The sequence below is a fragment of the Enoplosus armatus genome, chromosome 3 (assembly GCF_043641665.1).
Source record: "Enoplosus armatus isolate fEnoArm2 chromosome 3, fEnoArm2.hap1, whole genome shotgun sequence".
Lineage (NCBI taxonomy): Eukaryota > Metazoa > Chordata > Actinopteri > Centrarchiformes > Enoplosidae > Enoplosus > Enoplosus armatus.
The window spans coordinates 5,997,342-6,069,006 of record NC_092182.1 but is presented as its reverse complement, the minus strand read 5'-3'; the positions used below and the strand labels follow the sequence as shown (position 1 = coordinate 6,069,006).

Genomic DNA, 71,665 nt, shown 5'->3' with positions numbered 1-71,665 from the left:
AGCATGAATTCCCTAGAAAGACAGAGGGACCAGAATACTTACACCTGGCTGTTTCATCTTCTGAAGGGCAAACTTTAGTAGGTAAGACAGCTGGTCTATAGTTAGCATCATCATGGCTTTGCTCTGAGTCTCTATACACTCAGCAACTGTTATTTTCTGGAAGACATCAAGAGGGAAATGGTTGAAAACTTTGTTCTTATCCCATTGTGGCACAGAATTAATGCAGGCTCAACATGTTTTTATCACTTACGTCCAAACTTACTGAGAGGTCCTGGATAATTAAACAAATATTACAACAGGTTTTGACTACAGGCTTTGAAATACGGTAAGCAACACCCATACACTATACGCATTCCTGGGTGAGTACCTCACACTCCGGACAGAACCAGTCGCCCTCGGGCTCTGCTGGTAGTTTGAGGCACTTGGCATGGTACACCCTGGGGCAGAGCTCACAGCAGAGCACCTGGCCCTCGCGGTGGCACAGCCAGCAGTAGAAGTCATTCCTGCCGTCCTGTGGTACAACATCAACAGGGTCTGTGGTGAGTGCTGGCTGCTTCACATAGTAAAAGGGACCATGTCTTAGTTCTGACTGGAATGCAGGCAAAAGAAACACAAAGTTGGGAAAGGTCAAAATCAGGCCAGAGATTAGAGAAGCCAAGCAGACATGCACAACATCAACAAAAGTCCAAAACACATGTGTTACACTGCTGGTTGATGTTTTCATTGTGATGGAAATGACCTCTAAAGACAACAGGTCTGGACATTTGGTCACGTGACTTGCTGAGTTCTTTGGTTTGACTCTGTGTTATAGAACAGAACCATCACTTATGTGCACAAGGGTAAACAGTGTGGACAGCCTTGATTAAACCGGCGAAAGCTCAGATAGTTACCGTGGCTACTAATCATTTACAAAGGTCAGCAAGTGTGAGATACTAGCAATCATTTACCTACTGTGCATTTGTGAAGTGCTTTCAGCACAAAGGCAGCAAAGCATGCACATAAAAAACAGAAGCTAAATGATGAGCCACATATAATCATATGATTTTCTCAGATTACAGAGAATTTTACTAAAATAGTGGCAACTAAAAAGCATTTGTTAAAAGTAGGTGCACAGAGAACATTTTATCACAAGTATAAAGCAATAGAAGGACCAAGGCAGACCAGAACATTTATCAGATTGCTAAACGTGTATAACCACAAGCTTAATTCATACAGCACACACTACTAAACATAACACTGTAAAATACAGTGACATAACATGCTAATAAGCAATAGTGCATACATACTGTTCCTGAAATACTCAAATAATTCGATAGAACAAACTAGAGGTGGAAATCACAACCAAACTTATAACAGATGGATACAAAGAGTTTCATGAAAATAAGTGCCATTATTCAAATGTCAAACAGCCAAAATCTTGCAGACATGTGAACCAAAGAATAGAACAGTTCAGAGCTTAAATGCAACAAGGAAAGAAATACCTCTGCCTCACTAGCAATGAGCAGCAGATTATGAACTAATGTCTTTTATAATACGTAAATAAAAAGTTAAACTACAGAGCTGCAAATGTTTTCTTGAGATTTTCACACAGATATTTGTGTTATTGATGTTTACTCAGACTTCCACAAATTTTGAATCTTAAAAATTAACCTCACAACAAAAATAGACAGGAAGACTGAAAAAATATTTATAAAATGTGAAACATAATGTCCATTTGGTGCAATTCATCTGGGGTTAAAATACTCCAAGAACAGCAAATAATCGTTGACTATTTCATAGTAATTTATATGAATTCAGTTATAATCACTGAAAATAACATTGAAGTCTTCACCAAAGTTTGAACAATCAACATGAATATCTAATTTGAATTTTATCTTTTTGGATGCATTGAGCAAAGTTCCATGTTTGAGGGTGGCAGCAGAAGTCTCAGTTGCAAACATCTCAGACCTAAAACTATCCAAATAGCTAGATACCACAAAGAGGAAAAATATATTTTAGTGATTTGGGTGAACTGGACAAGGCAATTGTATAAACAGCATAAATTTCAGGTTTACTCAAATCTTTCACTAAGGAGCTTGATGATTAAAACATTCTTGTTGTTATCTTGTGTAAGTCTGAATATCAAAACACAATCAATCCATCAGTTTGGGAGTGATAGCAGGTTGAAATCCTGTTTTTTTGTGATTGTTACCTGGTCTTTGCTGCCACTAACAGCACCTGGTTTCTTCTTCTTTTTCATTGGGCAGGGGGAGGTTTCAGCAGAGGAGTGACCATTGGATGACTGAGAGGGACTCGGCATCTTTCGTTTTTGGGTCATCCGCTCTGTTGACCCCGTGTCTGAAACTGCAGACAAAGGTCAAAGATTACACAAACCAGGAAGGGCTCACTGATGGCCTCCTTAAAGCAGACACACACCACAGTTTTCCTGCACTCACACAGGGTGAACAACAAACAACTTTACACATCACTGCAGACATTCATAAGTGCAGAAATTGAGCTCTGCAAATCTATCTGAAAACAAACTTGTAGGATGTTCTTACCTTTGGACCGTGTTGAGATCTCCATTGCTTCTGTTGTAATCTCAGTTTTTCCCTCGTCCTCTGTCACACTGATGTAGAAAAGAGCATTGTCAAGGCTGAACTGAACCGCTGAAACAGCTGAAGATGTCTCATATCTATTATTTGTGCTATTATCATCAAATTAAACTTTTTTTTTGAAATTGTTCCTTTGAACAACACGTTCTTTAGAGGTACACTCTAGTTGGGGCATCCCGGTGGCCAAGGGGTTTAAGATGTTGACCCCTCATTTCCGTTCAGCCCTCCACAGCACTCTTTCTTACAAAAACAGAAAATAGCCTACCGAAAAAAGACGTACGCTATGGCATCCACAGTGTATGCAACATCATCATTGCTCCAGTTTGTTAGCCTAGAAAACTAAACTGCCCTTGAAGGCCAACTGAAAGATGCGATCAATATCTTTACCCAGTGTAAAAGCCACAAATAGTGCCAAGTTTCCTAATTGGTTCAGAAGCAAAGTGTCAACAAAATCCGAACAATCTTGACTATTTGTGACTTCCAGTTGTATGCTACATTACTGGAAATGTAAATGGTCAAATGTTCAGTGTTAAGACTAATACATTCCTGCAGAAGTTTGTTATTGAATGCCAGTCTCACCTATCTCTTAATACATTCCCCTCATCTTACTACAATGGAGTTATTCTAGACAAGAAAGGTCAATTTTGCCAACAAGCTCTCACTTGACATTAATATAATTCTAGTTAGATTTGGGGTGCTCAGTTGGGAACAAAAGCATCGTAAATCTCTAAAATGTAATATTAAAAACCATCTTCAAACCGCTACTCCTAGTGCTATGAACTGCTAAAAACAGTTTCAAAGGCTTAGACTGATGTGAATGACTAAGTCATTAAATGGAGTTATCACCAGTGACAGGTTGCTAAATTGTGTCTGGGATGGGATGAAATACTTAAGAATGATTTGTAAATTCTGATTACTCCAGCACTGTGTGCAGTTGACAAAAACATCTGTTTTGTAGTCTGCTAAAGGTTACATGATTTCAATAAACACATCAAAACACTTATTACAAAAGGACTACACTGCAAGAAAACAAACAGGCCACAGGAAACAACTGGTCTACAAAATGACCTAATGCCAGACATATGATACAGGTACTGAATAGACTTCTAAACAAAAATTGACTGCTACTCCCATCATGACAGAAAATATCCAAGCAATTATATCACTCAAATCATACATCAACAGCTTAAAGACACAAACAATGCAAAGCTCTAAAGTAGAAGTAGACTACAACTTGGTGACTCAGTCAGACATCTTCTAAATGTTAAAAATATCTCAAACTCAATTAAAGCAAAAGTTAACCAATACTGGAGCAAAGGCAGCTCAATGTGTAGGGCCACTTTCCAATTATAAATAACAGGCACCTGACCACAGGTCTATAAATAGTAAATATGAAAACACAGAAGAAACACAGTAGACTCTGCAGTCGTCTGAACCTTCTGGCATCCAACAAGTGAAAACCATGTAAATAGACTTCCATGCTGCTTTAAAACAACCACGTAATATTCATTGATCAAGTACCCTAATAACAGACAGCATATCATCACGGATTGCATAATTACAGCCCCAGATCTGTTGAGAAACATTTCCTTCAAATGCAAGCCACAATTTGCTGTGAACCACCTTCTATTCAAAATCTTCCCAACAGGTTTTTTTCAGTATCAGTTCACCTTGGTTTGCAGGCGCCCTGTTGTCGATCCTATTATTGTTGCCATTTTATCTGACGCCACAGCAGATGCACCGGCCTCACTGTTCAGATGGCTTCAATTTTTCCTATTTTCATTTCCCTCTATCCTGAGGAAAGCACCATTTGAATGTTTTGTGTGAAAAATAGACGTGAATTCACTAACAACAAAATGACTGCCTCCATTTCAATAATCTTGTTAACCACCCCACCCCTCCTCCTCCATCACTACAGAAGGATGAAATGACAGACAGGAGCACAGCACATCAGCAGAGACAGACAGGGGTGCAGTGAAATGGCTTTACTGGCCTCCTCATCTAACCTGTCTGGACAGCCTCAGACAATCTACCCCAGCAACATCATGTCCTGTCCAGGGCAGGAAATACAGCAACAAGAGACAAAGAGAAAGACAGGGACAGGCACAGGGAAGAAAATCAATGCTGCCCATCCTGACAAAAACATCTTTTAAATCACAGACCACAGAGCACACAATACAGCCTATAGTAACCTACTGGTACAACCCTTTCCACACCCACCATTGCCATAACATCCATGCTTCAATGTAGGAAATCAACAGCATACCTTTCTCCTTTCTCATATACAGATTCTTCAGCCTATTCTTTTATCTTTTTCAATTATTGAGGGCGTTGGGGATGAGGGAAAAGATGGGTCCAGGTTTCCCAGAAGGCCTTCTCTCCCTGCTGCTCTCTCCTGCAATTGTCAATCTTTAACCTCGGCTGCAGGCTGCCGATTGGCTTGAGCACCACACGGAGGTGCCTGATTGGATGCTCAGCTCGGTGTGCCACACAGGCTCCTTCTCCCCGCTCTCCTCAGCCACAGTGCTGCAATGCAGAGAGGACTGCTCCTCACTGTTGCTAAAAACCTCCTGAAAATCAAGTCCCTCGCTCCCTTTAAACCCAACACAGACATATACTGGCCGTGTGCCTTTTATCAGACATAGAGGATGCAGCTCTACAGGCTTGACAGGAATAGGATCAGATTCCCTCCCTCGCTGTGTTCTCAGCCAGTGTATGTGTATGGCATCCATTTTGAACACACTCACTCACTCTCTCTCTCTCTCTCTCTCTCTCTCTCTCTCTCCCTCCCTGACCACTGTGCGCACCGCACACACAGCACGTATACACGGCACCAGTCAAATCTGCTGTAAAGGACCACATGCAGCTTATTATGTGCCCCAGCATGTTGATATGCAGCATGGGCCCTAATACTGGACACAAAGAGCGGACTGAAAATGTCACAGGCCTCCCAGAAAGCACAGAAGGCATAACCCACTCCCTCCCTCTCTCTCTCTCTCCCTCCAATGCTTCTTCTTCAGCATATACTGTCTCATAATCAATATCTGCCTGGAGATTTGAGTGTGAGCAGCAGTAAGCTGAAAATAAAAAAAACAGAAAAACAGCTGTGCATGTTCCCATCTTTCTGTGGAAGTCATCTTTAAATATATGCATTTCATTTGATCAACTATAGAACTTCAAACCATGTATACAAACAATGCACACAATTAAAATGCATTGGTACATGTACAGCGCAACACAACTGTAAACCATCCTTCTAAACGGAAACACAAGCCAGGGCAAAATGTCAAGGCCAACTACATCATCTAGACAGGTCTGAGAAGGTCAACAATTTCAAAGACACACACCAAACTAAATAGGCTGTGTGGGTCGATGTAATGCAGATTTAAGTGTGCCCACACCAATCCTCACACCATAGTGGAATGAAGGGATTAGACGAATTACCAAGCACCATTCATAAAACACTGGGGGGGGGTTGCTGTTTCAGTCAATGCAGACTGCTCCTGAACCCTGGTCAAGCAACATTATGTGCGCCATTATATCCAGGCCATAGTTCCCTTGGTTATATTTAAAACAGAGCCTTTGTCAGACATCATCCACTAATAATGACAAACCACATATCACATATTCCACCTGGAATATGTCAAAGAATAAAATAACAATATTAACAAACTGGCAGACACAGATACAATCATTACCTAAATTTAATCATTTTTATCTGATTCATGCATCTAGAAAACCAACATTAGATATAAACAGAATTCAATCTAACCTGGTCGACTTCAAACAGGTTTTCAAGCCTCTCTGGATGAGATGAGGTTTCTATGCAGAGCCCTTTCAGAGGAAGTCCTTCCCTTCTTCTTTCCTTCTCTCTTACATACAAATACTCAGTGTGCTTGGAGCAGAGGGACAGAAAGGGGAAGCTCTCTAAAATGGCTGACACTCGGCAGCAGAGAACAACACTGGGAGGCAGTGCACACCATTAGGCTCAGGCAATTCCTCCAACCCTGTGATAAATAAGATTCTACGGCATATTTAGTCCGTAGATAATTGGTGTTCCACAAAACCGGTGAGCAGCTTACAGGATTAGGCCTGTTAAAAGCATGGCTTTTTTAATTCACCAAGTAAAAAAGGGTATTATGGTGAGGTGAACTGCGTTTTGGGAGAAGTGTAGAAAAATTAGGCAGCTAGACAATTTACAGAGTGTTCTTCATTGCCATGTTGGTCTGGCAAACAATTAACAACAGTGCCCTCCTGCCTTGCTCTCATGACAGTTTGAGGCCTAAATTAAACTTGCTGTGCTGTCAGTTTACCATCTGTTAATTCCTCTGGGGACTCCTCTCTGCACTGCTCCCTGCCTCTCCCATCCTGCTTGGATCCCTCACCAGGCCTGCCAACTTGACAGCAAAGGCCAGGGGCAGCCACACAAACTCAGTCCTCTTTTGATCTTGACAAAAGAAAGCAGGTTTTCTCAGACAGTATACTATGAATATACAATGACCTTAAACTTGACCTGTGGTCCTCTTCTGTATGTGTCCACCCAGCTAGCTGAGGCAGTCTGTTGTACTTTACCATGCTATGCTCTCCTTCCAAGCTCCAATCCTATGCTGTGGGGTGACAAATACTCTTCCCCCTCCCCCAGTCTGTCAGATAAACCTGTATTATTACTCAGGCACGGATCACACACAGTGGCTGGTGCCTTATCAACAGAGTAGTATATGTGAAAGAATGAAAATTAGGCTTACCTCTGTGGATGCATGGCTAAAAACTCTGTGTGATATGTCAATGCTTATTAAAACATGGAGGACAGCCCTGTCAGCCCTCACCCTGCTCAGAGCACAGCCACGGCTCTCTAAGCAGTCCAACTCACTGCTCTGATACAAGGCTCACTGAGACTGGCCATGCACGCTGACAAAATGTAAGGCAGCTGCTGATTGGCTGGTGCATTTCCTGGCTGCTTGTCTTTTGTTTAGCACAGGCAAGCTGAAACGCAGTACTCAGAGCAAGAGGCGCTAGGCCCAGATCAAAATAATCAGCTACTGCATACCTAGTTGTGCCAGCTACCAACAAGACTGCATACAGCTGTTGGTGTTTCATAGAATTGCTATAAAGAAGGCCTTTGGTGTAGCTGTGAAGGATAGTCAGCAGTTGGGAGCATAAAGAACAGGCCTGTGGCTGTATTCTTAAGGAGGAACTTGTCTCACTAGTTCCCACCCTCAAGTTAAACCAACCATCATGGGGAAAGATAAAAACAGCTATATAAATAAAAGCAATGAGTAAACAGGCACTAAATGAAATGTATTCTCTTCCTTTGGCCTATAAACGTTTAATGACAATGCTAAAAATGCAAACCAAATTACACCGATGTGTGATTAGCCTGATACTGGTCTTCGAACTGGTGTGATCACACATTAATAACACATTGTAAGCACAGTTCTCCCGCATTTATTTGCCATTTTAGGAGCTTCTTGTTTTCTTTATTTTGCCTAATGTATATCCTAAGAGACACAGGAGCTTATGTTAACATTGTTAAAAATATGTTAGGACAGCTTAGAACTTTGCTTTTGAAAATGTATTTCTCATAAATTGAGGAGGAAGTTGTAGCAATAGCAACACTATGCAAGTGCTTATCAAAGACATTTGGATGACGCTACCTGTAAGCAAATTAGCCACTGATCTGTTTCACATTTCTTAACATCTATAGAATTAACATCTATTGATAACTACTTGTCTCCAGAAGATTGTTCCCCATGAACCATTCTGTTGGTAATTCATGTTATGCATCATAGCAGGAAGTATTAAGCTAACTGTATAAGATTTGGCTGGTAAGGCAACCTGCCTGCACAGTTCAGTTTACTGTGGCCTCTCCTTCTACATGAAGAAAGACAGCAGTGACCTCTTGTGGGAAAACTGTATAACAGCACAGCGCACACTAGCCCAGAGATTCTCAAACATCAAGTAAATAAAAAATAAATATGAAGTTAACAAGGAGCTCATTTGACAACCTTTGTTCAAAGAGGTCAACAGTGCTGTTGCCATGATAAAGCAGGGAATGCATAGGAGCATAATCAATGTATCAATGTAGTCATCACGTATTCACTCACCGGGATAACAGTTTGAGCTACCTGTTAAGTATGAAATACTATAACAAACAAATCCTCATTTAGCTATGAAGCACAGTGCCCACAGCAGACTACGAAGTACACCTTAATCTGATGCTAGAATCCCACCTGCCTTCAGATTTACTGTGTCAATTTGTGTACGTTAAACTGATCAAATACAAACTTATTTAGAAATCTGCCCTATGTCAGCACAATGTCAACAAGACATGATAAATGTGTTAAAATTGACTTTGTAACAGGATCCCTCTACCGCAGGGCCCTAATATTAGACAAACCAATGCACACACTGTGAACCTGAAGGTCTTCAGGAATAGTTTCTGTCTTTGGTTATCCAGCCTTACTTTTGGACATCATTGCCAGGGTTTACCAACAGTAAGTTCTTTATAGTTACAGTGCAGGCCAGGAAGAGATGCTTATGTTTACACATTGACACGTCAGCTCACTACAGATGGTGCATGGACGTTAAGGCATATAAAGTTAATCTTTTTGGCAGAAACTAAAAATTCCAAACTTTGAATTGGTGGGGGAATAGCCTTGGAAAGCCAAATACCAAATTAGTTTAGCCCACTTGACATTATTTAAAAGATAAAAAGTTAAGCTCACTTGGTTTAGCTAGTCTCTCTATGCTGATAAATGACTTAACTAAATTGCAAAGTCAAGTCAATTAAAAATGTGTACTTGAGACAAAGTAAACTGGGAATTATTTCTACTTTCAACTAAGGTTATTTTATGGGAGCTTTTCACAGGAGTCAATTTTCACATCTCTCACCACTTAACGCTAACATTTGCATAATTTACTTGTAACTATAGTTACTTAGCTAGCCAGTTAGCTTAAGTTAAAGTTAATTTATTAGCCATGAGCTTCTGCCCAAGACACAAGAACGTTAAAGAGGGTTGACTCGGCTAACGACTCCGTGATTTTGTTTAACGATAAAACATTATTACTGGTGACATCCCACATAAAACCTTAGCTATACGTTACATATATTCGGTCACCTTTGTCAGCCTGGACGATGACCTGAGCTTTACAAGTGGCCGACTGGTAACAAGCCCTGCGGTCCCCAAGATGGCGCCCGAGTTAGACTTTCACTGCTCAGGCCAGTCCTTGAATAGCCTTCAAGTCTTGCTTGGATTCAAGGCCTTCAATATAATATTTGGTCAACTGTGATGTGTTCTGATTGGCCAGTATCATTATTTATTCATTTTTCACCAAATCCTTGACATTTATCTGAACTGCCATTGAAAACGGATTCAAGTTACCCTGCAAAACGTTATGTATGTATTTATCCACTGCTTGAGACAATCACAAGGGACGACTGAGACTTTCTGAGGCATACATACATACTGACTTGTCGTTTCTGAGATAATAATCTCAAAATGTTTTGAACAGACAATCTTCATGTTTCCATTTCCCACAATAAATCAAACTATAGATTATATGCCCCAAAAAATGTTGTTGACTTGTGACTTGTTTTGATTATCTTATAGTTGAGTAGACAACACAACAGAGAGGCCAGAGGAATTATATAAATAATTTTCCTATTAATTGTACTACTTAGAAATTACACAAGTAATTGATAAAACAATCTAAATGTTTAAACTTGTAAACGTTTTTAAGCACACACTATCATGGAATGTATTTTTTTTTTTTATTATTAAATCTACTGGATCTTATAAGCAGCTTGGAAATTAAATCTCAAAAATGTGTCCTCTCCATCTCTTTATCGTCATCTTGTTCAGTTATAACTTGTGTTATTGCTTGTAGTGGATATGCGATGTGTTTTATGTGCTTTATTGCATTTGCATAGTGTTGAGAAGTTGGGGGATGGGAATGGGTTTGGGGCAAAGAAAGGCATGCTGTTAGCTGTTTGCAGGTAAACCAATCTGAATACATTAATGATTATGGGGCTATCTCCTGTCCTTTCAAACTGTTATCTCCTGTCCTTTCAAAGTAGAGAGGCCGAGTGGGGAGGGGGGATGGGATAAAGTGTCTCACACTCACAGAGGGGGGAGGTCAGTTTGCCATGTTTTGTGGGGGAAGGGGCACAAACAGAGGGCCACTAGGCCCCTCTTTGGGTCTCCATGGAATGTAATTGTGGCTCTCTCACTTAGGCAGACATACAAACAGACCAAAAACACACACAACAAAAATGCAAAAGGCTTTTTACTTTTGGTGATTTCATCATGTCATTAAAAATCCTCTAACATTAGCAGACAATCTGCAGATCTGCATTGATCTACGTGTAATTATGTTTTGCATCAATATTGTGAATAATTGTATGAATGACGTATTATCCATATTTGTGTAACACTTCAGGGAGTACTCTATGTCTTGCCAACAATAGCTAAATCTGAGTAAATTTTGTGATTTGGTGGCATAAGATGAAATTGTGTTGACAGTGGTAATGGACTTCACTGCCTTCCAAACAGCTATGCTTTAACCATATAAACTGTATATATTTCCATCCTGCATAAACACCCTTTAATTTTGTCTACCTCAAAGTTTTGATGCTGATTTCAGGGGTAATTGTGCTCAGACAGGAAAGAGCAAGTAAGGAGCTAATTACCTCGATTTTAGGTAACACTGCCTCTTGTCTCGACTCCCTTCACCCCCTATCCTGCTGCACTCCCTCCTCAGTAGTAAAAATTAAAAACTAGTGTGCCCGAGAGATCACCATGGAGACAGTTCCATCCTCTGTGGCCACACAGGAGCCATGGTGGCTCACTCCAATTGATAAAACTGATCCTGGACCCTGAATCTGTGAGGTATCAGGCTGCACATGTTGGCATGTATGTGAGTGGCAGTCACTTCATAACTGATATAAGTGCAAGGTACTAACAGGTCAAATGTGATGCAGTGGATGGAGTGTTCTGTTTAACAATATAGACCTTAAATCATGTTTGCAATTATATTTAGTCCTGCTTTATTCAGGCCACATAACATGTCATACTCAGTCCCGTCAAATTGCCTTTGTAAAGTCCCAGAGAAACAATATTGGAAAAATGTCCAGCTTTTTACACTGTGCTTCATTAGAAGTCAGCCCTCATACAATGATTCCCTTAAATAAATTCCAAAATCCCACGTGTTCTGCTGAATATTTAAAAACACAAATCTTCAATTCTTTACATATTGTAAAAAATATTTTTGTAATTGTATGCACAGTGAATATCATGATAATGTAATACTCTATGGGCATGATAAGTAATTTGCATAAAGCTGCTTTCCTGCCAGCCTATAAATACATTTTTAAATCTCTCCCCTAATAATATCAGTGACTGCTGCTCATATCACCTATGGGTATTGGTGTACGTGTAGTTCATTTGTAGGACGTGTCAAACTGTTTGATGCAGCTTGAGAAGGAAAGCAACTACATTACCCAGAAGTCTAGTCGCCCTGCTACAAGCTGGCTCCCTCCGCTCTGGGAGTGTTTCGCATTTAAACAAACACGGTCCTGCCGAAGATGGCGGAGAGTTTGTAGAGGCGTAAAAGAAACTGCTCTACTCAATGAAAGCGTCGAAGCCGGTGAGTTTTCTGCAATTGCTTCATGATTCGGTTATACCCAAGTTTTGAACTAATGCTAGTGTGTGTTTGAACGCGCAAATTTGTCACAGAAGCAGTTGGTGTCGCTCCGCTTCCGCGCAGGCTGTGGTTTTTAAGCTACCGTGATACAATGAGCCACCTTACCACTGTCTATTTGTTATGGAATGTTTGTTGTGATATTATTGGCTCCGAAACTATAAATAAGATAATAATTGAAGTAAAGTCTGGCTTGATAATGTGCCATTCTTATCGGGTACGGTGTTTGTTGGTCTTTCCATTATCCGCTAGCTACAAAGTTTACGAGATACAGGCTCTCTGATTCGCTGGGGTGCTATAGCCTAGCTGTTAATACTCAACACTGCTTGTGAGTGTACTCGTTTGGCTTTCAAAACGTTAATGTTAACTTTGTAGCGCCACTGGACCGTGTTCATTGTGCACAACACAGCTGAATAGCTTTTGGCACTATATTTCTTTTTACCAGACGGTCTGACTTGCTTTACAGTTTCGGTACAAATGGGGCTGCAGGATCACAGCGTTCACAGCTAACGTTACCGTAGTAGTTGTCTTGGGTGACAAAATGAAAATAAAATTGTCCATTGCTTATTTGTTCCGGTTGTCTCGCCCCCACAATATATGTAGTGGAGGGTAAATACACTTAAACACGGTGTAGTGTACCTACATTTTGTTTGTGGGATAGTTTTCTTGCCTTTTGATTTGTCACATAAATGCAACACCGTTTAACAAATAACAGCAAGCCAATGTAGCTGAAGTTCAGTCATGTGTAATTAGAAAAACACAAATTTCCTCTTTTCAGAAAGTAAGTTTTATTTTCTTGGTGGTTGTCAAATGTATGATGTTAACCAGCTGCAGGTCAGGATTAACCACCTTGTGTTTACCAGCACATCACTGTCCCCCACTGCTCACAACCAAACTTGAACTGACCAGCTAAGCGTGGCTGCTCTGGAGGATCCACAGCATCTGTTATTTATTTGCATGGTTGTAGTGAGATTACGTATCCGTGATTGTAATGGCTGGTATAATGGCCCATCACACCATGATAAATGTTTTTCACCGCTGATAAATCATATTTAGGTGCATATATGTGTGTGTGAGAGAGAGACAGACAAACAGGCAGAGGGAGATGAATGTGTTTCGGTGCAGGGGAGGATGAACACTTCCAGGGTTCAGGTAGAGTCCAGTTGTGCTTTCTCTGTGCTTGACAAGGTGTATGCTGAGCACTCACTTTTTGAGGTGGTAAGATGACATTCTTGGGGAGCGTGCTCATGTGTAGGCAAACAATGAGGAGGTAAGTTAGTCATTCCACTTAAACAGTTGAGGTCTAGGTGTGCTGTAGCTCTCTTAGCCTCAGGGCATCCCTGCCAATACTTGCAGGTATTTACAGCTCAATGCTTATTTCCATGTGAGAGTTTCTGAAATCATCTAGATGTTATTGTCATATTTCTACATGGGTTAGTTGTCGCAGGAATTTTCCTGCTTATATCATTTCACACGGGCCACTCATTAAATAGGCTGCGTTATCTCAATAATGTGGACATTTAGATGGCGTGTAGCCGGGGCTTAACAAGTGAGAATGGTGCTGCAGCCGTCGGATGAGCTAACTTCTCTTTATTTTGAGTCTGATGGAATGCCATTACTCAAACTCACGTATGTGTTATTTTTGTAAGTGGTAGAATGACCACTGTGGGAACCTGTCCAATGAACTGCTTCTGCTCATATTCTTGGCGAAAGGAGCCCCCTGTCCCCCAGCCTCTGTCCCTTTATCTACCACTTTCTTTCTCCCTCACACACAGGGTGTCAGGCTGCGTTAACAATGAATCAATCTTTGGGGGGATTCTTTGACTGCAGATGGGGTGAAGAAGTGACTGGGATGCATGGCTTTCGCTCTTTGTCTGCTGGCCCCTGTGCTCTCAATAATTCATTAACTTATCACTTTTTCTCATGGGACTGGGAGAAGTCTCTCTGTGGTGGCAGATTCTGTGGTTACATCAGATCGCCTGATTGATAATCGAATAATCATCCATTTACTAGCATTGCTGATTTTTAGTTAATACTCACAGAGGTTACTTTTGGAGTTGAATATTTTGGCATCCTGTCGACAATACAATGAAAATGTAAAATATATTTTCTGTGAGAAAAACAGACTTGGTAAACTAATACATCTTGGGAGCAGACATGGCAGATAATACACTAAATTTAGCTTTTTGAATGTATTTAGTGACATCTGTAGCTACTCAGTAGGGTTGGGAAGTGTTTGGATTTTGTCAATTTTGATACATCTGTGTATTGATTCTGGTATCCGAGAAGGGGAGGAAAAACAAGTGGAGAGCTTGCCACTTCTGTGTGGCAGAGCCACTTTTTGTTAACTGTCTCTAATCTGTCTTTGTCGAGCTGCATTTTTCGTCACTGATGTCTGAATAGATGGCATTCTTCTAGTGTTTCGTAAGTCTGTGTGCCTTAACAGAGACGGAGACATTGATAATAAGTTTCGTTTAGAGTAACTGCCAATCGGTCATGTGGCATGTGTTCAATTTAAGATTAATAGCTGTGTGGGTGAGCAGCGGCTCTGAGAGGACTCTTGATGACACGCAGAGCTGAAAGGAAAGCCTAATTGTTTTCCCTAATTGAAATATGACTCCTTGGTCTTAGTATCTTTTTGTTAGGCAGCAGCACAGGTAGTGTAGGGTTAGTGAAGGAAAACACCAGAGTTGCTGTCTCTGACTGATGACTTGCAACAAGTACTTGCCATTCAGGAAAAGAGGATTTACCTTGTCCTGTTTCCAAGTCAAGTTGGAGTATTCAACAGTTACTCTGTGCCATTTAGACTTGACTCTGACTTTTCGTTGGTGTTTTACAACCAAGTTTTAAGAATACAAACGTTTCCTGTGGTCGGCTCATGCTGTGTAAAACATCCTATTTAGTCCCCTCATCTCAAGGTCACTCATGCAGGGACAGTGATCTGTATTTGTGTTTGTTGAAGTGCACATACCACTCTCTGGTGTGGTAGTACTCAACAGGTAGGTTTGCTTTTTCCGCCTACCTCTGGAAAGCTAAATATAGAAAACTCTGCTTAACAAGACAGTCGTGTTTCCAATACTAAAATATTTACAACTACTTCGCCCAAACAAGTGAGAGTGAGAATATGAGATGAGAGCTGCTGAAACCAGATTTTTATTCACTATTCAGAGGAAGCCAGACAGCCAGTCCGCTGAGTCCCAAGTCAAGCGGTGCAGTTTGCACTCTGACTCTGTTTGAAGTCACGTCTCATTCATCCCTTCGGTCCCCTCTTCGTCAACTCTGAGGTAATGCGCAAGTGTTGGGCTAGCTGAGCCATATGTGAGCCATGCACACTTCTACAAGCCAAACGGGCAGCCTGAAGCAATCATTGCACCCAATTCCAGTTTATAACCAGCAAGGATTTGGAACAGTTGACTCTCTGTAGTCCTCGTTGATTGGACGAAGGCAAGAGTTTATTAGGGAAGGGGGTGCCAAGAGCTTTGTCCCCCCCCTCCCCTCCTTGCCCTTCCTCTTTAACTTCAACTCCCCCTTTAACTTTCGCTCCCCCAGCTGAAGAATGCTCGTAAAACGGGTTCACCTGAACAAGCCAGTGGGAGGGTAGCTCCCTGGCCTAGTTTTGTTACCATTGTAAAATGTTAGCAAGACCTTGTTTGTGTTTTGTTTAAGGCCCCCTTTTATAAAAAAAAAATGCTTTGGGGGAGAGACAGCAAGGGTGAAAAAAAAAAAGCAGCTTGGTTTGTGAGATAACTACTACCAGATGCTCTCTCTGTCTGTTATTCAGCGTAAGGAGAAGGAGAAAGAGAGGCTGGTAAAGATGGGAAGAGAAAAGACACACTGTCATGTCTGGATGAACTTCTCAACTGCTACATGGACACTCCATCTTCTCCCTGTCTCCAATTGTCTTGTCCCGTGTATTCTCTGCCACCATCAAATACACAAGAATTTAAAAAGGTGTGTTTGCACAGGCCAAATAGTTAGTTTGCAAACAAAACAACTAGGGGCTTTGGCCTCAACCACTGCAAAGTGTGCATGTTCTCTGTCCCAAATTTTCACAAAGCTCACTCTTACTGCCCTCAGTACTCCCTCCCCTGTAATTCAACTGTATCAAATGGTTGGTTGCATCTATTCCCTTTTGTTTGCATTGTGTTCCTCTTTCTTTCTCTCCGCACATCTCCAAGATGAAACAGTTTAATGTTGGACTTATGTGGCAGTGGGGTGGGGTTTCTGGGTCTGTCTGGATTGAGAGGCAGCTGTGGCTGGCATGGCGCTGCAGTTGCAAGTTGTAAGAGGATATGTGCGCGTATGTGACCATGGAAGCAGGGACTGTAAGAGCACAGAGCGTCTCCTATCTTGCAGTTCACCTGCAATTTAAAAGCTCCTTTAATTAAAATAAATTACCACAAGTTGCAGTGAGTGTGCAGACATTTGCTCACAGCACAGTGCTAGACAGTATTTAGATTTTCCACTAGTGTGATTTCTACTTTATTGCAGCCTTGAGTTCAAAGAAAAGTCAAGTTGTGAATGACAGACTTCCACGCCATCGTTAAAGGCTCCAGACTTACTACAGCATGTCAACACTGGCAAGGCTTGTGTCAGATAATTTATTATCATCCCTTTTTTTACAACAACACTCATTTATTAATTGGACTGATTTTTTTTCCCCCCTCCTTTTTGGATAAAGTGGAAAATGTTCCTTTTACCATTACTGCGCTCTGCGACTGGTGACGTCACCCTTGTGTATGTGGCTTGTCGTTAAGGCAACACTCCAATCAAAAGGTTGCTGCTCTGGAGCTTACCGTTGTCCCCAGAATAGCTGAGCCAACACTTGCCTCCTGACATTGCCACATCACACGAAGCTTTTCTCCAATACAGTAGTTTTTATATACCAAAAAGTCACAAAAGTCAGCCATTAGTCCCGTCCAGTATTTTATATGGAGGTGACTCTACTTTTGGCAAGTGACCGCCATGTTTCCATTCGGCTTGTTTCTTGTGGTTCGCATATATGCTCATCTGATTGCAATGGCCATACTGGACAAAGTGAATCTATATGACCGCGGTGTGACTAAAATAGGAAAACTAGAGGTCCCTGTTCAGTTAGCATCTCTGTAACAGTCTATACTACCCTGTGACTACCCTGTTCCATGTTGGACGTAAGCTAAACATTATTTATGAGTTTGGTTTTAAGTGGAGATGGCAGAATTTGACAGTTGCCCAAAAACACAGTCAGTGGGGCAGATCAGAATAAGTGTGTATTGGCGCATTGTGGATGAAGTCAACCCACATGGTTTTGTAAGTTTCAATACATTTCCTTTGACAGACAAGCAAATATAGTAACCACAAGCAGTGTAACAAGACAGTCACTACAGGATACAGGGTTCACAGTTCAATACTTACTATTTTAAACATTTCTTAAATATAACCAGACAGACTACAAGATTCCTTACTCGTTCTTCAGGAGGCACAAAATGTGCAAAACAGTTTAGCCATCTCTTAGTTTTTTAAATGTAAAATTCACTGAAAAAAAATCTAATAATTCAACATTTTTCTTTTGCTGTGAAATCCTACATAAAACTTAACTGAAGAAAAAATGGTTTGAGTGCCTGTCAAAATGCATGTTTAATATTGCAAGTAGATTTACGGTGTTGTGTTTGGATGTCCTGCAGATGTGATTGTGTAAATATTTTGATCTAATATATTCAGTTTAATGAAATTATGTGGTGTCATTATACTACAGATACTCTAGGGAAAATGTGTTCCACATAGTTCCACAGCAATGCTACAAACAACATGTGCTAACATGTTACTGTTAAGCTTATACACTTGCCATTGGATGTGTCTGAGTTCTGAGTCCTTCTGATTTAGAAATAAGTAGGCTGCAGACAACATTTTATGAAGGCTGCATAATTATTTGTGTTATAATTGTCATCAAGATTTTGGCCTCCACAATTAAACTTGACCGGTACAGTATTGATGCTTTGTGGTTAGTTCAATTTAACTTGTTTTTTCGCGTGTCAGCTTGATCAGCGTGTGTTGTCCTTTGCCCGCTCTCTTACAGTGTGAGGGGACTTGATTAGCAGTGCAGGCTTAATCACTCAGCAGATGGGAACAGAGTGCAGTGTCACCAAGACAAAAACAAACCCACAGTTGGATTATGGCTCAGCACGTGTGTGTGTGTGTGTGTACGTGTGTACGTGTGTGTACATGTGTGTCTGTGTCCAGTCAGACTGAGCAATTCTGATTTGATTCCTAAACAGATTCCTGAGTGTTGTGATACCAGCCCAGCATAGCTCTTCATTTCTTTTTACACCATTTGTCTTTCAACACTTGGTCCTTGTGACCCCTGTATCCCGCTTGTCCTCATAAGTCATTTAAACACACTTTTAATAGTGTTAACCTGCAACTGAGGGACATGTGGTGGGCAGAATGTGTGGCAGATGAAGGAAAATGAAAAAGGAAAACCAAAGAGTAGAGTAGTAGACCTTATCAAGTGCACAAGAATTAGGTTTATGTTCTGTCTTTTTATATTCCATAATGCTGTGGGTTTTATTGCACTGGGATTGAAACAAAGCAAACTTAAATGGTCTCTACTTATGTGTCAGACTGTAAAATGATCCTCTTGAGTTCTTTTGGTAGTTTTATTTAGGTTTTGTGTCATTTTGTTTTTTATTTAGCCATGGTTAGCTGTTTGTTGCCCTGGGAGATAAAAGAAAGCAGGCATTGATAGTTTTCTAATGAAGTACGACTGTGAGGATTAAAAACCCCAGTTATGCTTGTGCTCTCCTTTACCCCGCGTACCTCATTTCTGGAATCTTTTTCACCTAGGCTCTGTCAACACGCGAAGCTGGCCAGTTGAAAGAAAGGAAAAGAAGTAGTAAGGGGAAAAATCGGAGATGGGGGGGGGTGCAGTTGTGAAACTGGCGTCGGACCATCTTTTGAGTGGAATTCTTTGCAGGGGTCAGAGTTCAGGCGCTGCAGTGTGGTGCTGTGATTGGCTGAGGAAAGGTGAAATGAAAACCACAGTAAACTTTTGACCCCGGCGCAGGAGCTCTAAAGGAACGCCCAGCTCTGGCGTGGTGGAACAGAGCCCGCTCTCTTCCTGTGTTTACTCCACCAATCCAACAGGGACGGTGGGGAGAGGAGGAGGAGGGGGAGTAGGGGGGAGGGAGCACAGAGAGGGAGGAGAGAAAGACACAAGCGCAGGAGGGAGGGAGGAACGGCAGAGAGAAAATCGTCAGAGCTGTGCTGCGGTCTGAAAATGAATATCTGCTTTTTCACTGAGTTGCACAGTTGAAATGTGTACACACACACGCACGCACACACACAAAGTTAAAACCAAGCAGTCTTTTTTGTATATGTCAATTTAAAAAACGTTGCCAAAAGTAATTACAATGGTTGACACATGTTCACATTGAATTATCTGAGGCTACATGAGATTTCTCCTCATTACATCTGCGTCAGTTGCTGGTGAAGATGTGTGTGTTATCAGACTGGGCAGCATGGAGGCTGATCAGGCCCCAGCGCTCTGGCTCTCCAGATAAAAGGGTGTTTAGCCATTGATTAATGAACTCATTTCCATAATATTAGCCTTGTGTGATCACAACTGCCTGCATTTTGTTTGGTCTCCTCTGGACGATGCCGTGTCCTCTTTCTTATCACCTCGCCATGAACACCAACACGTCAGGCTTCGAGAAAATGAAGGGGTTGTTAGAGATGCAGCGTAACAGTTGTGCTATGCCATGAGTTAGCTGGTTGAATCTGTGACCGCGTGGGTCCTTTCCTGTTTCTTTCTGTTCTTTGTCTGTATTAATGATGGATAGTTATTGGAGATGCATGTGTGACACACACACACACACACACACACACACACACACACACACACAGTGTAATCTGCCATCTCTTTGTTTCCACCTTCATTTATTTTCCCTGGTTTTTCTACACGTTGCCGTTTGTGTGAGAGAAATGGGGAGATGCACACACAGTCTGTCTGAGCTGTGTGTGTTATGTGTGCAGGGCACGGGTGGGGGATGTTTTTTCTAGGAGAAAAAGCAATCCTATGAAGGCAGTTTCTCTGCTTTGAACTACCTTTTCTCTCTGCCACATTCATCTATGGGCATCATGTACACTACAAGTGTGAGGGGGAAAAAACACTAGGACACATAGCTGTTTTGTGTTTTTATACATCTACTGTTTTTATGTGCCCTTGCAAATTTGTTTTATGAGAAAATTCACGTCAACAGTATGTTGTTTTGCAGTGTAAATGAATCACAGATGGGCTAAACAGTGTTTTAATTTATTGATAATTCATCCCACATTTAGTTTTCATCTGCAAAGTTTGCATCAATTATTAGATTTGTAAACGTGTAAAATGTAAAGAACATAGCTGACCTTTTGCACTTATGTTTTTCACGTATTTTAGGTCAAAATGAAAAGTTGGACACTTTTTTTTTTTTTTTTAATTGAGGTTTCTTACTGATGCCTCTCTGAAATGCTTCACAAACTCCAAGAAGCATCTGAGAGGGTGGGCTGCATTCCCATTTCCACTTCCTTGTCCTCTCTCATATTTGTGTCACTGCCGTGGTTTTGAAAGTTGTGCTTTATTCCACTGTGAACTGCTCCTTGTGTGACTTTAATGTTAACTCTAAATCAGTCACACTTGTTGAGGCTTTTCATTTGGAAGACTTATCCAAGTGAATTCATTTGGTACAATAGAAATGAAACAAAATTGGCTTTGTGTTTGTTTTATTTTTGGCAGTGTCAATTCACAACTCGGACACGGTTTGGATGGACCTTCATATTAAAAGTACGCAGAGGAATCAAGAGACAGAAACATCTTGCTCGACCACCAGACACCCCACATAAAACGAAGGGATATAGCCTATGGTTTCAGTCTGGTTTTTAAGCCTTGCTGGAATTTCACAAATACGTCAGCATCTAAATGGAGGCTTTCTCTGAACAATTTACAGCTTCACTTTTTCAGAATCCACAACTTGTACACACATGCTTGACATATGTCCTCCTCATCCCCATCCCTAAATCTCATTGTGTGGCGGCACTCTCCATCTTGCCATCAAACCCTCTGGCTCCAGTTTTGTCCCACTTGCCCATGTTTCATTGCAATCATGTGTAATGTTGGCAGGGAAACAGCTAATAAGCAATATTCTCCAACAACAAGGGTCCATTCAACTCTATGAAAAGTGTTTGCTTCTGGTTATCGTCCCTCAAAATTAAGGGGGAATCCCCAAAATGTCAAGATGACAGATGGCTGCTAAACTAAGTGAAATTTGGTTCTAAATTATGTGACACAAAAGCAGTAATGTCGTCTATCGTCCTTGTTTTTCCTGCCATCTAGCAACAGTAACAAAGTTATTGGTTCCAGCATGGAGTTCACAGCATTGAAAGTTCAGACGTGTCAGACACTTTGTGTGCTATGGCATGGATCCTTTCCTAAGTTAACTCTTGATTCAAAATGTAAAGCTGGTTTTTAAATCTGATTGCGTTGTCTGTTCATCTAGAGTGCAGCATTAATTAACTATCTTAAAAGAACTTTCCAATTTTACTGACATTACTGTCTCAGCAGTTTTTTAAGCATCTTGTTTGTGTGATTTTTTTATTCACAAGTTTGTTCAGGCAACACCTCTTTATTGATTGTAATGGCCATTCGATTTCAACTGAAGTTAATTCCTTGTTCTTTTTGCCTTGCTGAGGTCCAGAAGGATACAGTACTTTTGGATACATGCATATCTGCCACATATCTCACCATTACCATAACAGCTAGAATGCGTAGCTAACTAGCTTGTGATTTTCTGATTTCTCCGTACAACAGTGTTCTCGCTTTGCCGTGGCCTGGCTCGTGACAGTACTAACCTACTTCCGAGACCAAACGGGAGCACAACATTACAGTGTTTCCCTCACACATTACGCAGTATGTCGAAGACTCATAAATACATTGTGAAAAGGTTGTGATTTATTTAGATAGGTTTAGTTGCACCAGATTAATTTGGTCGTGTCAATAACTAGTTCCAGAAGGTGTTCCTCGTTAAGTATTTGTTGTTGAGGCAGCATTTTAATTAGAGCAGAATTACAACAGGTGGGTTGTATTAGACAACACATTCGTCAGCCTGTTATACTTCAAATCAGTCATCCTATAGCGTGGACAGCTAATTCTCTAGCTGTCGCTCACATTACAACAGTCTGTTTAGCTCGCTTGTTCAAATCAGGACTGTGTGTCGGTGTAAAAGGGTTCCTATCTTTAAAGTTAGCCAAAAACCTTTTTTTGCAATCACACACCACAGAAAGTGTGCAGAGCTGATAAAATTCAATAACATCAATTCGTAAATCTTTTTCATTCACCTCAAAAAAATCAAGGTGTTTTTTGGAAGGGAGGGAAAATCCAAATATGCATTTATTGATTATTTACTTTTATTCATGATTAATGTCCAAAAGGGCCCAATTCATAAGAGTTGACATTCGGATTCTGCACAACATGGCTTCAGATTTCCCTAGGATTTGTTCTTGAACAAAGACATTGAGGCCACGTTTGGTGTGAGCTCCAATTGCACTTAACCTAGTGTATAGCTGGTTGTATGCTCAGCAGGAGGTGGAGAAGTTCTTTGAAGAAAAACAGGAAGTCATTCTGTCCTTTTGTTTTGCTCTTGATGTCCCAAACTCAAGTGGACACCTTTTGTTGCTTTATTACGTGTGTGTGTGTGTGTGTGTGTGTGTGTGTGTGTGTGTGTGTGTGTGTGTAGTGAAGCAATGATGCTAAATGCTTCTAGTAGCTCTCATGCCTACCATGACTTTGAAAGAAAGAAAGAAACATATTTTTTCAGTATTTTACTGTGTTTCCACACCCTCAAACCCTGAGCTGTTTAACCCCTTTCTCTCTCACAGTTATAATAAAGACAGTTTGGGCTCATGTGCTTTGGCTGTGTTTTGGGGGATCTATAATTGTGTGTATGTGTGCCTCACTTTGTCTGATCTTTGTTTTGGGTGGGCCAGTGTTTATTGTGGGGCCTGCCACTCATTGTCTCAGGGATCTCAGATTGCAGGCTTTATTTCAGGCGGAGCAGGAATGTCCTCCTCACTATTCTGGTCCTGACTGACTGACTCACACTGCTGCAGTTCTGGCCTGAAGCCAAATGCCTGTGTATTGAAATAGTGTTTTTTTTAATAATACTAACTGAAATAATTTGATACTGCAGTGTGTCATTCAGTACCAGGTTTACCTGGTAATCTCATCACCATCATATCTGTAAGAGAATAGGCATTTTTTGGTTGTTGTTGTTTAGAGATCCACAAGGGTGATTGGCTGTCTTGCTCATATAGTCTCTTCAAACACAGTAAATTCAGTGAGGAATGTTCTGGTTGCAAACAGACCTCAGAGTGGCTATGGCTATGATGGCTATGATGCCATCCACTCAGCATAACAGTCTTCAAAATGTTTTTATCTCCCCAACTCACCAATCACTTACTGAGGCTGCAGAATTGCTGAAGTGATTCAAATGAGACCTGTGTGAAAAATCGCTCTCTGAGAGAACACAAGAATCAGGGGACAGATAGCCTATGTCTTTGGACATGCTTTTTTTACTCCGCATTAGTGAAGTCATGCTCGATACGAGCTTTGAGGCATCCAGCGCTTGTATCCTTGTAAGATAATCATGTCTGTGATGACGTTTAAGTACTTGTTTTCTAACGCAAGATTAGTACACGAGTGGTTGCAATGTTGGCGGGTTGTTTTGATGAAGGACGCAAAACCCCTCACAGTCAATGGGGTTTGAAGTATGAGAGCTTGAGTCTGTCACTTCTCTGCCCACTGTCACTTCTGACCAGATGAACAAGCACATTCACTGTCAAAGCTCAGTCAGTGCACAACTGTAATTTTATAAGTCAGTATTCAAACCCAATGGAAGACAGTAAATGTAGAGCTCTATATAGTGAATCAGGAGTGATTTTAGACACAGCCTGCAGGTAAAACTACGGGTGCTCTTTCAAAACTGACCTGACTGCAACTTCAGTTCTTACCCCAATAATTCAACAGCAGTCAGCATTAGACACAACTTTTTGTTTCGCACTTAACTATTTGCACCATTTCACTGAAGCTTATATTTCGTTCCTTTGCAGTCTGACTTTTTTCGGGGGTTTTTGGTATTGCATTGAAATAGAGAACTTTTAAATTTTGGTTTTAAAAGAGTATTCAGATTCAGTATGCAGATGTTTTTATTTTAAAACAAAACAAGTAGCAAACCAGTTTTGTTTAGGAACAGTTTCAAAGTCAAACACCCAGTATTGCTACCAGAATCTAAATGTTTTTAAGTGATACCCAGCACTATTTTTCTCAGTGCACTCTTCAATGCCTCCTCTCTTCTCCCCTCCCCCTCCCTGCCCCCCCCCTCCTCCTCCCCCTCTGTATTCTTCTCAATCTGTCTTGACTCCTCCTCCTCCTCCTGCAGTCCATATTCATACGAGTGCTTATATCTCCTGATTTGAATTACATTTCACTTCCAGAAGTTACTCATGTGTGTGTTTGTACCGGTGTCAGTAAACAATGACAGGAAACGCATGGATTTGCAAGGTTTAACAATAATGATCATGAATGAGAGTTGAGGATATGACATGACTAAAAGATAAGAAAAATATGCTCAAAAATGTTGCTTTCTCACTCTAGTTTCTGTGAATTGTTGATCTGGTGTTTTGGTGTTTGAAAGAGTCGACTTGGAATTATTAAACCATGTTTGGACAGTTGACAGGGAGGTAACGCTTTTCTCTCTTTCTCTGTGTTAAATTATTCAGCTGCAGCATTAGCTCAGTAGCAGCCCTGCATTTAGGACTGATGTGATCAGTGGTCTGTGGTGGAGGATCACTCACACACTCACACACTCTGCATATGTGTGGTCAGTGATGATTGTGAGTTAGACCTATGACTAATAAGACTAAACCTTTTTCTTCTCAGGAGTTGAAACATTTATCAAATCCAAGTCTTATAGTTTATTTCTTTTGATATGTATTTTTAATTAGCTTGTCCTTTAGAACACCAGTTGTTCAAGACTTATTTTTTTTGATGAATCTTAAAGTCACGCATTATTGTAGCTGTATTATGAAGAATTTGTTTTTAGGGCAGCGTGATTATTATTAGCTTTCATGGGGGAAAGAACATCTGACAGGCTTATCTACGGCAGTAGGATGATGGTGCTAAAGGTCAGTGGTTTTGGGAGCAGTTTGTACCAAAACACTGAAGACCAGGCCCTCCCAGTTTTTGTGTTAGGACCCTATGACGGGTCCTTCAGTATGAAAATGTGGCTAGAAAAATCCTAAGCACACAGCTAAAGTTATTATATCTGAGTGTAATATTGTAACTGCTATTTTGAAATGGAAAAACTGTACACACAGATGTTGGTGACCATCTCAAGAGAGAATCTTTTCTGTTGCTTTGATGAAAGCTTATCCAATTGCTCTGATGAGAAAATGCAAAACCCTAGAGAGCCTTCTTTATTGTGATTATGAATAGGATTGCAAAGTACTGAAAGTTATGAAAGCATTGACCAAATGGCTACTAGCACATGTATAGTGTCTGCCAAATGTTTCTTAAAGAATTATAAGCATTGATTATTTAAAAAATGGTAGTAAAGAAAGGTGTTGGTTACTATAAAGTATAGTAAATAATGACTAATAAATAATGATTGCTTTTTTCAGTTCTGAGTTTTCTGACTATTTGTGAGAAGGGAGCCATTTGCACACTGCCTTGTTGTCTTAATGCTGAGTTAGCAAAGCTTTGGAAAGCCTCTGATGCCCCAGCAGCAATCATACAAGGTGTGCGTAGGAACCAGGACGACAGGGAACCAGCCTGATAAACAGAATATGTAAATAGGGTGGATGAGTTGCCACATTTCCAGGAAAGGGAAGTGATGACGCAGTGGAACGGGCTGAGGGGAGGACGCAAACAGGATGCTATCTGCTGTGGCTTCCTGTGCAATTTTAGAAATCAGTTTTTCCCATGAATTTCTGTGAAAGCAAAACATATTAAGAGCTTGTGCTATTTTCATCGGGCGCTGAAGCAGGAGCCATCCAGACATTCAGAGAGCACCACAGTCCATGACCTTTTTTGTTTTCTCTTTCTGTTTCCAGGAGATGTTGAGACATTGAAGCGACACTTGACCCTGAATGGAGCTTGACTGGGGCTTGTACTGGTCAAGGTGAGCATGTGGTATATGCAGAGAAACACACACACACACACGACCCAGGTGGACAATCCATTAAAGATTCAGACCATTTTATTTTTAACCATGAGATGTTGTATTTCTCACATTGGCAGCTGCTGTTTGTGCAACAATTCTCATCTTGTCCCAGAGCAAGTTTCACATTGTCAAATGAAGCTCTGATTCAGGTCAGTGGCATACTGCCAGGCCTGTTGAGACAACTCATCTGTGGTTTTGGTGGGCTGCTACTCACAATCTCTCACTCTGCTCGTGAGGTGTAGTCTTCTTGTTTTCAGATTTCAGTCAAACTTTTAGTGCAATATGTTAATGTGAGTGAACCAATGAAAAGCACAGTAAGTTGTGATGTGCAGTTGTCTAAATGCCACGAGAACAGAGTTGTTTTGGTGCAGTTTTATGTAACAAAGAGACTTTTGAAGAAAATTGCATTTCCGTTCACTCAGGTTTTCAGTATTACTTCCCCACAACCAGAGTAGAAGCTGTACCACTCTGCTGTACATCCTCTGCTTTCAGAAAGACCCCAAGCAGCCTTCAGCTCTGCTGTTTGTCCGTCTCAGGATGTGAGGCTGACTGAGGGCTGATGTCATCTCTCTCCACTGCTGCAGAGGTGAGCCTTAGGACAGAAACCAGGAAGGAAGGAAGGAAGAAAGAGAGAAGGGAGGGCAGTGAGAGTCGCAGCTGGAGCAGGACAGGCAGATTTAGAGAGGGGTGGTGAAAGGTAGACAGACAAGAAGCATGCGACGCAGATTTATGGTGGAGAGTGCGTGTCTGAGACTTGGTGCTCTTCTTGAAGTAGTAGTGCTGGTGGTGGGTGACTGGGCTGCATGTCCTAGCCTGCAGTTGCGGAGCAGGAGTTGCATAATGGCTCCCATCCGTTCTACACTTTTCCACTCTGGAATGAGCTCACTCTGGGTTTTAAGAGCGCTTGTGAGTGCACATACACACTCATGCAGACACAAAGTCCAGGATAGCGTTGTAGTAGTCCAATCTGGTTGTACAGCCGTGTGCTACAGCTTTGTGTGTATATCTCTGGGTGGGAATAGGAAAGAGCAATGACCTTAGAGGCTGGCTAAAGAGGTTTCCTCTAACGTGAACTCTGAGGGGGTCAGACTCAGGGCAATGCCAGAGCAAGAAAACAAGGGCAGGGTCCCCAGCCCAGCGCTGCTACACCCAGGGAGGGAGGGAGGGAGAGAAGGGAGGAGTTGTCTTAGGATGGTATGGGGGGAAACCGCAGTTAAAACCTATTGGAAGAAAGAACGGATGTAGCCTAGTATGGAGAATGCAGAGTAAAGAGAATGCGGAAGAGGGATAATTCTCACTAGTCCCTGAAATACATTGTGGAGCCTCGCCTGGACTGTTTCTGACTCCACAAGCCTGAGAAGTGTGTACTTTTTGCTTGTGCAGTCCCAGGCAGTTAGACAAAGAGGCGGGCTGGTGAATATGTGCCTTGCTGGGACAGTAGCTACTAGCACTCCTCTCGCTTACAGATGTGCTGATACATGCCTGAACATGTAAGTGTACTGGAAACGGTTTGTATATGCGGTGTTGCCGCTGCTAGCAGAGTGGTGTCATTCTAGAGGGCAGGCTGGCTGAACGCAGGATGACCCATCTCCCCTGAGGCTCCATATCACTACATCATCATCAGTCGCTCCTCGCAGTGGAACAGATGAGATTTCACTCCCATCAAGTACTAAGCAGGAACCAAGGCTGCTTTACTAACTCCCTCATAAATCTGTAGGAATCTACAATCTACTCTTCCCTTGGAAGTCACTTCATTTATAACCTCAACGGCTTGGGGATTTTGTAGATTTTTTTTTCCATAACGTGACACTAATCTTTCAAGGTTTGCCTGAATTTGGCGTAATTTCTGAATGGACTTGGCAAAGAAATGACAGCTGAGGGCACTTTCCAATCCATACTTATCCATTAATTAGATTGTACCACACATATATGAGTGTGTAAAGCTCTCTGTTCATTCCCTCTGATCATGTTGCGCGGCCTGTATCTGTGTGTATACATGTATATATGATGTGTGCGCTTTCAGGTGCTGATGTGCGCTGAAGATGAGTGGCGTAGGAGACAACTCGTTGGAGCCGCTGTGCTCCGACCGCAAACGTAAACTGTCCACCTGTGACACACCGGGCTTAGGGTGAGTGCTGTAACTTCTATTAAGTATCGATCACATACCAATCCACTTTGTCGGCTGCTGTTTTTGGTGTGAATGTCAGCTAGCATCTGAGCCGCGGCCGTATGGCTTGCATATGGACAGGGCATGGGGAAGTGAGGTTGTCATGGCAACATGTCTAATCCCCTTGACGCCCCGGCAGGTGTGACAAGCGTCGGAGGGAACAGGAGAGCAAGTACATCGAGGAGCTGGCTGAGCTCATTTCGGCCAACCTCTCCAACATTGACAGCTTCAACGTCAAGCCTGACAAATGTGCCATCCTCAAGGAGACCGTGAGACAGATCAGACAAATCAAAGAGCAAGGTACTACCACTGAGCATATTACACCCATACACTCCTGGTCAGAAAAAAAGCCACATACAAACATATAATGTATTTTTTCTGTATTGTTTTTGGAGAGTGAACAGTGAATTAAGTTAGGCAGGATCTTGTCAAGTACCCTGCTGCAGGACAGATGATGCCAGTGATGAAGTGGTGTATTCATGGACAGGCTGCTTCAGACTGACAGCCAGTTTGGCTGTTAGTATTGCTGGGGGTAAATGAACACCAGTAATTGAGACCAATCCTTGGTGGACATGGCTCAAGGCTGTCAGTAACAGTGTGTATCTGTTAGTGCCAAACCCTGCTTCTCTCTGGGAGACTGGTGGGAGACACTGGTGACTCAGAAATCAGACCTTTTTATATCCCTAGGCCATTTTCCAATCATTTCGCAGATTTTACATGATTGGATACACGAAGGAGGATATTTTCTTCCACCTGTTTTAGCTCGGTGGAGATTAGATCTGTGAGGTTAAGTGGGTAAGGAAGAGAGAGCGCAATCACATTGGAATCTACCCAGAGGGTCACAGCTGGCTACTGCTGGTCTGGGTGTAATGCAGCCAGGTTACCATAGTTACAGGATGGGAATGATGGAGGGCCTCTCTTTTTTTTTTCTTCTCTTTTCTGTCTGTTGTCCATTTAACACACCTTTTCCCTCCCCTTGTTCACACATCTTTGGTCTGCAATCAGTTTCTCTTCAGTTTTTTATGTCAGTCACTGCTTTCTCAGCTCTGTTTGCTTGTACAGCTAGTTTGGTTAGAAATGGAATTAAATCCAGTGTCATATTATTTGTCATCTTGCTTAGTGCCACAGATGACCCTGCTATATAGAGTGGTATCTAACAAAGCCTCAGACACATGCTGACTTTATAAATAGAATGGCATGCTAACCATTCATCCATGACTCATGCTGCCACCTGCTGGCCAGAAAAGGTATTATATTTCATTGTGATAGGGAAGCAACCCTCACTGGAAATCATAGAATAGTTTCCATGTAAGCACGACAAACAGTTTAATCAAGGAAAGTACTATAAAATAACATCTATTATACTGTGGCCGAAAACATGTAGGTTTTCTGAAGAACTAGCTATTCTTGTTGAGTAACACCATGGAAATGATTTGTAATTTGTAGTACCAGATAAAAGATCCAAAGGCATAGATAGCTGTTGTAAAATGACAATTCTCTCCATCAGTAGTGTGATGTGCTTCATCTGTCCTCAGGAAAGAGCTCTTGCAGTGATGACGATGTCCAGAAGGCGGATGTGTCCTCCACTGGTCAAGGGGTCATTGACAAGGACCATCTGGGGCCGCTGCTCCTACAGGTCAGCTTGGGGACAATCACTTGGGGGCAAAAAACCCAACACCAATTAGCTGCTCTTCCATATGCTAGACCAGTGCTTTGTTGTCATTGCTCATTTGAAGTTAATGAAATGTCTCAGCTGGTTTCTAGAGGGGCAAAATAGTAACCAAATTAGGTATATATATATAATGTTATTTGCATTGATAAGTCTTCCTTCATTCGCCTCCTTTTTGTGGCTGTTCTCAGGCATTGGATGGCTTTCTGTTTGTGGTTAACCGAGAGGGCAGCATTGTATTTGTGTCAGACAACGTGACGCAGTACCTGCAGTACAAGCAGGAGGAGCTGATCAACACCAGTGTGTACAACATCATCCATGAGGAGGACAGGGAGGAGTTTCACAAGAATCTGCCCAAGTCCAATGGTGAGACATGGGGTTTGTGTGTGTGCAAACACATTCAAGATCATGCATAAGTGTATGCTCAAGTGTGATCACGTCCTCACACGCATCTGTATAAATTATTAAACATCTGAATGTGCTTACACAAATGCACAGAGTCATGGTCATCTGTTTAGCTGTTGCCTATTTCTCTTCATAGCGCCGAATGGGGCATCATGGGGTGGAGAAGCACCCCGGCAGAAGAGCCACACCTTCAACTGTCGTATGCTGGTGAACTTTGTTCATGGTCAGAGTCATGGGTTGTCAGAAGAGAGGCCCGGGGGGCAACGCTATGAGACCATGCAGTGTTTTGCCCTCACTCAGCCCCGGGCTATGATGGAGGAGGGAGAAGGTAAAAGTTGTTGTTGTAATTTTTTTGTAATTAATTAATTAATTATTTCAGATTAAAAAATGGGAAAATACCACAATTAAACACATGACAACAGTTAAAATGTCCATTTATTCATGCAGAGGATGTGTTTTAACCAGCATTATTACATTACCCAATGGTTTCCTGTAGTGTGTAGCTTTGCCTTGTATTTGCATTTGCATTTGTTGGTCAATTTGTATTGAACTGTTGCGAATAATACTATACTCAAGTAAGATTTTGAATGTCCAGCTTCTCCTCCAATGTCATCAAATGAGGACTTAACATTGTGTTGTCTCTTTACTCAGATTTGCAGTCATGTATGATCTGTGTGGCACGACGCATCATTGCGGTAGAGAGGACAGAGAGATTTAGCACTCGCCATGAACTGTCAGGTAAGTTTCCAAGTGTATTCATTTTGGTTGATGCTGCGTACTTGTCCCCTTTTTTTTTTTTTTAAATAAACCCCCATTATTTGTACTGTACACTGAACTTTCCAGCCATGTCGTTGTAGATATTTAGAGACACCATAGATTCTTAATACACTCTATTAGGAGTATATACTTCATCTATAGTTATTGCTTTTTTCCCTTTACCACCACTACCCATTATCCTTTGTGTGATCCCTTTGGTGCATCTTCTATTGCAGGTAAACTGATTGAAATTGAACAGCAGAGCTCTCTTAACACCACGATGCGTCCAGGCTGGGAGGACCTGGTGAGGCGCTGCATGCAGATGTTCCTCAATCGCAGTGAGGGACAACCGTGGTCCTACAAACGCCACTATCAAGATGGTATATACTTCTGCGCCTCCCTACCATCTAACCTCCCATGTCACCATCACTCACTCACTACTAAAAACAAGTTGAATGACAGTAACATTACAAACTACATTAGCAGGTCTACGCAATAGCAAAATGTCCACACTTGGTTTGCATGGGAATAGATTACCTGCAATTAGAGCATGGACAGACGCAATGGCATGATCAATTATTATGGGTGTCAGGAGTACAGGTTTGAGCATTGTTAAGAAAGTATTCAAGGAATGTACCAGAACACAAGTCACTGCATTAAAATGTTTGGTATGTGGGACACGGCCCTTGCTAGATGAATAAGAGGCTCAAACCATTAATGAGTAATCTCTAGTACAACGGGAGACATGACTGATTTGAAAGACACAATGAATAACTCTCTTGACTTTATGGGATGTAACAGAAGACGATCACGCAGGGTACCTGTGTTGACCTATATTTTTGATGGTCCTGCTTGGGAGCAAACCAAAGCAGTTTGTGCCCTAAATTAAGCTGTGTCGTTGCACAGTTACGTGGCATTTTTTTTGCTACCAGTGTTAGCAACTGACGGTGAACTCTTCATTGTGCGGATTTTTAATCCACACATTTATGTCAGTGGATCAGTTTTCAAAAAGGGGGAATTATAAAAGAAAAAATTGAAACCAGTAGACAAGAGGTGCCTGTGACACGTTTGTTGCAGTTATAACTTTTAACATGTCATCAAGTTGAGCAACACCTCTAACCTTGTGTTGTGTTGTGTTGAAAAAAACATCTGTATTGTGACCACTTCATAGGCTCTGCGTTCTGACCATTCACAGTACAACATGGCATTCATGTATCAATATGGAAATAAATTCAGCATTATTAGAGTTTTCTTTCTATGTTGTTGGTATGTGCATGTTTTCTCCTGTTGTCAGACATTTTTGGGAGGGGGTTTAATGCCCAATTTTTCTGCTCCAGCTTTCCATAATGGCCATGCGGAGACCCCACTCTACCGCTTCTCGCTCTCTGATGGCACCCCAGTCACGGCCCAGACCAGGAGTGAACTCTGCAGGAATCCCAACACCAATGAACCGCACTCTTTCCTCTCCACACACTTGCTACAAAGGTGCAAATGCTCTAACAATTACAACTAGCAAGAATTAAATCTACTTAACTGGATGATTGTCTTACTGTGCTGTATGTGCGAAAACTTTGTTCAGTTTTAAATGTTTGTTACTTACTGTGTTCCCCTGTAGGGAGCAGAATGGTTATCGTGGAAACCAGGGTGGAGGCATGAGGCCTCAAAACATGGGTGTTAACAATCCCAACCAACAGATGAGCATGGGCCCTGGAGGGGCCATGGGCATGAACAGGGGCTACGGCATGGCTGAACAGGGCAACATGTCACAAAGAGGAGTGCCTCCATACACTGGGGGTAACCGCATGAATCAAATGAATCCCATGAACCAGATGAATCAAATGAATCCCATGAATCAGATGAATCCCATGCATCAGATGAATCAAATGAATTCCATGCATCAGATGAACAACATGGGTCAAATGAATTCCATGCATCCAATGAACTCTCCCATGAACGCGATGAACCAAATGGGGCCCATGAATCAAATGGGCCACCATGGCATGCATCAGCAGCAGCACCAACATCAGCAGATGGGTCAGTTCCATGGAGGTGGAGGTGGACCTGGAGGTGGAGGTTACGGGATGGGAATGACCAGTCCCCCCCAGGCCAGTCCGGGGATTAACGGACCCCCACACAACGTCATGGGTTCACCCAGGGTCCGAGGAAGTCCCAAGATGGGTGCCAGCCCCTTCTCTCCCGGAGGTATGAACCAAAATTTTCTCTCAACTCTCAAGAACTATCAGCAACTTGATACATTAATTAACTAGAGGTAGAAAATTACAACTTCTTAAATCACACATTTTCTGACGTGTGTTATTAACCTCATGGATTGATGACCTTTGTGTCACCTGGTTGTGTCATTTGTAGGTATGAACTCTCCCATGAGCTCCAGTCACCCTGGAGGTGGAGGAGGCACCACCTTCTCCAGCAGCTCCTTGAATGCCCTCCAAGCCATTAGCGAGGGAGTGGGCAATCCGATGCCCTCCCCCCTCTCCTCTCCTCCCCCTCATAAGCCTGACAGCTCCCTGAGCATCAACTCCACCAACCAGGCAGCAGGAGGACCCTGTAAACCAGGACTTCCAGCCTACTCCGACTCCAAGAGCCCAGGCAGCTCACTCGGGGCTGGAGGAGAACAGCAGTCTCAGCAGCACCCACACACCCCCACCAGCGAGGGCCCTCCTGACAAGCCAGACAGCCAGGCCGGGGGGGAATCCAACCGACGGGTCCCTGACAACAAGTGCCACAAGAAGCTTCTGCAGCTCCTCACCTCCCCTACAGATGAGCTGGTGCCACCTAATCACACGCCAAGCTCCGGACCCAGCTCCACGCCTGAGGCTAAAGACGGAACAGCCGGCGTCACCAGCCCCTCGTCCTCAACAGGAGTGTCCTCTTCTACGGGTGGGAATCACGGCGCTGTGTCCTCCTCTGGCGCCACGGGACATTTAACAAGTCAGTCACTGCAGGAGAAGCACAAGATCCTCCACAAGCTCCTGCAGAATGGGAACACTCCCGACGAGGTGGCCCGCATCACAGCCGAGGCTACTGGGAAGAGCAGTCTGGATTCAGGGGCACCAGAGCCTGGGACTGCAGCCACTGGTGGGGTTAGGGGATCAGAATCAAAGCAGGAGCAGCACAGCCCTAAGAAGGAGAAGCCCCATGCCCTCCTTCACTACCTCCTCAATAAGGATGACTCCAAAGAAGGTGGCGATATCAAGCCAAAGCTGGAGGAGTTGGAGGGAAGAGGAGCTCAGGGTGCAGGGGTCACCAGCTCTGACCCCCAATGCATGGATGGGAAGGTCAAATTGGAGCCATCTGATGAGGTAAGACTTTTTCCCAAAATAACAATTTGTTAGATGTAGTTTTAAATACCCAGTAGAACATTGTTTTGTAATCATTCTTGTCTCTCAATGGTTCAGGCGGAGACCCTGGAGACCATTCTTGGTGTCCCAAGGAACAACTCTGGCTTCTACCCTGAACCAGACTCTAGAGCAGGGAAGGAAGTGGGAAACAAACAGGGAAATATGCCTGACAGTTTACATGGTAAGTCAGTCTACTTGGCAAGTTTCAAGTGATCAAATCTAACACTGGACAGCAAAAAGGTTCTTACTTAATGTGGAAAAACACAGTAGAGTATGCATGACCAAGATACTGGCATACCTTGGCATATGGCATGTCAGGCCACATGTGTGAAGGCATATAATCTAACTTTGGTGTTGTGTGTGTTTCAGATGCAGAGAGAGGTCCCATGCCTCCAGCTCAGCGTGGTGCCTATCAAAGAGCCTTGTCCATGGACGCCAAGCACATGGGTGGAGAGGGAGCTGTAGGAGGTGGGCTGACTGGGAGAAGGAATGTCCCCTGTCCCACGTTGGTCAAACAGGAGAACATAGATGCTCCGATCCGACCCGGGGGCGTTCCCAATGGCTTTCCAGGAGGCATGGGTGTGTGTCCACCACGGGGCAATCCAACAAGTAACTTAAACATTTCTTGGCATACCCATGACAGCTTGGCTTCTTATGAGGACCTGGGTCTTACAGAGTAGATAGCATGGGGATATCTTTTCTCAATACTCCTTTCTTTTAATTGTCTAGTTAAACCCACTATCTTTGAAAGTATATAAGCTCAGGGTCCAGTATTCACTGTGATACTAAGCGTATTGATGAAACACTCAATGTTTATGGTCTTTGTGTTGTTCAGGAGGTATGGGCAGAGGAATGGGAATGCCCCAGCGCCCTCCCATTTCAGGGCCAGGGGACTGGGGGATGCCAAGGTCCAGTGGCAGCCCTGTGGCTGGACCAGGACACCCTGGCATGGCTCGCTCTGGTCCAATGGGAGGACCCATGATCAACCGCTCCAACAGTGTACCTGGACACACCAGGTCTATGCTGCAGCAGCAACTCATGGATATGGGTATGTCACACGTCTCTGTTGTAGTGTGTGAATCTGTAACCAGTGAATGTTTGGTTCTAGCACTTAATTGGTGGGTAATATGATAAAGTAAAGCAAATATCTGAATTAGAATCGATTTCCGCGAATTGACTGGTGGGTCATTTGACTAATTGTTTCCGCTACTCTATAGTGATCATACACTATCCATTATCACCTCTGCAGGTACCAATGAAGCCAATATGGGTATGAGCCGGTTTAGTGGACATGGGCCCCCACCTCAGTCCCCCTCCTGGACAGACTCTGCCATGGGAATGGACAGACCACAGAGTAACACAAAGAGGTAAACCTTGTGCACTGGTCCCAGCCCTATCCCTCTGACTTTAGTAGACCTCAAGCTGAATTTAGAAGCCGACATTAATGGTATCTGTGATTGCAGTCTCCTTTTCTTGAAATTACTTAACATCTCCTGTGTCATTTGTTGTGTTAGGGACCAGTTTGGGCACCCCCTGGATGAGCTGCTGGGGCCCCTGGCCAACAGCGAGGGCCCAAGTGATGAACGGGCACTTCTTGACCAGCTGGACTCCTTGCTCAATACGACTGATGTCATTGCTCTGCAGGAGATAGACCGAGCCCTAGGAATCCCTGAAATTGTAGGCCAGGTACAGTACACATGTACTGCATACACACATTGCCAGTTACCATAAAGTGAACAGCATGTTCCTCCCTCGAATTTAAGTGAATATTGAGTCCAAGAGCTTTAGGAAAGGCAAAACATGTTCAGAGGCTCACAGAGTGGTCCAAAAGCACTGTATGCTGTGCTAGTCTAAGTAGACAATTGCATTTGATGTGATTTCAATGTGTGTTCTCAATCCTCAACTTGAATGTTAGTCTGCAGTAAATGTTATTAAGGTCCAAATGTTTTGTAGCTTCTTGTTATGCGGGCGATCTGTAGGCCTGATGTGATACTTCTCATGCAGTTTTTTTATGTGTTTTTTGTCTGTGCTCTGGCAGTAGTTTAATTACGTAAAAAGCTTTGAGTTGATATTGTAGTAATGTTTACTTTGTCCAAACTAGTATGACATGCAACTTCTCTTCATCCCAGACCAAGGGACCTGAAGGCCACCCTCGGGGCCAGGATCAAGGCCAGGGTCAGCGCCCGCCATCAGAGCCTTTCTCAGCTCCAGACTCCATAGACCAAAAACCCATGTATAACCAAGGCTACCCTGGCCCCCCTGGGCCCCCTGGGCCCCCTGGGCCCCCCTCCATGGGCATGCAGCCCGGTTATGGTGGCAACACAATACAAGGCCAGTCTCCTGGAGGCTTCAACCCCGTGATGAATCAAATGGGCCAGACAGGAGGCTTCCCTGGCATGGCAGGCATGGGCAACCCCCGAGCAAACATGATGCGACCTCGCATGATGACTGCTACCAAGCCTCTCCGACTGCAGCTGCAGCAGAGACTGCAAGGACAGCAGGTGATCACATAGACACACACACATAACATTCAACCTAAAGGTGACCGTTCATATTGTTGTATTAACAATATAGCAGATCAACTTGTGCCTTAGGAGATGTTGGTGGCTTCTTGGATAGTGAACAAAACTGACATATTGAACTGTCTTAATCTTGTCTCATCTGGCAGTTTATGAACCAGACCCGGCAAGGCATGAAGATGGAACATGCCCCCGGAGGAAACCCTGCCATGCATCCAGGCATGCAGCCTGGCATGCAGCCTGGCATGCAGCCTGGCATGCAGCCTGGCATGCAGCCTGGCATGCAACCTGGCATGCAACCTGGCATGCAGCCTGGCATGCAGCCTGGTATGCAGCCTGCAGGCATGGCTGGTCAGGTATGTAGTCGGCATTTCCTCACACCAAATGTAGTGTGCATTCACAAGCCACTTTTTAATAACGTCAGTCAAGTCACCATTTGTAGAATTAAGACCAAAGTATTGATGTTTGTCTGCAGCCTGGTTTCCTGAACGCCCAGATGATGGCTCAGCGCAGCAGGGAGATGATGACCATGCAAATGAGGAGGCAGCGGATGATGATGCTGATGCAACAGCAGCAGGGGCAGGGGGCAGCGAGAGGCTTCAGCCCTCCTCCAAATGTTACCGCACCAGGAGGCATGGACAGCCCCATGGGAGCCCCCCCCATGAACCAGCCTGGACAGCAGGGCTTCAACTATGGAGGTAACTATGGTGAGTGGAATGAGACAGAGCTCTGTATCATCCTCCTGATTCTCCTGGATTTTCAACTTCATCTTCATCTCATGATTGTTCACTTGTTGTTGTACTTGCAGGGATGAACCAACAGGGGGACTCATCATTCATTCCTCCAGGTAGCAGCCCACCAGGAAACATGATGCAGGGACGCATGGGAGGTCCTCCTCAGAGCACCATGATGCCAGGGCTGCAGGGCAATCCGCAGGGAGGGCCCATGTACTCGTCTGGAGACATGAAAGGCTGGCCACAGGGCGGCATGCCACGCAACAAGTATGTAGCGTCAGGCTTCCTTGAGAAACTTATTTAGAATCATCAATTATTCAAGTGTAGGTTTGTAGTTTATCACCATTTTAGCACCACACTCAAAGAGGGTTATACTTGTGTGATTTTTCTAAAAGTTACAGGGGTAAATAACTATTTCATTTTTCCGGTTTTCCAGCTCATACCCCCAGCAACCGTTCCCCCAGCAGGGCAACCAGGGCCAGTTTGGACCCATGATGATGAACTCCTTGGGTGGACCCGGGCCAGTCAGCGGGGCTGGTGCGGGACAGATGGGCCAAATGCCGGGACAGAGGCAGGGCCAGATGCAGGGCCAGATGCAGGGCCAGATGCAGGGCCAGATGCAGGGCCAGATGCAGGGCCAGATGGGCATGAAACCCATGGGAATGGGCAGAATGCCAATGGGGCCTGATCAGGTAGGTAACACTTTGACACACAGGAGTTAAGTGGCCTTACATGAGGCTCAGCTGAGATTTGAAAACACAGTTGAAAGAGATCATAGACATGTAAAGACACAGTTTTTCTGTCTCTGCAGAAGTATTGCTGAACACCTGTGACTGATAGCAGAATCTGGAGCCTTTCAGCTGTGGCAGAGTGCTCTGAGCCCCGAAAAGAGCTGGACCAGCACACACACACACACACACATACAGACAAACAAACACACACATAGTAGGAGTTCTCCAGCTTAAAACGTGACGCAGGAGACTCAGCACAACACACTGCTCATCCTGGAGGAAGTGGGCTACAAGGACAAATTTGTGCCGGGCTTCATCCCCAACTGAAGCCTCACATACTGTAACCCTGTTAAGGTGATGCACAAACACACATTGTCAGCGTGTTTGTGTGTGCGCATGTGTTGTGTGTGTGTTCATGTGAATGACCTGGAGCTGTCGGACAGTATTCAGTGTCACGGCCAGGCTGCAGAACGGGACTACGGTACAACTGGCTGTGGCTGCACTTTACCTGGAGGCTTCTGTGTGGAATAAAGATTGATGCAATATTTCCTCATCATTACAGCCTTACTAGAGATTCAATGCCTTCACAACAATGGGTTTCTTTTTTTCTTTCTTATCCTTTGGATGCGCCTCATTCTTGAAGTCATTGAAAGCTATAAGCACACAGTTTACTATGTTATGCAGATTGGAGCAATAACTCTTGCCTCTATGCTTTAGACTGTAACTGAGCATCATAACCCCTGTTATAAGCAAACAAATGGTACTGCAGTATTAGATGTCTCAAATGTCCTCTGTGAATATGAATTGTAAATATTCTACAAAATATATCAAACATGCTTTTTAAAGGCCCATTATTGCACAATGTATGAGACCTGGTTGTATTTTGTGTTCCATAGGTCAATGCTGATTTGGTTGATTTGCTTTTTTTTTTCACGTATTTGCAAATATTGCAGGCGTGTTTGGGTTTTCCTTCCCATCTTGTTTGTCATTTTCTGAATGCTGTATTTTTTTTGTTTCTCCCCCAAAAAGTCATGTATTTCATGTTTTAGCAAGGCACTTTTAGTATCTGATAAGTTGAAGGTGCAAGCTTTCACACTGTCAGAAGGTTTTATTGGAAAGTGGGATTCTGTCAGGACAGTTGATTACATAAAATAATTTTGTTGGACTCTGTGTGAGGTGATCTGTATTGTTTTGTCTGCAATACAGTGAAGACGAGAACACACGCTCCTCAGTTTACCAACAAGCCCGCTCCCTGCAGTGTTCTTCCCCTCCCACCAGCTGTCTGTCGAGTGTATTTTTCTTCACACTGTCTTCTTTTGACTGTTATTCTCAACTTGCTGAATCTACCTTTTCAACATGCGCAATCCAAAGATATTTTTCCACATCTCTGTATAGTTTCTGAGGTTTCTGGTGTACATTTTTTTAATGGTATGTGTTATATTAGTCTGATGGTAAATGGGTACATATCATGGATCTGTAAAAGCATATGATGGTTATGTACTGTAAGCATAAAGGGCATGGGGCTAAGTTCTACGGTGGGAAGCTATCGGTGCAGCGTGAAGAGGACTGGAAACTCTCAACCCCCCCCCACAGCAGAAAGTTTTCACATTCAGAAAAAAAAAACATGTTGCTCTGAAGCATGTTTTGCTGTGAAAGAGAAATACCAATGGAATGAAATCCACTCTAAGACATATCAATATCTCTTCTATTTTTCAGGAAACAGCTTCATTTTATGAGAGTAGAGTTTGAATGAAGTGCAAAAAGAGGCAGGAGCTCATTGGGTTTGTTTTTGGTTTCTTTGTTTGGAGGTAAGATAAGCTGTCATTTTACAGGATGTATATTACAGATTTTTTCTGTTGATGTTGATATTGATGTAAATACAAATTTCTATTTAAACACTCTTGACTCTGGTTCTCTGACTTATCTTCTGACTGATTATAAACAGTGACACCGTTCTGCCTCTCACTTCCCGCCTCATTCTGAATTTCGAGCCTCATCTAAATCACATGATTACAAACAACATATTGGAGCGCGGCGAGCTAATGGTGATCCTGTGAGTGACTTTCACCTACAGCTCATAGAGAGGCTTCACATCTAAAAATGCCAGCAGAAAACAAAAGCACCACATTTTGTGTCGCTGTACTGACTGTGTGTAACTCCATGTGTAACTGTTTAGCCAATACATCTATAACAATCCTACATTAATCAGTTCAACAATGTATATTCACTGGAATCATACATATCTATCATCAATATGGTGATAAAGAAATGCACTTTATGCCTTTTGTTCAATTCCTTCCAAGTATTCACTACTTATATTATAAGAGTCTGGACAGACATGGATGTAGACTGCAACTTGGCTGGTTGGCGGAGGCACACAACCACAGGGCGTTAATTCTACTTAGATCTAATATCCTGCTGTTGTAATGTAGAAAACATAACTCATAACATACACAACAGAAGCATTTAGATCATTTACTTAAGGAAAATAAAGTAAAAGTAGTTATATAACAGTATATAAATACACAGTGGTGTATTGGGATCTTTTACTTAAGTAAAAATAGCAATACCACATTGTAAACATTCTCCATTGCAAGTAAAAATCCTGTATTCAAAATTCTATGTAAGTAAAAGTACGAAAGTATTATTAGCAAATATACTAAAAAAAAAACTTATGATGATGATTAGTAGTAACAATCTAAGTATTTTACTGTTGTTGCTGGTTGAGGAGGAGCCAGTTTGAACTACAGGTTTAATCTTAAATTCATTGTATGTTAAAAGCTTAACATACAGTATGTTTTTATGTAAAACCCGAATCTGAAAAGTAACAATTGTGATTGTGGCTGTCGGATAAATGTAGTGGAGTAAAAAGTACAATATCTCTATCTGAAATGTATAAATATCGTGCAGTAGAAAGTAGCATAACAGAAATACTAAAGTAAAGTACAAGTACCTCAAAATTGTAGGCAGCAGGCCTCACACCACATTAACAGACTTTTCTCATGTCGCTGTGTCCCGAAGGGGGCGCTGTTGTCTACTAATGTCTTCTGCAGCGTATCAAGTCCCTCACACAGCTGCTCGGATACAGGCTTCACACCCTGCAAAAGACTGCGATTCAGCTCATGCTCGCCAGAGGGCGCTAACTACCATAGAGCTGAGGGACGGGACATGAGTTGTGATTCACGTTTATGGACTGAGGGATTCAAATAACAATAATAATCAAGAATGAAGTAAATACAAAGAAATCTCAAGACACAGGCCTAATTGGATTTAATTGTGATAAAACATCGGGAACAGACTTATTATGGAGACCACAACAGCCCGGTCTTCATCTTCTCCACAGCTCAACCAGATTACATAAGAGGGATTTGGATCTGCCATATAGATAATTATAAATGATTAGAAACTCACATGATTTCTCAGTATAAAGGAAAACATTAAAGAGTTGTAGATGTTAAACATTTCTGCTCTGCTTCTTATGGACACTTCTCTAACGGCTCAGGCAGTGTAGGTTTCTGGAAGAAAAAAAAGAGAGAGAGAAAGAAAAAAAGAAGTTTATATATTAATAGCAAACTTAAAACATACGTCTGTACTGTGGGAATCTCTACCCGAGAGCAGCTCTCTCTCTCTCTCTCTCTCTCTCTCTCTCTCTCTCTGAGTGTTGGCGTGGTTCCCGGCCCATCTGCGGCCTGGCCCGCGGATTACTGTTTGTTAATGTTTCAATCAGCTGTGTGTTGAGGAATGTGGAGCTATTTAACCTGAACTTCCCCAGGTGTGCCGAGGCGCCGCTCAGTCTGGGCCCCGCCGCCCTCCCCTGCCCTTGGCACAAAGCTATCACACAAACACAATCACACACTGGCCACGCCGGGGCTGCAGCTGTGCGCATCGCACCGCAGGGAAATGGGAAAAACATTGCACCAGGGAGACAGAATAAATCTTATAACGAATCGCCTCGCCAAAGCCAGTTTAACCCCTGCGGCGCCGCGAGAGACGCAGAACTGCTGATTTACACGATAACATATTGGAACCTCACATTTAAATGGGTGTTTTATGGAGTGAAACAAACTTTTTTTTATTTATTTATTTCATTTTAATCTCCTAATAACCCATCTCACATCACTTTATACGTGTCAGTCATTTGTTAGATAGGCGTAGAATCTTTAATCCTCTTTAAAATAGGATTCGTCATGATTGCTGCGATTTTATTTAATTTGAAACTTTATTCATAACTCTGCCTCCGTTTGTCAAGATCTTTAGAACTTGGCGATTTAAAGCGAGGCTTCCTCTTGTAATGTGATACGGTAATGACCCATAGAGAGGCAAATTACCAATTTAACTGGCTACGAGCCATTATGTTGACCACCAGCTTTGGTTTTATGTTACCTCAATGACTTAACAGCTTCTTCTAGGTGCAGCACTTTTTTTTTTTTTACACCCCCTCCAGTCTTGAAGTCAGCAACACGATGAGCTACTCAGATGAATCACAAAGATAACAAGGCCATAACAGCCCATAATAACCACCCAGGTGTCACGTTTCACATACATGGTTCTAGTTTTTGTGATGAAATCAACAGTGAAACTCCTCACGTATATGATGTGATTTAGTACCTTATGTTATTCTCTCTCTCTCTCTCACACACACACACACACACACACCACGACACAGAAGAGTTCTTGTTCAAAAATAATTGTCTTGTTTTAATAAAAACACCAATAAGGTACATTGTAAGAAAACAATATCTTCACATAATGTGGCATTGTAATATACAATACAGTTTGTCGCTCAGGAATCTGAGAAATGTAATTTTTTTTCTTTTACAAAATGTTGGGTTCTCTATATGGTTTTACACAAGATACGAAGAGCGTTAACAGAAACATTAGCTTTCTTTAGAAACTCTACAAGCAACCGGCGAGGCCAGTTGCACTGAACTTGTCTTGGTCCCCCGGCTAACCCAGTCTACATCTGGACACCGCCGGCCTTCTTCTTCTCCTCTCGGGGCCCTCTGATGAATCGAGAGCCGAGAGTGACGGAGATCCTCGCCGCCGGAGGATGTCCACACAACGTTTTATTTTTCTAGCATTGGGAGTTTGAAACGTCCCTACACAGTTCAAGGTTTTTTTGTTTATCGATGTGCTCGAGAAGTCACATCAGGTAGCCTTGTTCGTTCTTCGCGGTGCTCGCTGTGGGGTGATGGTGCAGATGCTCCACGAGCTCTTAGCGGCACATAATCCTGTCATCCGAGCATCCATTCTGCGGGGAACGAAAAGAAGAAGGGTGATTAGTACATCTGCGTTACATGCGTGTAAAGCAGCCACAAGCAAACCGCTGCGCAAAAGTTACTTTTACGCGCAGAGTTGGTAACAGTAGGCACAAGTACTGACGGTCAAAAGCGTCTGTCACAGAGTTGCACTCGTCTGTAAAGGACACGGAGCTGTTCTCGGATGTGTTCGGCACTACATGTGAAAAGATATTTACCTCCACTGCGATGCTTGCGAGCTCTGCGTTCAGGGTGGTCAGCGGTGTGCGGGGGACGCTGCCGGCGGAGAGCTGGCGGCTCTTCTCCGGCTCGTCCAGCTCGACCTGTAGGTCCCAGATGTAGTCGATGACGTGCTGCAGGATTTCCACTTTGCTGGCCTTCTTGTTGGTGGGCAGGGTGGGCACGAGCTCCTTCAGCTTGCTGTAGCAGCTGTTCATGTCATGCAGAAAGGCTGTCATCTGCTCGTCCAGCAGCGGGATCTTGCACTTGGAGATAGTCAGGCTCTGGTCGGACAGGCAGCGCACCATGTCCTCGCCGCCGACCTTGCTCTTCAGGGCGCAGGTAGATCCGACAACCTTCATCTTGATTAGTTTAGGAGGTGTAGTGTCCAAAGATGACGAGCGAAAAAAAAAGATTAGTTCGGCAATGAGGCTTCTCCTCCTCTTGGGGATGTCGGCAAGGTAATGTTGACAGTTTGCAACATCCACATGGGCTAACCTCCTCGGCTTTATAGCGGAGCGGGAGCCGGGGGGCGTGACAGAGTGGCCCTGTTTGAAGACAGTAAGCCAATGAGACGGCCACGTTTGTATTGATGGGTCGGTCCACAACAGCGCTCGCAGCCAATGACTGCGCTCGCCTGGTTATCGGGATTTACAATCTGTTTGAGGGATGGCGTTACAAATGGAAACAAATGTGTGTCTTTTATGGGTAATATGTGGGAATCCAGCTGTCCATGGCTTGGGGACTCTGCAGGTGTGGATTGCCTGGGGACAGTCAAGGGGTGGTGAATGCCTGGGTATGTACTGTGAGAATGTGTGTGTGGGATGGGGCAGGATGAATAGGATGAATGGCTAATGATAATTAGGCTACCACCGTGCCCTAGATTGGCCTCTCACTGCAGATGTGGATGACAATAGTACAGTAAAGAAAGACAATTGAGGACACAGAGTGGCCAAACAATCCTGGGAAAAGATTCACTTTTTGTGAACTTTAATTAGTTCAGGATGATGAGGTTTGTTTTTTGTAAACTGTGTGGAATGCAGTCACTAAAGAGATTAGCGGTTTAATCATTAGTTTAATAACATCACCATTTTAGGGCAGATTTGTTCGACTTTTAGAAAATGAGCTGCGCAGTCATTCCCACACCACCTCTCCCCGGACAAACCTCTCTCTCTTTTTAAATCTCAAAGCTTTCTTTATGCTCTCAAACGGCGCTTTCCTCTCCAGCCCCTGCTGCTCTGAGCTGAGCAGCAGCAGCTTCACGGATTCCTTCACATGTTTCTGCAGTGTGTGCTCAGCCTTGTGTGCACACTCAGATCGCATCGCTCTGTTCTGAATCTTCCCCCCAGATTGTCCAAACAAGCCCGAGCAGACTGGCAGGCGCCAGCGCGGTGACGTCACCCATTCATCCGAGCCTTGACGCCTGTCAGCCTGGCGCCGCTCGGGCGGTCTCCATGGAGACGTCAAACAAGAGAGCTCGCACTCGGCACTCCTCCATTCACCTGCGTGGCGCGCGGAACCCTGAGAACAAACCGGCTCCGGAGCTTTGTCGTTCATTTATCACCTTAAAGCAGCGGGGTGAGATTACCGCCCAGCGCACCTGCAGAGCCGCCTCTGTCAGAGGAGGAGGAGGCGGAGGAGGAGGAGGAGGAGGAGGAGGGCTCGGCGTGATGTTGTTACCGCATTTTAACACGAGATAACTGCTGCATTCCTCCACACAGCCCACTTTGACTACCGTGTGTCCCTGTGGTTGTTTTTTATTTTATTTTCAGTTTACCCTCTGGTCAGTGGTGACAGTTTATTATGCCAAACAGTGCAGACTCCAACCTGCATGAGACTAATGTAGGTTATATAAAGATGCATGTTTTTCTTTTTGACTGTCCACTGTTTTATTGCAGCAACTACTATAGTAACACAATACCAATAGTGGAAGAAGTATTTAGATGCCATACCTAAGTAAAAGTAACAACGCTGATTAAAAAAATACTCCATTACAAGTAGCACTCAAGTGTTTACTTAAGTAAAACTACTTAAGTATTTTCAGCAAAGTGTAATTATAATATCAAAAGTTAAAGTACTCATTAAGTAAGATAATGGCCCCTCATGTCATATTTTTGGGTTATCATTACTGGTCTATTAACTTGTACAATGTATTTTAATATTGTAGCTAGTCAATGTGAATCTATTTTTCCTATCTTGTGTACTGATGAGTAGTTAATCTGCAACAATGCATCACATTTTACAAGCAGATCATACATTTTATATGGAAAATCAGAACATGTAAGGTAACTATAGTGGAGTAGAGAAGTAGAAGAATAAAGCAGCATAAAATAATCAAGTAATGTTCAAGTACCTCAAAAGTTTACTTAAGTGCATGACTTGAGTTGTTGTTGCATTCCACCACTGTATAATTCCACATGTCATGTTTATGAATTAAGCTCTTTTATTTGACCTGGTTTTTGCAAATTCAAGATTTGGTAATTGCACAGACTGACGCCATGCACAGTTTTCCATCAAGTTTTAAATCAGTTTGCACAGCCTTGAAGGAATTAAAAACAGCTTGCTCTCTTCAGATTTTAATATAAATGCTATTTAAAGAGCCACTGCTTATATCTGCACAGATGTTAAACCAGACCAAAGATAACGTCAGTATTGCTGTGCTGTCTTGTAACAAAGTTAACTACCAGCGGGGCTGTTTCTTCTAGCTGTTGCAGTAGCCTGTAAAAACTTTTTCAAAAACTTTCTTTTTTTCCCCTTTTCTTTTTTTGCCCTCTGTCCTAGGTCGCAGCTGACAGGGCGGAGGGAGGGCCGGGTGGGCAGAACAATGGGAGTGCGGTGCAGGGATTGTGGGAGAGAATCTAGGCTGGAGCCACAGTGTCTGGAGCGCCCCTCCACTCCCCTCATCCAGCTTTTGTTCAGCTGCAAAAGCTATCAGCACTTCCTACTGACACCAACAATAACTCCACACAGCTGGGCCCTTTTTAGCCTGTTTACAGCACATCAAGGCGAAGGGGAGAGAGGAGACAGAGAGAAGAGGGAGAGGGAAAGAAAAGTGAAACATATTAGCTCCTGATTTTAACTGACAGAATGGCAGTGCCCTCTCCCAGCTCCCCTTCCCTCCTCCTCCACTGACACACAATTCATTTCCCAGTGGACTCTTTACATGTGAGCCAATTATCACTTGGTATTTTATTTCTACGACAGGCTACTGTTTGTGTCAGTGCTGTTGCAACATCCTGCATCCATCAAACAGCAGAAAGGCAACAGGACACTGAGTATCTTGGCTATATTTGTGCAGGCACACAAACCGTTTCCCAGTAGCGTTTTTCAGGATAAATTGTTCCATTTGGTGGACGGGAAACATATTAGCTAATACGCCCTCTCTATCACAACAGCAAATACATCTACAAAAGCACACTACAGGAAGCCACAAGGGGAAAAGCTGGCAGGAATTCATTCAGAGGAAATGGGACATTCCAGCAATGCTTTCGCACTTTTGCTGCTGTTATTATTGCTGCGGGGACAATAAGTAGTGCCTGTACTACTTCCTGGAACATGAAAGTGACCAAATGGCAGACGAGAATAAATGGTTTCTTAGACAGAGGATTTCACTTCTGTATGATTATTGAGATACTCTGTTGAAAAGAAATGTGCAGGAATTTGATTATGAAAGGAGAGCACCACATGCAAGTTTTCAACATTTATTACTCACACACTCACACACACACACACACACACTCACACACACACACAGGCCATCTCCTCGCAGCTGTGGGATTAGTTTCCAGTTCCCAGTCTCGCTCTTCCTGTTTGCTTGATAATGATCACACCTGTGTGCAGGTGTGTGGAGAGGCTCATATGGGACTGGGAGGGGTGAGTGTGGTGTCAAGATACAAAAACTTTTACCACACCACGTCACATCTTTTCCCAGCTGAGTGATGATTGACTGGTGGTACTCAGGACTCATCAATCACAGGTACAAGTGGAGGAAGTTTGTGCTGAATGTGAGTTTGTAGCACTGTGTGTGTCACAGCTTCTGTGGGTGTGTGTTGTGTATGTTTCCGCCTGGATTCCTGGTGTGTCCCGGCGTGGCCTGGCACCTCCCTGGGCAGCCCAGCCTCTGTAATGACTGAGGACCCGTGGTTGGGAGTCACTTCCTGTGGGAGTCCTGGTTCAGAGATGTGTCATCAGCAGTGCAGACCGACTGGAGCCTCTCCGCCTGTTGGGTGTTTTTCCTGTGTTCAGGCAGCAGACTGGGTGGGTGGATGGATGCCCTTCCCTGAGAGCCAGGGGCAGGTTACAGGAACACTATCTCCATCTGATAGTTGGTGTGCGGTAAAAGCCTCACAGAGATCCTTGAAGCACCACAGGTGTCCTCTGCTTTGCGTCCTTGGCCCGAGAGGACTCGCAGGGACAGCTTGGGCTCTCTCTATCTCTTTCTCTCTCTTGTGTACATGTGTGTGTGTGCATTCACCGGACTCAAAGCTCCCCTCCTTTACACCCCTGTGGCCATCTCCCTCCGCCTGGTTCCCACACACACTATCAAAGCCCTTTAATGGCTTCTAATTAGCTCCCCATCTGCTGGTGACAGCGCACTGGTGGCATGCTAAAGCACCCATTGAGAGCATAGGCATTGTGCTCTGGAATACTTTCCACTCCAGTGGCAATTGCCTGGAGAGAGAGCTTTAGTTAGGGGTGTGGGGGTGCTGGGGTGGGGCTGGGTGAGGAGGGGGTGAGAAGGAGGAGGTGGTGGTGGGGGGGGGGTTCTGGGTAGTATTCTCTACAGTCAGGGGCTTGGGGGAGGGCAGGGGTGGAGGGATACACAATGGGAGACAGTGTTACGGCTTGTTGCAAATCTAATAACGCCAGAGTCCCTTTTCCGTCCACTGGTCATCACCCCCCGCCACCACCAGCAACTATTTCACAATCCCACCTCGCCCCTCCCTCTACTTCTTTCACTTTAGCAACAGTTTGCCGCTGACATCTCTCGGGACAGTCGGGTGAGTTAAATCTGACTTTGTGCTGAGGCCACAGTGAAACTGGCAACACAACCTGATGAGGTGCTCCATTGTCCTGAGGAGCCCCATGGCTATTGCTCCCCTCTTGGACCGAACAATAGATGCACCTCTATAGAAACTGTAAATGTAGCCTAATGAGGCCTCTTCATTAGCAGAACCTGTCTATGTGTGAATGCGGCCTGTTTGTCAGATCCTATGAGGCCTTCTCCTTTCCAGGGCTTCCAGCAGGGCCCAGGTCCACTGGTAGCAGAAGGGGGGACCAGCTGTTCCCAGCTGGTAGCCAGAAGATGCCTATGGGGGACAGGCCTGATTGCTGCTGGCCAGCTGCCCCCTGCTGTGGGAGGGAGATGGAGAACAAACAAATAACTGCCTCTGGGAAACCATCAGATCACTTCCAGTATTGTCTTGGCTCTATGTCCACCTTCACCGGGAAATTATGGATATATATACTGTATGTACATATATATATATATATATATATACACTGCACATATACTTTAATTAAGATGTCTAGCTGACTGATCTAGAATGGGAAATCAAATCCTGGGTCATCATCGACCCAACAGAAAAAAGGTGAAACGTCACCAACAACAGAGTATTCCTGTGATTATTTATTGTATACTTCTAAATACATATTTTTACCATACAAGAATATATTCCCCTAATGACGTTGTAATATGAAACTGAACTCATTCTGATGTTTTTAAGAGATTTAATGTCAACTGAATGCACCACTTTGAAATGACAAGCAAGACCCTATGTAAAGCCACGTATTTGTGTGTGTGTGTGTGTGTGTGTGTGTGTATGAGACGAATGGTCTGTCACCTAACCTCTCTCTCCATCCCACACACACACACGCACACACACAAACCCGCACATCCCCACAGCTGCACAGAGGCGTCCAGTCAGCACGGCCAGGGGACATGGGAGCCAAAGCCCAAAGATGGAGCATGGACAGTGGCAGCTGGGGAGCTGACAAAGCCCCATTCAGAGGGCCCAGGCCTGGGGACAATGGCTGGGCCAGGCTGAGCCCTCTCCTCCACTCTTCCACCCAAAGATTAATACTTCAGATGGGCTTCCCGGTGGCAGGCAGGGCTAAAAGGAGAGCCCTCCTGTTTGTCACTGGGCATTGTGCGAGTCGCCTGAGAACCAACCTCTTGGATGAGCTTGACAAATGAGAGCCGCCATTGACAGTGAACAGATTGGGCCTGCCACTTTTGTTTTGATTGTGGAGCGGGTATAATCAAGTTATTTGGGCCTCGGGGAGTTTTTGTTTCTCTCTCCTGATGCTCTTGACACTAAAGTCCTACCTTAACAGTCTCTGCTGGCTCAGCTGTGATCTGAGTCTGCTCAAGTTTCCCCTCCTGTTTGTTGTTTCTATTTATCAAGGCGGTATAAAGGGCACAACAGCAAGAGGAAGTTAATTTACTTGGGTGTGGGAATCTGGCTGTCTATTCATGTGCCCTACAGAAGGCAGTGCAGGTGCAACAGGTGTAGGTGTTTGTCTTCTTTTCACAGTCAATAGGGCTACAGTAGAGTTATTGTCATGTTTTCTATGCAGATGTCCCCTGTACACCTGACCTGAGTAATGTTAAAAGAACAGCTCAGCCAGGGAACTACAGTAACCAGAGACCCTGTTAGGTAAGGGTTGGGGGTAAACACGAGCAGCTCGGGTGTACCCACCCCAACCTTTTCTCTGTAACTCTGTGAGTGCAGCAGTGCAGGTGTTTAGCCCCCAGCAAAGCAGCATTTCAGGTTAAACTGTAGGAACGCTGCCCCGCCTTTACACCGGGAACTAGAGTACACACAGCGTCACACCTGCACACCTGTGCACCCAGTGTGTGTTTTGCTACTGTGATCACATCACATGATTTCACAACAGGAAATATTTTACCACAGAATCTTGTCAGAGAAGAGAGCACTCATTTAGTCAGAATTTCATTTGCAAATAAGCCCCATAGCTACATTGAGCTGATGCTGAAGTGGCTTTCCCTCACCACTCAGACAGTTTGATAAAGCAACAACATTTGAACATTTGTTTTCATGTGCTGTGGCTACAGTCAGGGAGGCCTGGGGCCATCTGCCCTGTCTGTCCCGGTGTTATTGCTATGCATCTACCAGCCATTCTCACGATAAAGGAATGTGCCCTTCTTGTAAACATACATCGACCCCCTTGAAGTGCCACAAACGCCATTCCCTTTCCCTGTTCCCTCCCATCCCTCCCTTCACACCCCTCATGTCCCCTCATCCACCCCAGTCTCCGTCACCCTCACATGCAGCCCCCCAGGTCCATCTACTGCCAATGTTCCAGTCCCCTTAGTTGCCCAGGGAAGATCCTCCCCTGGTTCCCACGTAGAATTTAGAGACACACAGTTAAGACAAGCGCCCTGCTTTTTACCCAGGGCCCACTTCCAGGAATCTGCTTGTGTGAAACTTCGATGCAGCAGAAGGTGCCCTACTTTTAAACTTCATTCTTCTCCCTGGGATTGTTTCAGGGGGTTTAACAAAAGGGGAAAGAGCCTGTGTGCGGGTCAGCAGGGGTGTGTGCGTATGTGCATCTAGGTTACACTCGGGTGCATGTGTTCGCGTGCACGTCTGTGTTCATGCAACAGTGTGTATGTGTGTGTGCACGTGAGGGGAGGGCTGGAGGATTATAAAGAGGAAGTGAATGGGAAGTACACACTCAGTGACAAAATAAGAGGGAGACATTCCTTTGCTGCCCCTCCCCTCCTCCTCCCTGCTCCCTCTTTCTCTCCTCTCCCTCCGCTGTGGCAGGGCCCTGGGAAAATCAAACAGGTGGTTTGGGCCTGGCAGGAAAGCTGGCTGGGCCCAGGGTGGGCAGGCCTACAGGCTGCTGGGGGCTATCAAAAGCTCTTAGGCCCAGCTTTAGGCCAGCACTCTGAATGGCCCCGGGCTTCATTATCATGTGAATTCTGGGAACTGCCCCGGGCCCCCAGTAACACCAGCGAGCTGCCCATATGGCGTTCGCTTGGCAACTAGGGACACCCAGCGCCCCCCCTCCCCTTTTCAGTGCTACTCCTCCATTCCAGCACTCCTGATATCAAAGGAGGACAAGGAGGAGAGGGAGGCAGAGGCCCAGAGCCCCCCCAGCCCTCTCTTGGGGGGGCTGGACCACACAGAGCCGCACTGGACAGTCCTTAGGGACCCTGGATAACACCACTGCCCTACAGGGCACTACAGCTAGCCCGGCTCTGGGTGGATTTAGCCATCGAATTAGCATTAAAGACGCATTCTAAAGCTGTCAATTTAGCATCAGAGCCAAAGCTTTGACAGATAAAGATGTCGGCAGCCTCTCCACTTCATGAGGGGGCTCCTAATCAGCTGCCCTGCTTCCATCATACCGTTTCTCACTGAGGATTTTAGAGGGTAAATTCTTTCTGACCAATCACTATTAAAAGGCCCAGTCACACTAGAAAGGGGCACCGCAAAATTCCTCCACACATCTTTGTCAAATATGTGCAGTTTGGTGACGTAATGACTTCTCGCAGGGATAGCTGGTGAACTGTCGTAGGTGGTAAGCTGACTGCTCAGCTAGTCAGCTGGTAACATGCTACCACAAGTCTGTTACAATACTCTTCTATCTTTCTAACCATTTTGTTATGTACTGTGCCATTTACCCACCCCTGCCATTTTGTTCTCAGGATTGTAAATGAATTTATTATGCTTGTTAGCTTGGTTGCTAATGGGACAATAAATTGACAGAAAGGTTATTCAAAAGATGTATCTGTACCATTGACTCTTGTCTCATAACTGTTTGCAAACCATTCCTTTTTTGAGGAGCAGTTCATACTCCGACAGAGGAGGGCTAAGCTAAAGTTGATTCCCTCAGAGGTCAGCACTGTCAAGACAGCTTTACTTCGCCTCCGCAAGCAAATCCACAAATGGAATGAATAGATGTCTCTTTTGCCATTTTAAATGCCAGTGTGACCATGCCTTTTGTGAGCTGTAGCAACCAAAATGTTCACAATACAATTTCCTTTCATTACTATCTGTGATACATCTGCAGCAATATGCTGTAGGTGCACTGGCCCCAAGCGGCCCCCCAAAAGCATTCCAGACACATTCGCAGTGACATAAAAACTCCCAATGAGATCCATCTGAGGTAAATAACCTTATGAGTCATCTGATTTTCCTGGATGAGGATGAGGACACTTCTACAGAGGAGATGTCACTTAACAACAGAGCAGGAACGCTGCTCCGGCTGCTGCAGCCAGCCACCTGTGTTATAGTGCAGCGGGGGTAGCAGGAGGAGGAGGAAGTGTGTGAGCGATGCGTGTTATATGTGCCACATGATCTCATGCTGATGAAGAGATTTTGGATGGCTCCGACATTGTTCATTGTGATTACTGGGGTATGTGTATTTTTGTGTATATGTCTGTGTGTGTGTGTGTGTGTGTGTGTGTGTGTGTGTGTGTGTGCACGTGTGTGAGATTGGGGTGTGATCATATATAGCATATGTGGATAATCTAGTCAATTTACTTCACTGCTTGCACCTGTGATAAAGAAGGCGAGGTATGGAAAACAGAACAAGAGCAAAACAGGGAGTGTGTGTGTGTGTGTGTGTGTGTGGGGGGGGGGGGGGGGGTGAGGGAGAGAGAGGTAGAGAAAGAGAGAGAGAGAGAGAGAGAGAGAGCTGAAAGTGTGATCTGACTTCTGAGGAACTCTACTGGTGATTCATGCTGTTACACATGGAGCGATTCACTCCCTCTGCAGCTGTGCGGGCCACATGCACAATATGATTTCACAACATCTTCCCTGTCCTTGGAAATTCCTTTTTTTCATGCAGCCCTCTCACCCCCTTCCCTCCTGTCAGTGTGCTGGCGGTGTTACCCTGACAGAGAGGCAGGTGCACGACTTAGTCATTCCTCTCTTCCCCGAAAGGCTCTGTGCTTCACCGAGGCTTTAGTTAGCTACAAGAGCTTGACCAGAAAGCCCTGTCAGAGTCATGTGTTTATCAGACAGTAGGCCTCACGGTGCTGCTGGTGATGGTGTCAGTGTTATCACTCCGCTAATCACTTCTCCCTTCAATGTCAACAGCCAGCTGGGAGCATAGTCCGCCGAACCCGAGTGACTCAGCATTTCTGTGTTTTGGATCCTGCTACTTGCCCTACAGTGTCTGTTTGCTTATCTTAACAGTATCACTCTCCCTCTCTTTCTAGGATTGATCCACTCCGTGTCCAGTTGTGACCCAGGGGTGGGATCACACCCAGGATGACGTGTGTGTGTGTGTGTGTGTGTGTGTGTGTGTGTGTGTGTATTGGGGCTGTGATTCATCCCACAGCTGCCCTCTGACCGGCTCCAGCTCTGCAGGAGCAACGCAGCCAACGTTCAAGCTGCTCTGCTTAAAAACAAACCCGAGCTCATAGCAGTGAGGACAACGAAAGCCGCTTTCACACTTGGAGGCCACAATGATGCCATGTTCAATTATCCAGGTAACATGATTGTTCCGGATGGATTAGGCTGGGCTCACGTGAGACTTGGCATCTGTGAGGCTTGATTTTGTCAAAGCTTTGTTGTCACTGGTGATTCACTTCAGTGCAGAAACTAAATATAGCATAGATTGGACAAGCAACTCTCCTTTTCTCAGCTAAACTAGAAACTAGATCAAGAGGCTACTAAATTATAATTATTTCCCCATGACATCCTTTTTTGCGTAAATACTGTGAATGCAGTAGAGATGCACCAGATTGGTATCAGCCGCAACAACCAACCTTATTAAACTGATCGACTATGACATGACCGTTTCAAATTGAATACAATTTCTTTGTCAATGTCATTATAGAATTCTGTGTTCCTGCTATCAGTTATGTTTATTCATTCACAGTCTGTGTCCAAGTTTTCTGTGCCATAGCAATCACTGGACTCATGTTACCTTATATGTTCCAGTGAGTTCCTTGCAGTGAGGTACACAGAAAAAGAGAGCATAAGGTAATGGATCAGTACTCTGTGTTGGCAGATACTTTGAGTTGAGACATCAGAATCAGTATCAGAAGAGAAAAAGTGTGACCTGTGCATCCCTGGCTGACTCACAAGTCTGCTTCCCACCAACAAGCTTTTGAGTTTCCTCTGAATGTGTCCCTCATAAAAAAAAAAACAGTGCTTTAAAGAAGAACATTGCTGCTTTTGGTTTGAGACATCGTTTGACACAAACACTGAAAACTGCCTTAAGTAAGTTTAAGTTGTATATGTGGGAACATGGCTTAAACTTTACAACGTTCACTTGTCAAACAGTTGAATGCCACTGACCTCTAACTGGGTTACAGATCACATTTATTTCCACATTTTAAAAAAACAAAATAAAAGACATATAGTGGAGCCTATGATATGATTGTTAACCTTACCTTGTTATCCTTATACATTCTCTGTAACCAGTCTGAGTGAATGACAAATAATAGAAAAGACAACAAATGACAAAAACCCCCATTGATTCACAGTAAAGATAGTCAAATGTTCACCAATGTTGCAGTTCATGTAATAATATAACAAGTATTTTAACAAATACTCATTGCTCTCAGTGAGTAACATAAAGTCATGATGAGACTTGGGTATTGAACCACAACATGAATGCGTCTTTGAGTATCAAAATTTGGCATCAAATGTCTGTAGCAACATGTTTGTATTCCTTAAAGTAAGGTATCGGTATAGTGTTAGTGTCTGTATCAAAACCCAGGTAACATATTGATACCAGTATTGAAAAATTTAAATAATGCCCAGCCCTAGTCATGACATTATGCTTGAGATGATTATGTAAAATGTGATTACTTGCTGTAAAATCGTCAGGTAAGTTCACATCCTCCTGGTATCAGTTCGGTGGGTGCTGTCTTTAATAATAAATACTGGCCTGTTTGTTATAGATACACAGTATCAGTAGTATTTATTGGTTCATGAAGCATTTCAATTCCTAATCCCCCTCTCCACCCACCCACACACATATACACCTCTTATCCCTCTTTGCGCCAAAAGAGCCTGCAGGAGAAACTGAAAGAAAAGAGAATGGGCCTTCGAATGGCGAGGAATCAGAGTTGAGTTGAGGAACAAGTGAGTGAGTTAGAGAATGAGAAAATGAGAGGGAGAGACAGCATGGATTCCTTTCTTTGGGGCCTTAAAGACATGTTTCCCTCAGATGTTGGCTCTTCTTCAGATGCTAATGGTTCACTCTTATTCCCAAGCTGGGCCTTAGCATAACAATGCAGTGGAAGTGAAAGAGCTAAACCTCTGCTTTCTTTAAGAAGCCAAAGCTGGGCTTTTCTTGTGGACTAATGCCCCTCTCTCTCTTTGTGCTCCCAGTGAAAGGCCTGTGGAACGCAAAGGCAAGGTGATCACAGAGTTTACTGAAAATGAGACTGAAACAACACACGGGCCCGGGCTGAAATTGCATTGGTGAAGTCATTGTAAGCCAGGAGAATGACCAAATATAGAGCAGTGAGTTGGCTGGCCCGGAGCCAGAGTGCTCACTCTCTCGAGTATGATGACAGCAGTCATTTTGAATATTATCAGCTTTTGCTTTTAAAGCTGTGCTGAATTATGTCTGTTGGAAGACTCCAATCCAAATGTTATGACTGTATGTCCCGTGCTGACTCCAAGACGCCAGAGTCCCATCTGACAAGCAGTTGCGAGCCTGAAGGGTTTTTGGATGAACTGCGGTCTGACCTTGATGGGGCCCTAGTAGATACAGTGGTGAGGCCCTGATAGCCTCTGATAGCAAAAGGAGACACATATGGTCTTCTGCTTTATCATTCATCAAGGAAGAATGAACAAGATGGGAGATAAAGGACATGCAGGAGGACACAAAGAGACTGTACAGGTCACACTGGCTGCGTCGAGACATGATGACTTCAACTTAACCGTGTTTGTGCAAAGTCAAACTGTTCCTTCTTATTACAGTCACTCAATTTTCTGCCTTTCTGTGAAAGTGGATTTGGAGAGATCTCATAGGGCGCATTTTGAGATGTGGTTTCAAGGCTGGCTGGCATTTTACGACTGCGTGTTTATGACATAGACATAAAAATATTGTATGCTGAAAATACATGTACATGGTATCCAGAGGGAATTCACGCTTTTAAAGGAGCAGTCAGCAGTTTATGAAACAAAGAAATGTCCAGAGGACACTAACTGATATTAGATGAAATGCATCACCGCTTAAAGTGACGTGTGAACTCTAAGAAATCCAAATGAGGCTTCATCTGTTGTCCCTCAGGCCTCATGATGACAATAGTCGACTAAGTACCCCCCAATTACCAGGTTTTAACCCATTAACACCTCTGATGTTCTCCCTCTTTCTCTCTCTGTCCTTGCAGCTCTCCTTCACCCCCCCCTCCTCTCTTTATGCAGATGAGCAGTCAGCCCAGGTGCAACACAGAGGAAGTTAGCACCTCCTCAGCACAGCGACACACTCTATTTACATGCAAAATGCTGGGCTTAGTCAGAAAATGTGTGAACACAGGTGTTTGTGAGTGGGACGTGGTGGGGATGTTGTCACCGGAGCCACTAATCTGTTTGTCCTGACGCACTCTGCGTTTGCTCTGATACTGTTGAATCGCAGTATTGTGTAATTAGATGCTTTATGGAAACGCATTTCAGTTTTCTATTGTAGGAGATTGCAGAAGAAGGATGGAAGATAAATATGCCTCTCACAAAAACAAGCCTGCATTTACTTGTGCTGAATTGAGCTTTTTGTGCTCTTTCATTTGTGTGCGTATATATATGTGTGTGTGTGTAGGTTGAAAGGAAGTCGGTGGTGGCACCCAATGTCATTTGAAGCGGAGCGCCTGGCGCCACAGCATCAGGAACATCACTCCCTGGTGCCAGGCTCATTTTTATAAGCACTCACTAAATGACACACAGCTGGCGGCATGGAGACAGCTGTCACTGCCGTCACTACGCCCTAATCTGTCTCTCCCTCTCTCTGTGTCTTTCCCTCTCTTTTCCTCCTCTCTCACACTCTGGTGTTCAGCTGGGCTGCCTCCCTTCCTCCTCTCCCCCTCCCTCCCTTCAGGGTCCAGACTTCGTGGAGCCGAAGCTGCAAAAACTCACTTCCTGGAGCTGGTGCTCACTTCCTTTTCTTTTTGTGGGACTTCCTGTGCTGCCTCTGTGATCAGGCCGGTCAGAGCTGACTCTCTGGGAGAGACTTCCTGATGCACAGACAGCTGGGGAGATAATCCTCTCTTTCTGCTTTCGTCAGGATTTTTTTCTGTCTCTCTCTCTCTCTGTCTCCAGAGGTCTTCTTTCCCCTCAGTACTGTTTTTCCATTTACTCTGCTAAGCTGCAGGTTTATTTTGATACGAAGCAAAGCGAATGTGATCCCCCAGAGATGGATCATCTTCTGAAAAGGCAGACCTATGAAGGACAGCATCACAGGAAAATGAGCCTAACAGATATCATACAGCCTAATGATATCGGACGGAGGCACAAGGCGCAGTTTATACCTGCTGATCTGGAGAAAATATACTGAAATATCGCGCCAGGCTGTCCCATCCATTAGGACTGATGTTCACCTCCAGCACCTCGCCCTCCCCTCTGGCTGCGAGTGAAGGAATGTAGTGGGTGTGTGGGCCCTGGTAGCGAGCAGAGACTGGCTCTAGTCGGTACGCCAACCCTGAGAACTGTGATGGTTCAGGCAGGACAGAGCAAGGAGGAGGCCTCAGTGGGTGAACAAGCACAGACCTACAGAGAGAAAGAGGGATCCATGGAGAGGAAAGAAGCTGAAGGAGTGTGTAGGAGGTGTGAGAGAGAATACAGTTTGATTTTAGACACCTTTCTGTCTAAGCTCTTGGTGTATCCCATCCTGCAACACATCATACATAAATGTTATTTTATCTCTGCAACATGTGTTGTGTGTTGCCAAAATAGGAACAAATGAACTTCCTGGCAAAAAGCAGCCACCTCTTTTCCAGCAGCATATGTTCACCTTATGCTGCGTCCTCTCTGTATGTCCATTTGGCCACCTGGGCTGCTGGTGACAGCAGGGTGGCAGGTCCAGGGTCAGGCCAGAGGAGAGAGGGCAGCAGGGAGCAGCGCTAGCCTGGGGATAGAGGGTAAGATCCTGGAGTGCCGGCCAACGTAAGCTGAAGAGGGCCGCTGTATGCCACCTAACCCCCCCCCCGCACAGAGAACTAACTGTGTGAGCCTCCTTTGCGGGATGTGGCTAACACATGGGCTCCTCACAGACAGAACACGTTGTGTGTCAGCAGGCTCTATGCTTTGTGCGACGGACAAATGGGTTTAGTGTGTTGCTCCTCTGTTTGCACGACTGCTCTCATGTGTTTGAGGTTCTCTGAGGGGAACGACCTGGCGGGGGCAATGAATAGTTGGACTGGATAACTAGTGTTGTTTCACCTGAACACTCAATTTGTAGTCAAACAAGCCCATGGGATAGCTATTGAAATGTGCGGCTGCTTAAGGTTTTATATGGCCTCAATTAACATCCACACAGATAGTATCAAGGTGTCTAGAATCTGAACTCTGCAAACAGAGCTAAAAACAGACAAGTGAAGGTGCCTTGGAGAGATAGCAGTGTTCTGTAGCAACCTCTGGCAGTTTCACTTTCCTCACACAACAAAAATAACAGCAGCTGTGATACAATCTCATTGTCAATCCATCATAATTAAGGTGATGTAGTTTTGGGGGCTCATCCTCAGGGATGGATATTTTGGAGGGAGGGAGATCTGAGGCCTGTGCTCTGGGCATGTTCCGACGGGATCCCCCAGCTCTGCCGTGCTCTGGCCCCGGTCTGCCTGGCTCGGCCCGACTGGCTGTTCCCTGGGGTGCTGAGTGACAGGAGAACACAGCAGCCTCTCCACACGTCCTCCACTTCCTGAGCTGCTGCTGGGCTCTGCAGCCCTCGGAAGCTGCACATGGCTACAGGCTAAGTACACACACAGGAAGAGGTGACATCTGAAACAGCAAATGCTGCAACAGTTTGTTTGTCATCGCTTTAAACTGGTGAAAGTTTTGAGTGTGTGCATTGTATCCCGGGGCCATCTCATCACACTAGAGCATCTGCCAAATAGCAACATCCAACATTCGAATTCAAAATGGATTAAACATTTGATTTCATGAAAGTGAATTGTTCATTTGTTCAGAATTTCTTTGCTATGCAAGAGAAAATATTTTGCTGTCTATGACAAATATGGCATTTTTTTTGACAGAATATAAAGTATTACCAGCTGTCCTAATTATCTAAAAAACAAAAGAATCTGACATATAAGTCACATTTTGAACAAATGTGTCAACATATGTGCTAATACTGCGGTACATTTGTCACAACAAAAGAACTACAAGTTGATTATCTACTATGCAAGACTGTTATTTTTTGCTTAAAAACTTGCTTGATAATTCCATGAAAAATGTAATAAAGAATTCAAACATTTCCAGGGTATTAACCAGCTTAGCCCAGAATGTTTTTTTCATATAAAAGGAGATGCTTTAGGAGAGCTCAGGGATGAATGTGTAATGAGCTCGAAATAACCTAAAGCCCTTTTTTCTCTCTTTTTCTCTTCTCTGAGTCCTCCCTCCCTCCCCCCTCCCCTCCCTGTCTTTTTTTCTCCTCTTTTGGGAAACATGCCTTTCCCAGCTGCACAGCCCCCACAGCGCGAGGCCAGGCCAGGAGCACAGCTGGCCAGACTTGGTGGAGCCAGTCGACAGGCGCATGGAGCGCAGCCCGCCCAGGGCCCGCTTCCTCCGCAAACATGCCCAGGTGTGGGGCCTCTGAGCTGGGCTTCTGATCTCTACCAAACAGCACTGTGTGTGTGTGTGTGTGTGTGTGTGTGTGTGTGTGTGTAGGGAGGGACGGTGGGATGAGGGATCAAGAAGGCAAAAGGGGGGAAGAGGAGGAGGGGGAGGAGCAGGAGGAGGGGGGTGTCATGGTGTAAAGGGGGGTGTCCCTGCTGAAGCTGTGTCAACATTGTGTGTTAATGTGTGTGAGTATGTGCATCTGTATCTGCATGTGTTTGTGTTTCGGGAAGTGAGGGGTCACCCCTGGGGGAGACAGTGGGCAACAACAATTACTGCAGCATTGTAGCTAAATTGTGTCTGAATTGTTCGTCCCTGCCCACAGCCAGCCGCTGCCAGGAGAGAAAAGCTGAGAGTGGGTACATAATTACTGTGCAGTGGCTCATTTGAAAGATGCAACACTGCTTATTAGCATATAATGGAAAATAAATGATCACCTGCAGGATGAGTACACACTCATGCAAAGCTCAGAGGGCTGTTTGAAGAATGTAATTCTGTACAGATTACTGATTACCTTCCACATATAACAATAACTGACTTCTTTCTGTTAACTCTAGGTTTCTGTTGTACTGGTGGAGCTGCGGTTTTAACACGCTTAAACAAAAACACACTCCTGAACGTAACCAGCTCAGGCCACAGAGCACGCCTGAGTAACTTTCCCATAAATCACTTCATAAATCACTGCACAAATGTATGCTTAAATGATTTCAGATTGCTTCGTAACAGTAACATTACCTGTGGCTGATTTGATATGCACCCCCCTCCCCTCCTTTTTTCACTGTGTTACAGCTGATGGTGACCTCACACTGGCCTGGTTGACATCCAATCCGAGCATTTAACAGTATAACCAGATTCCAACACACACGGGCCTTCAAATGCACGCACGCACACACAGGAACCAATTCCACACTCTGCACCAGATGAAACACAGCGTAACAGGAGGCGTATGAGCTGGGGTCAGATCAGATAAGGCGAGGCCAGACGGCCTCAGATAAGCTCTTTGAACGGCTCTATCTGCAGCGTCACAGAGACGTTCTCCCCTCCAGCCGTTTCACATGATGACTGCTGGCCAGGCGGCTGCTGCTGGCCTGTTTGTGGCCTAGCCCTGCTACTAATTAACTGGGAGAGCCCAGGGCCCTCTGACTGGCTGCCTTGTCTCCTGCAATCCCCCCCACTCAGGATTGCTCATGCATGCATGCTAACAGACACTCACGCGAATACACACATAGACACACAAACTCCTATCTGTTGGGACCCCAGGAGGATCTTGGATGGTATAGGTGGCCCTCTTGTGGTACAAAATGGAGGGTGTTGAGGATGGTAACATGAGTCTCATGTAATCTCCTCAGTTGCTGGGTCTTTCTGTCTCTCTCCAAAATGTTCCCAGAACCTAAAAAGTAAATAAAAACAAACAAAACAAACATTTAGGCTCAATTATGGGTAGTGCTACATGCTAAACCGCTATCAACTAACGATTGCTTTCATTATCGATTAATATTCAGGATGAGCAATTACTTGGTTAGTCCAGTGGTAACTGTACCCCAGGGGTTACTTCTGCAGTTGCCAGGATGAAAGAATTTGGAGTATAGGTCAACTAATTAACGTTGACTGTAAATCTCACAGCACTCATATTGTTGAGTGTTGTACACTTCATTGTCTAATGTAAGCTTCTGATGACAGTCCAGTCAGAGGTCTGTGCTGTGTTTTAGCAGCGCCCCCCTCCCACGGTGCAGAGGTTAAAGCCCATTTAACCTCATATGTCCAGGAGCATTCCAGAGGCTGTCAGCTGTTTTTTCCTGCAGTGTCCCATGCAGGGTCTGATCCTTGATGCTGGGACACCTCCCTCTGAATCCCTACAACAAGGAATAACACGATCAGGGTGTTTGAACAACCACAAAGTGCACACACACACACACACACACACACACACACACACACTTAGATATGTGTGGGTGCTGCTGCTGGAATCTCACCATGAGCAGTCATAGGTATGCTTAGGCTGGGATTTGTGTGTGTGTGAGTGTGTGAATAGGTGTATTTGTGTGTTTCAGTTGCTGTGTTTGTGTCTCCTGGTTGGACTAAAAATGGTGGATTGCTCACCTGTTCACACACAATGGACAGAAGGGGAAGTAGCCTCTTTTCACAGGGCCACAGTCACGGCTGAGTGTGCACACACACACACACACACACACACACACACACACACACTGACCTCCACATTTCTTTCCCTGCACTCACCTGTTTGTTCAGAGTATGTCTGCAGGCTGATCAACTTTAACACAGCTCCAATGTTTCCACGCTACCTGTTTGAACAGCTGAGTGAAGCGTTGACTTTAGCACTTTGCACAATAGCACGGGATTGGTTTGGAAATACACACAGGCCTCCTCCTCCCGTGCTCCCTCTGCTCGCGTGGACTTGGATGTGTTAAACGCTGCCCGGTGACCAACTGAAAGACTTTCTCTCCCCCCTTTGAAATAGCTCACTCTCGTCTGATGGAGTACAATAAGAAATCTGGTTTTAAGTGCATGTTTGTGGTCTGCATTGCTTACTATATTTGGGCCGGGCCTCCCAGTCCAACATCTAATTATGTGTTTAGCGCTGATGGGAAAGGATTACACACACACTCACATCCAGCAGGAATCTGTAATTGTGTGAATGTACTCTGTGGATGTTGGAGTGGATGTGAAGTATGGGAAGCAGTGTGCTATTGAAGGAATGCCCTGGTGCCAGTGAGACTAGTGAGCAGAGCAGCAGACGAGCTGTGGTGGAGCTAAATGAAGAGAGACGGCAGCGTTTATGACACCAAGCTGCATTCCTCTCTGTTCTATAGGCAGCTGTACCCTGATGGGCATCATCTGTATTTAGAGGAACACCTACACATGCATGCAAACACAACCTTAAAAAAAACAAGAGGCAAAAAAAAGGTGTACATGGAAAAGGGTGGTAACTCTTAAAACCTGGAGCCCATTCTATCTCATATAAGCAGTGAGGGGGACTATTACAGCCTTAACACAGCACAGTGGGCTCATCGGCGTCCGTCTGTCGCTGGCCGGCCCGTTTTGGGGGTCCGGGCGGAGGGGTTTTGTGGCTGCGGTGCTGCCTGAGGCCTGGCTGGACTGATTTACAGGCGGCGTGGGGACATGTGCCGGGGATACTCCCAGAGCAGCCTGGTGGGGGCCAAAACAGCCACACTGCTGCTGCCTGCACATCTGGAGTCTAGACTGAGTGGCTCTGCCGAGCGCCTCACTCCCTCCCTTCTTCCCTCTCCACATCCACATCCATCCATCCATCCATCCCTCTGTCTCAGCTGCTGTGTCTTCCCCCTCCCACCTCCATCCACTATTTGTGTAGCTGCTGGGGCTCAATTGAAATTTAAGCTCAGCTCTCACTTTTTCCTTTCTCCCACTCACTTTCCTCCACCCTTGTCTCTTTCTTTCTCTTCGCTCTCCTTCTTGCCCAACATCCAACACATCTGATGAAGGACAAAATAGTCATAAAACAAATGCGTACGCGTCATGGAGCGCATGTGGAAGACATCATAGAGGGGATTGTTATTCCTCTCCCTCTGAAAGCTGGAGCGTTGTGTTCACAGGGGGACCCTCCAGTGATTTTTCAAGGAATTGAGGATCAGGCCCCTGAGCCAAAGAGCGGTCATATAAACATATTGGCTCTGACATACATAATAAACAGCAGTGCAACAAACATGATACCTCACATACTCACTCTCTCACACAAAGCCTTGTTTAAATGGTGGCTCCTATTAGTTGCTGTCAGGACAAATGTTCCTTTTTCTGCTGAAGACCTCGTAAAGATGAAGATTTCTGTCCGATCTGACATTCCTGCTCTTTATCATCCCTTCCATTACCTCCTAACACATTCACACATCTCTTACCGTTCATTTTTACCATTATCTCTCCTCTCTCTATCTCTCTCACACACACACACACACACACACACACACACACACACACACACACACAGATAAAGCTTCTAATGCTGATGTTGTTGTTTTCTTAGCTTTCTCACCAATACATCACATAAAGGAGCACTCATTAGCTTTGTATGGGAGCCGATAATGTGTAAAGACATATGTGTTATCTTTCATTGCGCTGACATGATGGATGAAGCACTCAGCTTCATAAGATAAATATGTTTTGGTGGGTCGGGTGGTCCTGGGAGGCAGTTAGGAACTTCTACTTTCCAGCTGAGACATGAATTGTTATGCAAATTATCTATTGTGCCTGCCAGTGGCTGTTTTAAATTTTATAACTGCTCCTCCAGTAAACTGTATGCATCAGGGTTTCCCCGTGGCATATGAGCACAATCACAAGTGTTTCCCTTTAAAAGTCTGTGGATCCAGTGAGGCAGGCGTCAGTGTAATTTACTGCAGACAAACCAGGACCTCTCTTTCTTTCCATGTTGCCTGATTTCCTCTCGCAGAAATGAACACGAGCTTTTCTTTACTGCCGTGTTCACCATATCGCATTCGCACTGTGTCACACACCGCTGGATAAATGGCTGTGTTCGACTCTCTGGTGTTAAACAGGTCATAAAAAGCAGCTACATGATACTCTTCCAACAAGGCCTGAACCTGTGAGGCTGCTCGCCTGACTGTCGCCTGCCTGCCTCCCCCTCCCCTCAAATGGAACAAATTATCCAGCTACTTGAGTAAAACAAGGTAATATTCATTTCAGAAAGAAGTCGAGAAATAAAGAAAACATCTGGATGGTAGTGGTTGCTGTTTGCCTTCTCTGGAAGCAATTAGAACAAACAGTGTTCCTGTTGTATCTGAATGATCTTCTCTCACTCTCGCGTTTCTCTCTGGTTGAACCTCGAACATCCTCTCACCACCCGTATCAGCTCTGGTTCCCACCAGACACCAGATACAACAGCGGGAGGGAGTTTTACTGTCAAAGAGGACAAGTACTCCCAAGTGATCTCAACTCTTCAGATTACAGGTGCAAACTGTCGGCACGGCTCTCACCTGCGCTGAGTATTACACATAAGTTGGCCAATAGGGCATGACAAAAATGGGATAAAACATGAAATGCTGATGAATACAAAACATTTAGTGTAACAAATCATGATAAACTGAGAAGTAACTGCAGATATGAGGTGTGTTAGTGAGTGACATCAGTAGTGTTCATGTGGATGTGTGTGAATAATGTTGGATGGGCTGTTGTGGAGTAAAAATACAGTAAGACAAAGCAAAGCTAAAGGGTGCAGGCTCAGGAAATCGAGCCACGCTGAAAGCTGGGACTTTTATATCCTGTCGAGCATCTGGCACCTCAAAAGACAACAGACACAGTAACTGACGTACACAAGCAGACTAAGCAGGACATGACAAAGGTCAAAGCGACAGGTTTTCCCCACTGTGCTGCTCTGTGAGAGCCACACAGCTCAAAAGTTCTCCTCAAGCGCCATGCTGACCCTGGCTGACGTGAGAACAAAAGGTGCTCTCCACTGACGAAAGCTAAAACACTCATAGAGAGAGAATCATAAAGGAAAAAAATGTACCTTTCCAAACAATATATTAATTGTCAAAACGCTGCTGACGTACATATTTTTTCCCCATTGACAGCCACAAACAGACCTTAATGCCAAGCGATTTACTGTAAACCATACTGAGAGGCAGCTGAATGGACTTTGTTATTTTAAGACTAAGTGCTGAATCATATTGTCCTAGTGAGACCCGTATATTGCACAATAAATGTGTGTGCGTCCAAGAGAGAGAGCGTTTTCTACTCATGAGTCTGCAGAGCTAAAGATTGATTTTGGTGTTGCACAATAAGCCACCGGCTGGCTGGCTAGGCGTGTGCACCGTTGGTGTGTGTTGAGACCCGCAGATTGGCACAACATTGCGAGTGAATCATCTGGCTTACTTGGGCAACACCACTGTCAACACAGGCCTGCTCAACGCCCCACTGGGAGAGGCTCAACAGCAGTGGTGGTGCACCCGGACTGGTATTGTGTTTATGCGCAGAGAGTTGGGCAAACACAGGCTTAACGTGTTATCCAGAGGCTTAGAATAAATTGTGCTTGGTGATGAAGTCAGGTATGAAGAAAAGCAATCAGACTGCTGCAGTAGGTAAGAAGTGTATATGATCTGACTGCTGATAAAGTGGTGATAAAAAGTGAGGTGTGAGGAAAAGCAATTACACATCCATAGTGGGTGATAATTGCTGTGTATCATCTGTCTGGTTTCATAAAATCAACAAATACTGATTAATCCTAATGTATCCATCATTACCCTGAGACCTCCCCTTAAAGAGAGTAACTTTCAAAAATGATGAAATGCAAAGTTAAATTCACAAGCAATTAAGCGCTCATTTCACTACACTCATGGATTTTGCTGCTACAGCCTCACTTGACCAGCAGCTCATGGTGGCTAATGTTAGATAATATTAAAAAACCTTACATACATATTGCGGGGTAACTGACATGACTGAGCTCACTCACTCACTTTATGACTTATCTCTTACACTAAATTTGATCACATCACAGATAAACATTTAAATTGTTTTATCACAAAATCTAAACAAGATTGGAACACTCCATAAGCCACCATGTCGTTTCAGTGGATGCATTGAGAGAACTGGATGCTAGACTCAAAGATGGCATCAAATAATTCCAATCAAAGTTGCTCACGCCGCACATACAGTACGTCAAAACAGTTTACTCTTTGCGGCTTGCCTCCACATTATTCGGCCCACTGCATATGCACATTCATTTCTTTTAATTTGTCACCTTCATAAAAATAGCTGTTCTTGACTCCAGTGTGCTGTATTCCCCATCCCTTCCCCATTCTCGTTAGCCGGTCGCACATTATATTTATACAATTATATTATATTTGACTTTTTCATCTTTTTCAACCAAAGACAACAAACACACTTCATCTTCTTCTTCATTTTTATGGTGCCTGGCAAACAACATTATGCTGCATTACCGCTACACACTGGAAAGGAGTGTGGAACGGGAAATGCACATGCGTGGAACGCCAGACCGACGCGGACCCTCAATTGTAGTATGAATAGATACGGATAGGCATACGGAAGGCAGAAAGTTTGTTAGAGGCTTTAGTCTTTTTTATGATGGTGGACCACAGGGAAAACACTTGTGGGCTGCAGTACCATAAGTGGCCACTTCACTGAAGCTATATCACACTTTGCTGACTGAAAACTAAAAAACTCATTTCCCAGTTACAGAATTTTTATGACCACTGTCTTACATCCAATGGAAAAGTGGGAAATTTTAAATTCAGTGAATTTGGACTGAACGTTACACAATTACAGATGAATCTATCAAAAGGTCTCCATCTGTGGGCTTAAAAAGAATTACTGAATACCATTTATCAAAGGCCATGAATGTGGGAGTTGAAAATTAAAGAGTAGAGTCAGCAGTCATGCCCTGTCAGGTAGAACCAGACCAGAACAGTCTCAATGACAGCAGGTGACAGAGGACATGTTATTATAGCACTCGCTCAACTGTATCATATCACAATAAAGGTCATTGTTCTAAAATCTGTGTGAGTCCCTGTGCATGTGTGTAAGTATGTGTGTGCGTGTGTGGTGGTATCTGCCAAAGCAGTCAGTCACAGTGACTGTGTGAAGTGCTTTACTGTGCATCAGCTCCAGTTGTAAACTGCTCCAGTGTGTTAACCTGGTTTGTAACAAACTGCCTTAAGAGGGTTTTTTACAGCTGTGTTATGACGTCCTGGACGGTCCGCTGTCTGCAGGTGGCACTTAACCTTTCACTCAACTTTCTCTCTCTACGATTGTATCTCTCTCTTTCTCTTTCACTCATGGCTCGTCTCTTCTTTTAGTTCCCTCAGTTCAACAGGTGAAGCGAAATGATGGATCTATCCATCTCTGTACCATCTGTCATCCAGCTATTGTTGCCATCAGAGATCTCACCTTGTCTGTGACAGTGAACCAAACCACTGCCAGGCGCTCACGGTAATGCCTGTAATAACAGCTCTACTGGTAATCACAACAGCAATTCTCAGAGACATATTTAAACAGATTATGGGCTCCTCTCTCTGGGTGTAGGCTGTTGTTTCATCTGCAAAGGCTCTACCATCACCTCGAGAGAACATGCAAACACAAAGAGTGAAGCCGTCATTTGGTCTTCATGGTTACAGTAGTTTTCAAGACTAAAAATAGGACTGTTAAGGTGGAGCTTGTAGTTTGGATGAGATGCTGTTCATGTGTATGAGGCCTCTCTTCCAGGAGCTCAGTGCCTTTGGGAAATAATGAAAAATAAACACAGAGCCTTGATGTTGACTCAGAGAGAAGTGATCCACAGGTTATTACGGCACTCCTCTCTCCCCTGCTCTCCCATAGCTCTTGGATGAGTTTATGTAATCTAAGGTGATTGTCCCCCCCAACCCCTTCCACACACACACACACACACACACACACACACACACACACCCTCGGGCCTCCAGGGCAATGGATGTCAGATGCTGCTGTCATGTCTCATTTACACCTATCGCAGCTGTAATGGTGAGATGGAGGGTGTTTATGATACTAATCTTCTTGAGCTGAGATTTCTCCTCCAAGGTTAGGGTCAATTCAGTTATATCTGGGAAGAAAGTCAACCTCCTGATGGTTTGAACTGAAAGAGAGCTGAAGGATTTTCGTGAGTGTTGTAGTTCTTTGTTTGGGTTACTTGTAAAGATAGTGTGCACCTGTAGATGGACAAGACTCTCTTAAAGTTATAAGGCAAGTCTGGACACCAAAACCCTAATGTTGTCTTCATCTTCTCAGTTTGTTCTTATAATTTAGGCATTTAACTACTTAAGTATATTGCATAACTCTCTCTCTCTACCTACATACATTTGTAATTGGGCTTACAGAGGACGCAGAGAGAGTAGGATGACAGGGAAAGTCAGTAAAAGAAGAATTCTTGGTTGATAGTCCTGACACCTGAAACTAAATAACAGTCTGTCTGTTTGGACTTTGCACTACTGAAAATAACAGAAAGCTGGTGGCGCCCTCTTGCGTGTCAAATGGGTAAGTAACAATAATAGAAAGAATGGCAGGGCTATATTTAAGATTTCCACCAGATAGCCTATCTTACAACAAATATGGACTGCGAACACTTTAGGCTTCTTCAGGCAACTTAATAGACACATTTGAGTATGTAAGAGCGTTTTGTAACGTGTGTTTTAAAGGAAGTGGAATGGCTTTGCAAATGTGACAGAATCCTCTGAGCATTTTCAAACTTTTCAATATATATTTTTAAATGGTCATCCATCAAATCAACAATATAAACGGTTTTTTTCTCATACCGCTCCTGTTTAAATAAGGTCGCCCTATTAATTGTATGTAGGACTACAATTGTATTAATGGTTCTGTTATTCCACCAGGTGGAGCCATGCGCTGTGAAATATGGAAATATGTTTAAGTTATACAATAGTTTATCAACATTTGACAACTCAATAGGCAGTTTAGAAAAGTCAAGGTCACATCTCAACAGAAATACCAACCCTCCAACTTTCTCGAGGAAACATTTTAATATATGATACCACGTGGAACCGGGGTATGTTTGAAAAAAGTCGTCACTTCTTGCGCGACGACTCAATGCAATGTTGACCAATCAGCGGACTGCAGCGAGCTACCTCCACCTTTAACTTCCGGGTCAGTGTGCTAGTACTACAACAGAGAGGTAAAGACAAACGCTGGATGGCGTGGAGTGGTCCATTAATGGAAAATAGAAAAATAACCTTTCTTGTGCGTAACGAACTGAACTAATCATGCAGTCTGCTGACTCCTCCGAAACTGAGGAGGACCCACACACTCCTGAAGACATCGGGTTCCCGCCGGTGTCCAGTTCATCCATTGAGTCTCCATCCGGTGACTCCGCTGGGAGTGGGGAAGACACCTTGTCCTGCTGATCAGGATTGGAAATCAAAGACTGGGGAAACTGTCTGGTCTCCCACTCACGATGAGGCGCTGCGCTACATTCCAGCCGCCGGCGTGGTCCCGGGACCCACGCGACACGCACTATTAAGTCCTGCTTCGATCTCTTCATGACGGAACAGACCATCCAGCTTATGACAAACCTGCGGGGGAAACGCTCCGCCAAAGAATGGAAAGACATTGATGGTACGGACATACACTGGCGGAGGAGCTCCTGAGCAGGAAGATGGACCTGGTTGGTACAATTCGGAGGAACAAACCAGAGCTTCCCCGACGACTGCTGCAGACGAAGGATAGAGCGCCCCCCCGATCCTCCGTCTTTGCCTTCACCAAGACGCACACAGCGGTGTCCGATAAGTCCTGATCACTGCAAAGGAGGTGTCGACAACCTGGATAAGGTATGTGCCATTACGCGTCAATTACGCACTTGTATGTATGTGCTTGTCTGAGATCTATTAAGTGCTGCCAGTATTCAGTATCATTTATAGAAAGAATGAATGCTATGTTTGTGTATGACGAGGAAGAATATTTTTCTTTTGCAGCTGGTTGGCACCTACACCTGTAGGAGACGGGCCTGTAGGTGGCCGCTGGTTCTCTTCTACAACATGCTGGACGTCTCTGCCTACAACAC

At 44.1% G+C, this 71,665-nt stretch overlaps 3 protein-coding genes across 10 annotated transcripts in view; 1 reads left to right on the top strand and 2 right to left on the bottom strand.

Moving 5' to 3' along the window:
- The window catches only part of zmynd8 (zinc finger, MYND-type containing 8), a 13,855-nt gene extending 6,502 nt beyond the window's left edge, over positions 1-7,353 (bottom strand). For 3 of the 5 annotated variants that reach the window (XM_070902044.1, XM_070902039.1, XM_070902040.1), the window contains exons 1-5: positions 7,340-7,353; positions 2,541-2,608; positions 2,192-2,337; positions 368-511; positions 43-156 (exon numbers count right to left, since the gene is read on the bottom strand). In XM_070902044.1, the coding sequence (XP_070758145.1) occupies positions 43-156; positions 368-511; positions 2,192-2,337; positions 2,541-2,608; positions 7,340-7,353 (486 nt within the window). Of the gene's footprint in view, positions 1-42; positions 157-367; positions 590-2,191; positions 2,338-2,540; positions 2,609-7,339 lie in introns of all 5 variants that reach the window. The other 2 variants (XM_070902041.1, XM_070902038.1) reach the window with 1 other exon arrangement.
- A 4,810-nt stretch (positions 7,354-12,163) lies between these two features.
- On the top strand, positions 12,164-40,763 carry LOC139282616 (nuclear receptor coactivator 3-like). Of its 4 annotated transcripts, none has more exons than XM_070902412.1 (23): positions 12,164-12,239; positions 26,415-26,482; positions 28,548-28,652; positions 28,831-28,991; positions 30,227-30,327; positions 30,552-30,726; positions 30,902-31,093; positions 31,417-31,503; positions 31,758-31,901; positions 32,859-33,006; positions 33,137-33,723; positions 33,889-34,841; positions 34,938-35,061; positions 35,250-35,459; positions 35,716-35,928; positions 36,130-36,247; positions 36,395-36,566; positions 37,010-37,381; positions 37,549-37,755; positions 37,875-38,106; positions 38,208-38,400; positions 38,570-38,825; positions 38,945-40,763. In XM_070902412.1, exons 3-23 carry the CDS (start codon positions 28,567-28,569, stop codon positions 38,954-38,956), a joined length of 4,743 nt encoding a protein of 1,580 aa, XP_070758513.1. In that variant the 5' UTR covers positions 12,164-12,239; positions 26,415-26,482; positions 28,548-28,566; the 3' UTR covers positions 38,957-40,763. The 4 variants fall into 4 exon arrangements, with proteins under 4 accessions (XP_070758513.1, XP_070758512.1, XP_070758510.1 ...); XM_070902411.1 differs by having other exon boundaries at positions 35,250-35,489; positions 37,875-38,097; XM_070902409.1 differs by having other exon boundaries at positions 35,250-35,489.
- A 2,778-nt stretch (positions 40,764-43,541) lies between these two features.
- id1 (inhibitor of DNA binding 1, HLH protein) lies at positions 43,542-44,808 on the bottom strand. Its single transcript, XM_070902265.1, has 2 exons — positions 44,341-44,808; positions 43,542-44,115 (listed from the first exon to the last, which is right to left on the bottom strand). The coding sequence occupies exons 1-2, from the start codon at positions 44,701-44,703 to the stop codon at positions 44,080-44,082; spliced, it is 399 nt and encodes a 132-aa protein (XP_070758366.1). The 5' UTR covers positions 44,704-44,808; the 3' UTR covers positions 43,542-44,079.
- Between the last annotated feature and the right edge of the window lie 26,857 nt (positions 44,809-71,665).

What these genes read in the sequence shown, in the direction of transcription:
- LOC139282616 (XM_070902409.1), top strand. Translation starts at nt 28,567, where the DNA reads ATGAGTGGCGTAGGAGACAACTCGTTGGAGCCGCTGTGCTCCGACCGC. An exon ending in CAGACAAATCAAAGAGCAAG is followed by an intron (nt 28,992 to 30,226) that starts GTACTACCACTG and finishes ATCTGTCCTCAG; the next exon opens with GAAAGAGCTCTTGCAGTGAT. An exon ending in CAGCCCCTTCTCTCCCGGAG is followed by an intron (nt 33,724 to 33,888) that starts GTATGAACCAAA and finishes TGTCATTTGTAG; the next exon opens with GTATGAACTCTCCCATGAGC.
- id1 (XM_070902265.1), bottom strand. Translation starts at nt 44,703, where the DNA reads ATGAAGGTTGTCGGATCTACCTGCGCCCTGAAGAGCAAGGTCGGCGGC. An exon ending in TCGCAAGCATCGCAGTGGAG is followed by an intron (nt 44,116 to 44,340) that starts GTAAATATCTTT and finishes CGTTCCCCGCAG; the next exon opens with AATGGATGCTCGGATGACAG.